This window comes from Echeneis naucrates, chromosome 18 (assembly GCF_900963305.1).
Source record: "Echeneis naucrates chromosome 18, fEcheNa1.1, whole genome shotgun sequence".
In the NCBI taxonomy this organism is placed as follows: Eukaryota; Metazoa; Chordata; class Actinopteri; order Carangiformes; family Echeneidae; genus Echeneis; species Echeneis naucrates.
The window spans coordinates 46,181-114,947 of record NC_042528.1 but is presented as its reverse complement, the minus strand read 5'-3'; the positions used below and the strand labels follow the sequence as shown (position 1 = coordinate 114,947).

Below are 68,767 nucleotides of genomic sequence, written 5' to 3'. Positions count from 1 at the left end.
AAGAGGTAGATTGTTCCATAACAGTGAGGCACAAAAAGAAAAAGCACCCTCACCGACAGTCTTTTTGCGGACCTGTGGGGACACACAGAAGGCCAGACTCCTGGGAGCGCAATAACCCTGAACTGGAAGCCAGTGTAAGGAGGCCAGCACTGAGGTAATGTGATCGAATCTACCGACTGCAGTCAGGATACGAGCTGCAGCATTTTGAACTATTTGCAGACCATGAGTGCTTTTTTTGGGTAAGCCAGACAAAAGGGGCGTTACAATAGTCCAACTGTGATGTCACAAATGCATGGATCAGAACCTCAGTTTCCTTAAATGATAAAGCACGTCTGATCCTAACAATGTTTCTTAAGTGGAAGAAAGCAACTCTTGTAATCTCATTAATATGGAGATTAAAAGAAAGTGTTTTATCAAAGACCACACCAAGATTCCTAACTCTGTCTCCACAATGAATAACACAGTCATCTGGAGACAGAGTAAAGGTATCCTGTAGGTGGCTCCACTTTGATGGTCTAATAAGTAGCATCTCTGTATTGGCTGAGTTCAGTAGCAGGAAATTTGCTGATAACGAACTCTTAACAGCAGCCAGACGGTCCAAAAGTTTCTGTTTGTTAGACCCATCTCCTATAGTCTCAAGCCGGTCCAACAATATCTGATCTATCTAACCCTAACCCTAACCCAGGGTTTCGAAAGCAGAGCTCAAATCTAGCAGTAGTAAAATAGAGGGGGAGTCTGAGTCCAGTGAAACTAGTAAATCATGTACCACTTTTGTAGTGGCTGTTCCAATTTGATTTGAACTGAAGGCCGATTGTAATGACTCAAGTAGGTTGTTAGTTGACAAGTGCTGTATGAGCTGATTCGAGATCACTTTCTCAAAAATTTCTGATATAAAGGCAAGGTTTGAGACAGGTCTTGTCAGAGAGTCAACAGCTAAGCCAGGCTTCTTTAGTAATGGTTTAACCACTGCAATTTTAAAACAATCTGGGAAAACCCCTGAAGAGAGTGACAAGTGCAATAGATATAAAACATAAGGTCCTAATGTTGACCATAATGCTTTTACGACCCAGGACGGCAGAGGATCCAGTGAGCAGGTTGTACCACGAGCTGACATAACAACCTTAGTAAGAGCAGCCAGAGGGACCAGTTCAAATTCATGAAGACCAGGGCAGTTATGTATGGACTTAGTAATGAGTCCAATTTCTTCATCCTTGGAAGAATCAATGATCTTGTCTCTGATGTCAACCTTTTCATTAAAAAACTTTAAAAAGTCATGTGCAGACAGCCTGTTTATGCAGTGTAAGCCTAGAGAAAGTGTCAAATAGCAGTTTGGAATTATGGTTGTTATTTGTAATCAGGTTATAATAATAGGCTGTTTTCAATGTTGACTTTGATGTCTGATGTGAGGTCAAACTGTCTTGATGAAAGACCTCAAACCTGGAAAGATGCTACTGACATTCAAGTTTTCTGTACTTTTTCCTCAGGGTTAACAATTCCTCATTTAGCCAGGGAGTGTGGCTCTGTTTGGACCCCCTACGCTGTTTTGCAGGAGCCACTGAGTCAAGTAAACCCGTAAGTGCACTATAACATTTCTCAGTGAGACAGGTCACTGAGAGTGTCAGATTAAAAACAGGGTTTATAACATCCAGCAACTTTGATGTTAAAACTTCTAATGCATTGGGGCTAATATATCTGGTTTGCCTGATTGTTCTAGTTATTTTACCCAAAGTTGACAAATTTGGTATTAAAATCTCAAATAAAATTGATGAGCGATCTAGAACTTGCAATGGGCGGACATCAGTCACTGTAACAGACAGCCTGTAGCCCAAGACAAGATCCAAAGTATGGCCACCTTGATGTGTTGGGTCAGACACAAATTGTAGAAGGTTAAAAGACTCTAAAAGATTTAAAAAGTCTTTAACCAGAGGTGTTACACCCTGAAACAGGGGGAAAATGAATAAAGCACACGGACCCAGGCTTCCTCTATGACAGCTTCATTCAAAGTGTATTTTTTCTTTCAACATGAAGATAAACACGTACAGTATGGCATACTATGTCATTTTCCTTAGTTAACATATAAGTATACTGAATAACATTTCCACTGCAACACGTTTGTCATGTTTAGTTGTGATTCTGGTTTTGGTTGTGTTGTGTTTTTTCTTGTTTTTGTTTTCTACTTCCCTCCTCTCTCTTTTCGTTCTTCCGTCCTCTGGAGCTGGCTGACTGAGCACTCTACACTCACCTGTTTCTCATCACACCAATCACCCAGTGCCATAAATACCTGCGCAGTCTTCACTCCAGTGCCGGATCACCCCATGATACGCATCGCCGGTGTGCTCTCTGGTCTCCTGTGATTTTTTTTGATTTTTGATGATTTGATTGTTGCACCCAGTGTGGGTTAAATAAATTCTCTTTGAAAAGATTTTGTTGCCGCTGCCTCTGCATTTCAGGGTCCCCCCTTTGACTGGCACGTGACGTTTCTCTTATCTAATAAACTCATATGACAGAATGTACCAGTATGTTCAATTCCATTTAAAAAAATACTAAAAATGGAATCATTACAGCGTGTTGACTGAATAAACAAAACTTATAACCCATAAAGATTTCTACACTATACGTCACACTTGTGATGAGTAAGAAACACCTTCATCATGCTAAGCTACGCTAGCTGCTCAATAGTATAAACAAAGCATTTTATAATGTATACAGTTCCTTCCAGCATTCAAAATACAGCTAACTGGTAGATATATATACACAACACACACAAAACCATTCATAAACATTTAAATTCAAGAACATAAATATATATAGCATACCTGAAACAGGGAAAATGAATAAAGCACAGGCCAGAAACGGGGGGAGTCCTGAGGTATGTCCAGCACTGCCTGGACATTCAGCAAGAGAAGACACCAACTGCAGCGAACATTAGAAACTTGGATGTTGGGACGGAGAGACAGCGTGCCGTGACACCCGGCGCCATCTTGTAACAACTGTTATGAACAGATTTCTTTTTAAAGGACGGATTTCGGTTTTTATGGCTTTTCTTTAATTACCTTTCAGTTACTTCATGACTGCTTCAACTGTCTGCAGTCCGCCTTCACTTTCTTTATTTCACTGCATGCACGATTCCCATAAAATTGGTTTTGTGTGTCTTTGCTGTGTATCCACACAGAGCACTCATTCATTCTCATGTCTTCCTGTGTATTTATGTGGACACAGTTCTGTAATCACCTCCTAGTTTTCCTCATGTCCTGCAGCTGTCCCTCATCCTCTCTTTCCTGTGTGTGTCTGTTGTGTTTCCTTCTCACCCTGTGTCCCTGTTCCTGAGTTCTTTGTGTTTCCTGTGTTCCTGGTTCTGTTGATACTTTTGGTGTTGTACTCTTCTTCCTGCCTCGTTGTGGTTTTTGGTTTACCTGGCGAACTGTTGGACTCTGTCCTTTCTGTCCTGCAGTGGTTTTCTGTTGTTACTTTTGAATCGCTGGGGTTATTCCAGGTAGGAGGTTCCACAACAGCTGATCTGAGTTGATTCATCTTGAGTTGCACTCGTGCACAACCTCTATAAAAAGCCATCATCAATGGAGCCCCGATACCACGAATCACCATGACAACTAAGAAAAAAAAAGATCCAGTTATTTCACCCTGATGGAGGTGGAGGTCTGAATTCAGGCCGATGGAGAGGATGAACATGTTTCACTGTAAATTTAACACCGCTGCAGCAGGAGAAGAAATTACTACCTGAGTCAACACGTAAGTTTGGATGGACTCTTCGATTTCACATTTAACCGTCAGAGATCGTAGCTTACAGGTATAAATATAAAATGGAATAAAATCAGATTTTCATTTAGATGCAGTCCATCAGGAGAGAAGGGAAATATAAAAACATCATTCTAAAAGGTCAGGCATATGATTGTACCTCGCTCAAGTCAGAAGAGTCTCACAGAGCCTAAAAACATATAAAAAAGCTCTCCGCAGTGCTAGAAGTTCATATTACTCAGCACTTATAGAAGAAAACAAGAACAACCCCAGGTTTCTCTTCAGCACTGTAGCCAGGCTGACAGAGAGCCATAGCTCAGTTGAACCAGTGATCCCCTTAGCTCTAAGCAGTAATGATTTTATTAGTTTTTTTTCAGACAAAATTCTCACGATCAGAGAAAGAATTTATCAGCTCTTGCCTACGTTAGATAAAAATCCCCTTCTGAAGACGGCAACTGCTGAATCAGCTGCAGCGCCTCTTTTACATCTGGAATCATTCTCACCTCTAAATCTCTCAGAGCTAGCTTCTATAGTGTCCGTCACTAGTCTCTTTAAAGAGATCTTTTATTTAATTGAGCCGTTCATTCTAGATTTGGTTAATCTGACTTTATTTCTGGGTTATGTACCTCAGGCACTTCAGACCGCGGCCATCAAACCCCAGCTTAAAAAGCTGAATCTTGATCCAGATGTTTTGGCAAACTATAGACCCATATCGAACCTTCCATTTATTTCTAAAATCATTGAGAAAGCTGTAGCAAAACAACTACACGAGCATCTGGATGGGAACAGTTTGTTTGAAGAGTTTCAGTCAGGATTTAGAGCCCATCATAGCACAGAAACAGCGCTGGTTAAAGTCTCCAATAACATTCTAATGGCCTCAGACAATGGATCAGCCTCCATACTTCACCTTCTAGATCTTAGTGCTGCATTCGACACCATATATCATAATATTTTACTACAGAGGCTGGAACATGAAATTGGAATTAAAGGAACTGCACTAAAGTGGTTCAAATCCTACTTATCAGATAGACATCAGTTTGTTCATGTAAACAACAGCTCCTCCTCATGTACTGTAGTCAGTCATGGAGTCCCGCAGGGTTCGGTACTTGGACCAATCCTCTTTACGCTTTATCTGCTTCCTCTAGGCAACATTATCAGGAAACACAGCATCAACTTCCACTGCTATGCAGACGATACTCAGCTGGACCTATCAATGAACCCAAATCCAGGCATGTCTTGAACACATAAAAGTCTGGATGACCAAAAATTTTTTACTTCTTAATTCTGAAGTTATTGTACTCAGCCCTAAGCACCTCAGAGAAACGTTATCTAATCATCTCATTCAGAACGCTGCTGCATGAATATTAACAGGAGCTAGCAAAAGAGATCATATCTCTCCTGTGTTAGCTCCTCTTCATTGGCTGCCAGTAAAATATAGAGTAGAATTCAAAATCCTTCTTTTAACATATAAAACTCTTAATGGCCAAGCTCCATCGTATCTCAGAGAGCTCATAGTTCCTTACTGTCCTAGCAGGCCACTCCGCTCTCTAGATGGAGGTTTACTTGTGGTTCCTAGAGTCTCCAAGAGCAAATCTGGAGGCAGATCGTTCAGTTATCAGGCTCCTCTTCTATGGAACCAACTTCCAGTATCGGTCCGGGGGGCGGACTCTTTAGCAATTTTCAAGACCAGGCTTAAAACTTTCCTGTATGACAGAGATGATAGTTAAAAAGTTAAAGTCCTCTACTCTTTAGGTATGCTGCTGTAGGCCGAGGCTGCTGGGGGAAGGACTGAGCTTCTCTCTCTCTCTCTCTCTCTCTCTCCCTGTTACCCTCTCTCCCCCTCTCCCTCTTTGCATTTACTAACCATGTTCTGCATGTCCCCCCCCCAATGCCTGTCTCACTCTCTCTCTCTCTCTCTCCCATTCTCTCTCTCTCTCTCTCTCCCATTCTCTCTCTCTCTCTCTCTCTCTCCCACTCTCAACCCAACTGTTCGAGGCAGATGGCCGCCCCCCCTGAGCCTGGTTCTGCTCGATGTTTCTGCCTCTTAAAGAAAGTTTTTCCTTGCCACTGTTGCCAAGTGCTTGCTCATCAGGGGATCTGTTGGGTCTCTTTAAATAAATTTATAAAGAGTTTGGTCTAGACCTGCTCTATATGTAAAGTGCCTTGATGTAACTATACAAATAAATCTGATTTGATTTGATTTGATTTGATTTACTAAATCAGTCACCAGCAATCCTGTTGAATTCCTCTTCCCATCATTGGGAACAGCCGTTTCAGTGCAAAAGTTCCTTTTCTCACAGCTCTACACACTGTTGCCTTTCCAAAGTGCTCTGCATCACTGATGTTATAAAGAAAATTACCATTTGCAAACAAAACAAAAAAACAAACAAACTTAAAATTAAAATTAGCTGTGACATGAGTGCACGTCCACAGTGTGTGAGGTTGGTGATGTGTGGCCGGAGAATGTTATTGAGATAAATGACAGATACTCTTCTGGAACGCTGGGACATCTAATCTCTCACCATGTAAAGCATTTTGAATTACTTGGCCTTCGATATCAGGCGGATTGGGAATGAATGGACAATCCATGTCCAACAGCTGTCTTTGTGTGGGAGGAGACAGGTAGAAACTCAGGGTTTGTTAAAGAAACCTGCCAGTTAGCCGGTTCTGTCCAGAGTCTGTTACCATGTTGACTGACTCAGAGTTCCCCTCATCTCAGGGTGAACATACTCAGAGTTTTCACATAGCCCGCTTTCTGGAATAACCCTCTGGTCTTTGCAGGTTTTGTTTACTTCCTCCTGCCCCGGCCTTGTGCAGTGATTTAGGTTTTGCCCTGATGGATTAGGGTTTTTTGGATTTAAATTCCAGTTTGCTTTGAACAGTCCAGAGTCTTTTGCCTTGTGGGTTCTACAGACTTCGGCCTCACAGGATGCTCTAACATGGATATATTTGGTGTTTTGCTTTGTGTGTTCCTGTTTCCACTTTGTATCGATTCCAGACTCTTTTAGTTTCATGTCCTTCTCACTGAATTTATTCTTTTATCTGTTCAATAGAAATTGGATAACGGGGGAAATAGTTGAAGTTTTAACGTTTCTGTGTGACTCTAAACTGACTAAGCTGGAAGAGAAGACAGATTTTTAAATTCCTTAAAAATCTTTTGTGCATGATGTTCCAGCTGGTTGTTGTATTAAAGCAGTCTGAGTCATTCTGGTGTTCACACAGTGAAACCAACATTCTGTGAGCCAGCTGATTTTGGTCTGAACGACCATTAGTGTTCAGTTTGGACCGTCTCGGTTGGAGAATCTGTCCGGCCTGTCCTGATTTTAGTTTTTGAATAATTTTTACTGCTTTTCAAACCAGTACCAACAATCTGAAATGGAAGCACAGAAAGGAAAATAAAAACAAACAAACCAACCCTAACTTTATTTCCACTGCGGCCCGGCCCTGTGACCCAATATACCTTTACCCAGGAGCCAGAGCCCTCAGAGTAATCTTTCTAGAGTTCTGTGATTTTATCCTAACCGAACCCTCAATTTCCTGAAAAATATATGACATGTAGAAGGGGGGAGGGGTAAATATAACCTACTGACCTGTGTGTTAACATGCCCCCCCCACAGGGTATATAAAAACTCAGTCCTGAAATTTGAAAAAAAAAATAAAATAAAAAATAAAAAAAATTCTAGGTGTAGGAGTGAAGTTGACAAATAAATGAAGTCTGAAATGTTAATTATCTAAATTAGCCTTGGAATCACGGAGAGGAAGGAGCTCCTTTCTTCATTAGTCTCACACAATAGTTAATTTCTTTGTTTTAATTATTTTTTTAAACAGAAAGACGTTTTCAGGAGAAATAAATCAATCACAAGCAAGTAACAGTCGGACCATCTGATTGGTTGCTGACTCTTTAAAGGTGTAGTTTGGTGTAGGAGGGGCATTTCAAGGTAGAACAGTTATTGCCTGGCCTGGTTGTCATAGTAACAGCCATCATGCTCAGGCCAGTGATGATGGTAATAAACAAAAAAGAGCGTCAACAAATCAAGTAAAAAAAAAAAAATAAACAACTTCCTGATTCGTCAACTGGCCCTTTAAAAAAATTATTAACTCAAAGACTCACAAAGGAATTGTCTAATTAACAAATTAACTAATCAGTTGCAGCAACAAGGACTGAAGGAGGGACAACACTGTCACCATGGTAACTAAAGCTAGAATGGGTTTCCATGACAACAAACAAGATGAGATTACTTATGGCTGACAACACAGACCAGTTTGGACTGGATCTCCTTTGAAGCCACAACTGATTCTGATCTGGTTCAGTCTGTTAAACCGACTTCCTCTGATCTGAATTTTAAACAGTTGTGAAGAAGCAGATAATAAATAACAAAACACTGAATAAATAAATAAAAATGATAAATAAACTGACTGAAGGTTGGTCAGTGAACGCAGCAGCTGTGTGATACGATGACCAATCGTCCAGTGATGTAGCAGTGACATCACAGAGTGTGTGTGTGTGTTAAAGCTGCACTATGCCGTTGGAGGAAAACAACACAATGACAAAATACAAACAATGTCTTCACTACAGGGAGTAACATGACAAACGGAGTCAGTAAACGCACTGCAGAGCTGAAGTCGGTCTGAAGGGGTGGACTCACAATGACTACACAACTGGATCAGTGCAGCTGGAACTGGGTCTGTGTGTCTGTGTTGTGTGTCTGTAGAGTGTGTGACTGTCTTTAGTGTGTCTGTTGTGCGGTCTATTTGTCGTTGATCCGGAGTTTGAAGGACACCCGTCCAGCGAACTTGTCTCTGTCGTTGTCGGCGTTCAGAGTGTTTGAGTTGATTTTACACTCCACGTTGATGTCGGTGTTCAACGAGGCGTTCAGGAACTTCACGGCCACCAGCGGCTGAGTGTAGTTCACCTGAGACAGCGAACGCATCGTGACAGCAGGTGAGTCCACAACACAACCTCCAACACATCAACTGTGTGTCTGCTGTGTCCTCAGAGTATGTCTACTGTGTACTCGGTGTGTGTCTTTTGTGTACTTGACGTGTCTGTTGTGTTACCTGAGCGTTCTTGCCGTAATAGGGGAAGTACATGAGATTAAAGGTCCCGTTAGGAGGAAAATAAGACAGCGGTCCGATCTTATCAGTGTCCTCCCTCTGCACACAGACACACACAGACAGAGGCAGACACACACACAGACACAAAAACAACAAAGATTCAGAAACAAAAGATTTCATTTCATTATATTATTTATATCTGTAAATGCAGAAAACAGACGGCCTCCTGTAGCTGTTTAAAATCGGTACTTATTTATTTCAGACTACTTTGTTTTCTTTTGGTTTTTGTGTGGTCTGATCAGCCTGCTGTGAGTGTGACGGATCCTGGACCTGAAGAGACGTTGTGTTGGAGACAGCAGGTGGTCATCATCCGACCCCCCCAGATATTTATGATCATTCCTATTAAACAGTCTGATTATTTATTTTAATTATACTAATGTTGGTTCAAAAATGTAATTAAATTAGAATTTTGTACATCGTGATGCTGTTTTCCACCAAACTTTTCAGAATTATAATTTTATTTTTAATTTGATAAAAAATTAAGATTCATTTCAAATAATCCAAAAAAACTTTTTTATGGACCCTCTGAAGTCACCGCCTGTAAAAAGCATTGTCACAGAGGTTCTCCACAAGAACCTTTGAAGAACATCAGTTCATGATCTACGTTCTAACTGACCTTTATAAAGGTTCTACCTTCTAACACTGACATTCTAGTTAACGGTTCTAAGTTCTGCTCCTCTTACCCAATCATCTGTCCCCACTTTGTACCTCTGAGGATGGAGACAAAACAGACGAGATGAAGACAGACAGGCAGTGAGAGACAGATAGAGAGAGACAGAGAGAGACAGACAGACAGACAGAGACAGAGAGAGACAGAGAGAGAGAGAGACAGACAGGTTCATACCTTGGCTGCACAGGTGACATACGGAGACTGACCATCCTTCCCTGGTAACATCCCAATAACCTGGAGAGACAGACAGACAGACAGGGAGACAGACGGGTCATGTAGGACAGAAGCTGTCATTTCACTTTAACCCCCATCAGAAATATTAACCCGGTGGCTGACAGTAAAAGTCAAGGGTCAAAGGTCAGATGTGAACGCACCCGGTTCAGTTTGATGAGGACACAAGGCTGACCTCTGCTGTAACCATAGAAACGATCAGACATCCCAGAGCAGTCCTCCAACATGGTGCGATTAAACTGACAGGAACGCTTCGGATTGTTCCTCACCTGAGGAGAGACAGACAGGTGAACAGAGACACAGACAGGTGGAAACAGACAGATGGAGACAGACAGACAGGTTTACCTCTCCACTGTCCTCCTGAATGAAGTACTGATCTGGAGGACAGTTATCGTTGGTCTGAACCTGGTGGCTGTCATTGTAGGCTGCACACAGACAGGTAGAGAGGCAGACAGGCAGAGAGACAGGTAGAGGCAGAGACAGCAAACCGACAGAGAGAGAGACAAGAGAGACACAGTCAAACAGGTACAGAGACAGGCAGGCAGACTGAGTCCAGTATCAAATGATGCTGAGCTGACTGGTAAACGGATGAAGGTCTTACGGGACAGGAAGGAGTTCAGGTTCTGGATGAAACCGTCCCAGGTCTCCGTCTCTGACACAGAGAAGGAGATTTCCAGCTGATCCCCCTTTGGACGGATCATCATCCCTGAGACGGGACATGAACCTTGTTAACCTCGTTAACTAAACAAAGACTGAACCTCGTTAACATCGTTAACTAAACAAAGACTGAACCTCGTTAACATCGTTAACTGGACTGACCCTCGTTCATGATGAATTTGTGTGTATTAACTACAGTAATGGTGAATGTGTGTTTTAAAGACACTGGTAATTATTGTGTGTGTATATTTGTACACATGTTGTGTTGCAGTTGTGTAGCAGGTGGAGTCAGGGAGGGGTGTTGTTGTTCAGGTGTGTTTGATAACCTCACCTGGTGTGGCCAGCCGGTCTTGCCAGGTGGGTTTGTAGTCGTCGAGCGTCAGCAGCATGATGTACATGGTGAGAGCAAACATTCCCGCCAGAAACAGGTAGAAGACCAGGTAGAAGAGCAGGATCAACCCTGTGAGGGGGCGGGGGGGGCATGTTAACGCACAGGTCAGTAGATTATATTTACCCCTCCCCCCTTCTACTTGTCATCTTTATAATCCACCCCCTGCTGATGACCTACTTCAGTTTGAATGGAGGGGGAGGGACTAATGTTTCTGCACACATTCACCCCCCCCCCCCCCCGCCCACACACACACGTACACACACACACACACACACAGACCCTGAACCTGTTAAATTCCTCCTCCTGCAGAGTTAATGTCATCAGAGGTCTCTCTGCTGCAGATTAAACTGGATCACAGCAGTCCTGAGGACCTGATCCAGAATCCTGCAGGTAACCTCACCACACTGTTCCTTTAAGACGATGTCAGCAAGTCCATTAAGATGTGTGTGTGTGTGTGTGTGTGGAGAGATTACAGCCCAATCAACTTTGTCTGCCTGTTTAATCCAGATTATAACACACTGGGTTCAGTTTGTGTCCTTCAGTGTCCATCAAGGCCAAGCATCATGGACTGTGAACACAGTGCATGATGGGAGATATGACATCATCAGTGACATGGTATAAAATGATGATTAAATCTGATAAAATTTTATTGATATTAAAGCACAACAAAGTCACTTTAAAACTGTCCAGAACAACAAATCACCTTCATCATCTTCATCAATATAAGCAACAAAGTGGTTACAGTGGAGGGAAAAAGAGTGGGCGGATCCAACTACTAGACAGGTGGGGGGGGGGGGGAGAGAGAGAGAGAGAGAGAGACCACAGTGGGAGACACGCGGATGAACAGACATAAAGTGTATTAACTATTGATGCTCCTGAAAGTTTATCAGTGAATATCAACATTAATAATCTGTGTTTCAGGTGTCTGTTGCTAACATGACAGATGAGCCGTCTCAATCAATGATCAATCACTGTGTCCTGCAGCTGCCAATAATCAATAATCAACAGTCAGATTGGGAACTGCTGAAACAGCTCTCAGACTGAGGTCAGAGGTCAACCCTCCGTCACAGGTCACTGACAGAGGGACAAACATCAGAAACATTTTCTATGACAGAGAGACATAGAGTATAAATAAAAAGAGAGAGAGTGACCTTCAGACAGGACATGGCTGACAGAGGACAAGTGAGCATCACTGACACAGAGAGAGAGAGAGAGTCTCATTTCAACAACTAACCTCCAACTATACAACAACAACAACAGCAACATTATTATTGTCATTATTACTATTGTGTAGTGATTATTTATATAGTAATAATAATCGTCATCAATCAGCTCTGACCTCCTGTTCACCGTCACTGATCAGCTGAGAGGGACACCGGAGACAGGAGGACCGGAGGAGGGGGGTTAGACCGGAGGAGGACCGGGGGGGACCGGAGGAGGACCGGGGGGGGGGGACTCACCCCAGCTCGAGGCGGTCCGTCCCAGAACCTCGTGAGTTCGCGGGTTCCAGAAGAATTCCCGCCACTCTCCAGAGGCTTTGCGGTCCTCTTTAGATCCGGACATGATGAAGAGGAGGAAGACCAAGATGGACGACCGTCTCTGCGTTCAGGCGGCACGAACCCCCCCAATACACTACAGAAACGATCAGCGATTATCGATCCGACAGGTCGAAGAAGGTCGATGACAGCGAGAGAGAGAGAGGGGGGAGAGAGAGAGAGAGAGAGAGAGAGAGAGATACACAGAGACTGAGTATAAATAGAGACAGAGAGATGATACGTCACTGCAGTAAACCTCCTGACACAACAGTCTGACGTCACGCCTCATTACCCAAATCACCGAGCAGCATGGTCAGGAAGACTCCTCCCCCTGCAGAGAGCCAGTCTGAGGACCAGGTCTACCTGATGACGTCAGACTAAAGTCAGCACACCTCAGCTCCTGGGCCAGTCCAGGTTTTGAACCTAAACCCTTCGGAGGTCTTTTCTGATGCATGATGGGAGAAAGGATAGAAGGTCCATGAAGGATTCTGGGCTGAACTTTATGTTGAACCCAAATCCATCAAAACTGTGATACATCTGGGACCAAATCAAGCCCACTGACATGGCTGACCTCTGACCTCTGACCCCACAAAGAATGATGATGATGCAGGGAAGATCTGAGTGGTTTATGAAAGTGTGAACTCAGTGGTGTCACACAATCCAGGTCTGGGGTAACTCAAGCCTGTTCCACAAAGAGATGTAACTTAACCCCTCCATCAGTTACCATAGTAACAGACGACCTAGCCTGGTCGGGACCTGGTTTTTCTCAATAAATCTTGAGTTTGTCTCTGACTCCGCCCTCCTTCAGCCACACACAAAATTTTAATTTCCTCATTCATTCAGTCAGCAGGCAAGGGTTAGGGTTAGGGTCTAACCCTTGGGCGTAGAAGAGTTCTGCCGTCTGTTACTTTAAAAAAATAATTAAAATAATTCAGTCATTGGCTGATATCAGGAGTCCATTAGGCAGCTTTTTTCAGTAACATGTCCTTTTGATAACGAGCCTGTGGATGAAGCCGAAGAGAATTACATATTAGTCAGGAGATTTTATCAGACTGCATTGATGTTCAGTAATTTCCAGACAATTATCTTTGTGAGCGGTACAGTCCATCATCTACATATACAACCTACTCCGTTCTTACATTTGCATAATTACCAACCGTCATCACAGCTCTCACAGCTGAAATAGTGTGCATTTCTTTGGAAATGTTTTTTTGTACCACATCGAAGATGTAGAGCACCTGAGTGAGGCAGCTGTATTTCATAATCACTTCAGACATTAACCATCATCACAGCAGTCAAATAAGGACAAAATACACCATTCATTTGGTCTTTATTTCCTACAAATACAAGAGCTAGAGTAATGCTCTAATAGTTAACACACTTAACATAATTCACCTGTGACCTCCACCCACCTCTAACAGTATTTCAATTTCTAGATCTGCCCTGCTAATCTCACTGTACAAGTTCTGCATTTCTTAGTTGGTTTTTTTATTTATTTTTTTTTAGCAGGTGAGTTTTGTAAATCTTTTATTGGTAAGTGGGAGTAAATAAGGAGTACATTAAATGATAAAGCTGCACATGGACTCCACAGAATGAACCTTTGGTGTTGACTGAACATCCATCTCAGTGGAAGCTGCTGTCCTGGTAAAAAGGATGAGTTGGCTAAATGTCACACAATGTTCAGAAATGTGAATGGAAGATAATGATCAGTAACAAATCCAGATGTTCTCTCTGCAGGCCTTTCTGGATCAACACTGGAAATGTTTCCTTGTACTCTTTGTAGTGCATCCTAATCACCAGACATTTTAACACCTTCTGACATCCTTGAAAACTGAAAAATGACAGAAATACAAATGCCATAGTACCAGATTTCACTAAATACATAAAAATCATGTTCACATTTCAAACTTACATAAATGCATTTTAGTAAAATTAAACAATGCATTTTACCTGAAATTACCGTTTTTAATAGCAGCTTTTATTCAAATAAAACGAGTTTCTCTCGTTTTAAATACAACGAACCACTCTTTTCACAATTGATGCGCTAAGTTTGAGCCCAGCCTGCTAGCAACTCGTCTTCCACACGCAGACCTCACAGTAAGTCCTTACATAAGAAACACAATGACACAAAAAACAACACGGAGCGAACCACGATAAAATCACCGTTCCCAAATGTCACCACAGGATGCGACATGTTAATATTTTGCTTGCATGTATCACCAGTTCTACAGCATAGTGAACAGGTCGTCTAACGTCGTCGATAACAGGAAGTTACGAAATACGAGTGATGCGCTTCAAAATAAAATTACAAAATTAAAGTGGCATAACTTATAGATGAAAAAATAACTGCCATTTACAGTGTCACCACATTTATGTGAATGTAATTTAGCGAATGGAAAGAAACAGGATTGAATTTTTTTTAATGGTAGAGTTTATTCCCCTGTTAAATGTGTGTTAATCACATTTTTATTTAGAAATCTTGTGAGGTAGTGAACAAAAAGGAAACCGGAACCTTTGTGGCCGGAGCTGTTGCGGTGCGGGGAGTCTTTGGTGTGTACTCCCGCCCGGTTCGCTGTCATCTGTCTGCAGGTCTGTGGTCTTCTTTCACCTTTTAATCCTCTTCATTTACAGAATGTTTCATGTTGTCCAGTTTTTAGATGAGTACCACAGTCACAGTAAAAGTTGGCCATTATATAACAGTGATCACAAAATCAACAGAGCTGCAAGATTAGCTCAGCTAATTTTTTTTTATTTATTGTCCATGTCTAATAATTACTAAGGTAATTATGTACACTGGGGGAAATTAGTTTATGAAATTTACATCATTATTTGTTTGTTTAATGTTTATTTTAGATTACTATACAACATCCTTGACCTGACAGACATCAGAGCTTGACTCTGATCATGATGAGGAGGAGATTGCAACTCAAAGGCTGAAAAGGAAACATAAATCAATGTAAGCACACATTTCAGTCAGATGTATTGTTAAAATTAGACATTTCAATTCGTCAATTTCATCTGCATTAATAGCCACCTCTTAGGTGATACAGAGGATGAAAGCTGTCAGGAGTAGGTTCCAAAAAACAACCAGGCTCAATCACCACAGCCTTCAAAATCCAATTATAGTAAAACTCTGTAGTCCTTGTCATGCCCTGCACCACCAGTGCCATCTCCTTACCGATCATCCACCACTGTAATTGTAAATCAAAGATGACTGTATTGTTTGTGTTTTGATTTATTGTTACAACAAAGTAGAGAATTATAAGTTTGTGTTCATGCCTTCAAACCACCAGTTTTTCATGTCTCTCTTTTCTTTAAACCTCATATCAAGATGGCAAATTCCACCTTCACAGTGGTCGTCTCTGAGCCCCATTCAATCTCCTCATCAATCATCACACTCTGTGTGTGATCGAAAGTTTGCAATAGATGAAGAGGAAATTCCAATAATTTACGGAAAAACCAGTAAAGAATCTAGGTACGTGGTACAAGGCAGATTTGCATGACGGAGAACAGGTAGTGCAGTTTCAGATGGATATTGCTGAGGGACTGGATAGAATAGATAAATCAGGACTTCCAGGAAAGTTGAAGCTGTGGTGTTTGCAGTTTGGATTATTTCCTAGATTGATGTGGCCACTGTCAGTATATGAGATTCTAATATCTGCTGCAGAGAAAATTGAAAGACTAAGAAGCTTTTACATTAGGAAGTGACTCGGTGTTCAGAGATGTTTAAACACTGTGGCACTGTGTGGGAAAGGCATACTTCAGCTCCCAGTATCTCGTCTAGTGGAGGAGTTTAAATGTACTAAGGTTAGGACAGAGCTCCTGTTATCTGGGAGTAAAGATGTGGTAGTTACTAAGGTGGTTCCAAACTTAACCAAGGGGAGAAAATGGAATCCAAGAATGGCAGTGCACGAAGCAGAAGCAGCTCTTAGGCATACAGAGATTGTGGGTAATGTACAGATAGGCCGGGGAGGCTTGGGGCTTGGCCCAGGCAAACTGGTGTGGAGTAGAGCAGGTCCCAAAGAGAAGAGGAAGCTAGTTCTGGAGCAGGTTCGTAGACAGGAGGAAATATTAAGGAGTGTGAGGGCAGTGGCTCAGTCTAAGCAGGGACAATGGCTGGACTGGGAAGGTGTAGAGAAGAAAGAGCTTAGTTGGAAAGAGCTCTGGAGTATGGAGGAAAGTAGGATTAGATTTTTGATAGGGGCAACATATGATGTATTGCCAACTCCCCAGAGCCTAAAACTCTGGGTAGATGGAGACCCGCTATGGGCGTTGTGTTCAGGTACTGCAACTCTAAAGCACATCTTCTCAGGTTGTAAGGTTAGCCTGTCAAAAGGACGGTATACGGTAGAGAATGCTGCTGCGCGAATATTAACAGGAACTAGGAAAATTCAAAATCCTTCTTTTAACATATAAAGCTCTTAATGGCCAAGCTCCATCATATCTCAGAGAGCTCATAGTTCCTTACTGTCCTAGCAGGCCACTCCGCTCTCTAGATGGAGGTTTACTTGTGGTTCCTAGAGTCTCCAAGAGTAAATCTGGAGGCAGATCGTTCAGTTATCAGGCTCCTCTTCTATAGAACCAACTTCCAGTATCGGTCCGGGGGGCGGACTCTTTAGTAATTTTCAAGACCAGGCTTAAAACTTTCCTGTATGACAGAGCTGATAGTTAAAAAGTTAATGTCCTCTACTCTTTAGCTATGCTGCTGTGGGCCTAGGCTGCTGGGGGAAGGACTGAGCTTCTCTCTCTCTCTCTCTCTCTGTCTCTCCCTGTCACCCTCTCTCCCCCTCCCCCTCTTTCTTTCTTCCTCCGTCTCTCTCTCTCTCCCTTCCTCCCCCCTTACATGCGCTGATAAGAACCATCCTTCTTAAAAAACACAGTTTCACCCAGTTCTAAGCATTTATACTGCATTTACTAACCATGTTCTGCCAAAGTCTCTGTCTCTCCCAGTTCCTCTCCTCTCTCTCCCTGTCCTCATCCTGCAGGTGGTGACTCATCTCCATCCCATGTTCCTGCAACACCTGCTGGTCCCATATAGCATGAATTCTGTATTACAGCTCAACTCCATGAACTTCACGCAGCAACATGTTCCTGCCTATACACCCCCCCCCCTCCAATGCCTGTCTCTCTCTCTCTCTCTCTCTCTCTCCCACTCTCAACCTAACTGGTCGAGGCAGTTTGTTCAAGAAGGAGGGAAAGTTAATAAGATAAAAAGGAGGCAAGGCAGCTTAGAGGATGCTAGTGACTGAGAGATGCAGGTTTAGGAGGAAAGCTTGTTGTTCCCCAGGAAATAGCCTGTACAAAGCTAAGGCCTGATATAATTTTGTGGCCTAGGAGTAGAAAGAAAGTATATTTCATAGAGCTGACTGTTCCATGGGAGGAATCAGTTGAAGAAGTATATGAAAGGAAAAAGCTCAGGTATGCAGATCTAGGTAAGGATGCCGAGCAGCGAGGATGGAAGGTTAGGATTTGTCCAGTGGAAGGAGGATGTAGAGGGTTTGTAGCCAGATCTGTTGTTGCTTTGTTGAAGGAGTTAGGAGGAAGGGGACAGAGGGTGAGGAAAACAGTGAAGGAAATGTCAGATGAGGCAGTAAGATCCAGTCAGTGGATTTGGATTAGAAGAAGTAATAGTAGCTGGGGGCCCAGCAGGGGGAGCTCTTAAGATAGACAGACTCTTGGGAGAAGCAGAGGAAGAAATCCAGGAAGGGGAAGTGTATTTAAGTGGAGGGTGTGGCCTGTTTGAGCCTCTTTGCCACCATGCGGTTAGTCCGGGTGAGTTGGCCTGGGTTGGTTTGAGTATAGGACTGTTCAGGTGAGTTTGTTTGCTGAATCTGCTAGTCTAGTTTGTCCTCCACCTCCTGCACCCTCTACACTTTCATGCCCCCTACCTGAACCAGGGTCTGTATCCCCACCCCGCTTTCACTTGTGCAGTTAGTGAGAGGTTAGAGTAGTTGACGGTGGTGCTGGTTGAGATAGTTGTGTTTGTGTGAGGAGTGGTGATGGCTGGCATTAGGGGGGTGACCCTAGGATGCCGGTGTTCACTGTCTAGCCTCTTGGAGGTGTTGTGGGACTAACTAGATGAAACACTGGTGAAAGGAGGTTCCCACCTGATGACCTCAAAGACATGTTAGCTATCACTGCTCACTGGTCTAGTTAGATATTGTCTGTAGGGCACATAGGCAGGGCAAAGTTTGTTGTAAGGGAGTTAGTCACCGAGTCTGGTCCATTTTTTGTTGCACAAGTTTTTGTGTTTACTCTAAATTGTCACCTCTTCATTGGTTTCATCAGGCCCAGGCTCACCTCATCGGTCATCATCAAGCCGGTGTTATTGCCTCATTTGTCATCGCCATCATCCTTATAAAAGTAATGATCATTACTTTTGTCTATCTGCAGATCTATAATTCGTCTTAGGATAATGTGTTTTTGTGGGACAAGAAACACGTTACTAAGGCTAATAGACTTTGTAGATAAAGATATATTTGCCGTCATAGCTGTGCCTGTTGTTTGATAATCACACCTGACAGAACCAAATGAAGGTGCTTTTTCATAATACATACTTCTCACAATCAGCCTTTTGTGAGACCCAAGAGACACAACATTTGTGTGAATATCTTCCTCTGTCTTTCTCTCTCAGCTGCTGAACGTCATATCCTTAAACTGCTTGAACACAAGAAGCACCAACTAACACAACTCACTGCAATTGTCAGCTTGACTCCTGGGTGGATGGTTGATGAATGTTTGGCTCACTGGAGGAGATGGAACACTTGGAGATGGCTGAAAGAACTGCATAATTCCTCAGAAAAACAACTTGGTATGAAGTCATTGGTCCAAACATTTTAACCATGAGAGCCACCAGATGTTAAACACTGTCAAGCCTTCTCTTCACTCTTGTTGTGAATCCCAAATGGCATCTTCTGCAGAATCTTCCTTTTGAAACCTTTTCATCTGCAGAAAACCAGTGTATATTTGCTTTTACTAGTGTTTTACTGATCATGGTCCACATCTAGATAGTTTAGTGCAAAGTTTAAAATCTGCACTTTATGCTAAAAATATGGATTACAGCTGCCCTTGACTATATGATAGTGGGAGATCTCCCCAGATGTCTGTCCTGGGATCCACTGGGGGACAGGACACAAAGCATGTTATCTGGAATATCCTGTCACATTTTTTTGTGATCTTGTGGCCAAGAAAATCTCTTGAAATGGAGCAAATGGAAAGATGGCATTCAGACAAATGGCACTGAGGGCAGTACTCATTGGTCCAAACAGCAAGTACAGAAAAAGTTCAATTTGTGGACAATAGTGGCCTGTGTCTTTTTGGACACAGGCCAGTGTAATGTGGGGAAAAAAAGTTAAATTTTTTCATAAAAGCATGAAACGCAGTAATTTAGGAATAATTAAGACTTGTGTCTGTTTCATGAATGTTGTGTGTAGTTTTCAAACATGATATTAAATATTCGTCTGCTCTCTACAATCACCAAGATAATTATCAAAAGAATTAGGTCTTAGTAAGAAATATAAGAAACAGTTTAAAGTTATGTACAGTGTCAAAAACTTTACTCATCATGTATGTAGTAAACATTATATGACAAAATCACACCTTCATCCACAAATCCTCTCCTTCCACAGGCAGCAGCTGAGGTTGAGGACAGGGAAGAATGAAGTAATGATAACTGCTTACATTAACCTGCTTTAATGACGAGAGAGCTGCGAATGAATGGCTCCATACCTGAAAATGTTCAGGGCCCTAAACTGTCTGACTACCAAAGGTTCATGCTTCTGTGAAAAGGTGCATTATTTTTATTATTTTTATTAGCATACATGGAAAAGCCATTTTCCTTCTCAGAGTGTCTGAGTGTCTTCACCTTTAGCTGAGCCGTATTATATCACGGGTTACTCCCCTTTTGATTTGTTTAGCCTGTGGTTGCCACGGTGATTCACGGTGTTTGGGTCATGTGGTCAATGGGGATGAATGCCACAGGTGATGCAGGAGGCTCAGTCACCAGCACACGTGGAGGAGAGAGGTGTGCATGGTGGTTTTCATCACTTTTTGTTTGCATTGATCACTTTATTGCTTAGTTACATTTCACAGACAGTGCACACGTTCACATATTTTTTGCATTTGTCACTAAAAGCCGTCTGTGGAGCTGTATTGTTTTATTAAATAGTGAAAAACTCTATCTGGACTCAGCGTGCTTATGTAAGCAGCAGCACGTCATACATACGTCATACAGGAACGCGCACACTCTCAGGACTTTGGAGGACATCAAAGTCGACACAACCACGACAGTTTATGATGTCCTATGTGGTGTCCCTGTAATCTCTGACACCTCTGTGTATTATAACTGGATCAGAAGTTATGATGCAAAATACACCGTACAGTTATGGTTAAAAGTAAAATGGCCGCCATAGCAACCACAAAGCAGTTCTGCAATTGCTCTCTATCTGAAAATGATAATGGCTCCAAATTGTACAGCTGTATCAATTGTACGAATTTTCATACTTTTGTAAAAGTCTACAATTCCAATTCTACAATGCTATTGCCTTGTAATGCACAGATTATTGTATTGTCATTGTAAATTTTTCTGATTTCAGTTACAGTAAATCAAGTTTTTTCTTTATCAATAAATCATTTGTAAACACATATTTTTCATCCCTAGGTCTGCAGCTCAGAACCAGAGGCTGTATGATGACCAGTGACAGTGAAACCCTTTTTCTCATGTGGCCTTTGTGCTCGAGGGTTTCGCTCTGTTAAGTCATGTTGAGTTAATTTCTGTTTCAAGGTTGAGAATACAGTATTTGTTTACTGAAGAGGCGGATCTCTTCTCTACAGAAAAGACATGCTAATCTTTGGGGGTAAAAATGTGTTCAACTGAGACAACTTGGAAATTAATTGTATGGTTCTCTGATTTATTTGGAAGTCATTTTTAAATGTATTTTTATTTATTTTATTGTTTATGTTTATCGTGTAATTTTCATTGTTAAAATTGTATTTTTTTTTTGTTTTGTTTTTTGTTTTTACTATGTTTCAGTAATTGTTGGTTCTGCAATCACAAACTGGGCTTTGGAGAGCAGAACTGAACTAAACGTTTAACCTGCACCACCTGGTGTTTCATGTTTACAGTTTAAACTTGAATACTTATGACAGCCTTGTTTTTCAGATATGTTTACAGTAGGTTTTATACGATAACATGCTGCTAATTGTTAAAGTTTGTGCAATGTAATGGCACACCCTGTTACCACTGATGGAAGTGTTGTCATTATTCCTTTTGATAGACACACTAAACTATGATACATTCCAATACTGAGAACGGTTTTGGTACAAATCTGGACCACATTTCTCTGTTCTGTACCAGTTCTGGTCCAAAGCTGTTATTTTATGAATGAAGAGTCCATACCAGATCAGGCCCGTTGTGCAAAAAGACATTGATGTGGAATTTGGACCTAACACATCTGGTCAAGTTATATTTTGATATCTGGGGAAACTACAATTTGGCACAATCTTTGGAGTACTGCCTACTTACAGTTAGATGGTGTGTTGTGGTGTGAGGAGGCTCCATCAGAATGTGTCAGGACAAAAGAAGAGATATTTATAGGCCGAGGCATATTACATTTATAAAGGCACCTTTGTTTTTTTTTGGGGGGGGGGGCTCAGAGGATGAGCTGCCTCCAGGGGTACCCTCAGCCACAGGCCTTCATAAATTCTGTGCTGGAACACCATCAGCTTTCTTTCTGTTGGCTGAGTAGAAGTCTGTTATTTTAAACAATGTTCATTATGTGAAAGTGATACAGATGTGTGTGGAAACAGCATTATGGGATAAAACAACAGCACAGTCAAACAGCCACTTCGTCTTTACTTCACAATGTAAAACATCAAAATGAGGGACCCCATCAGATTATGACGTCTCACCTGTTTGAACAAAGTTTCAAAATTTCACCTTAAGATGCTGCCAAGTGTGCTTCTCCGCTGCGGGACTCCACCTAAATGAAATAAATTAATAGGCTCCCATTCAGGCAGTTTCCCTGTGATGTCATTGCGATTGAAGGACTTAATTTAAACTTACGCATTGACTTGAGCAGAAATGTTCTCTCTCCAAACTAACAAACTGTATGAATGAATTAAAATGTCCAACACTATTGATCAAACTAAGTACTCAGTATCCAAAGAAAAAAAAAAAAAAAAAATCACAGAACCCTAACCCTGTCAGGACCCGGTCAGCACTAAAAGAAAATAACAGGAGACCCACAGTTCTGATTAGTTGGCTTCCTGTGAAGACGTGGTCCAGAATGGGGTCTGGGAATTGGCCCCTGGTGCTCATGGCCCTCAGGGTCTGTCCCTCAGAAGGAGAGCTGACCTCCTGGAGGAGCGTCCTGGACCAGAGTCCTGGAGAGCTGGCTGATAGCTGGATAGTTCTGTTCCAGGGACTCGTCAGTCCAGTCAGTCCTGGACAGCAACTGGTCCATGTGGGGCCCTGGGGCCCGGTGAGGAAGTGGGTATGGACTGATAACAGGGTCCTGCTCCACGTGTGAGTGTCCTGGAGCTCGATGAGACCCGCCAGGTTCAAAAGGTGAACTAGTGAGTAAAGAGTCCTGGTCTAGTGTGACGGGCTGGTCCGTTTGGTACAGATGCTTTTTGTTGACCTGAACTTGGTTCCTGGAATCTAGTCCAGCATAGCACACGGTTTTTTTGTGAATTTGAGGGTGTTCTTGGTCCTGGTGGTCCAGCTTGGCTTGGTATTGCTGTTTGTTATGGTTCTGGTTCTGGTTGTGGTCTAGTCGGGCATGGTGATGCTGCAGCTGATTCCTCTGGCTCTGGTCTGGTGGTTCCTGTTGCTGGTGTTGGTGGTTTTCCTGGAGGTCCATTTGTGCATGGAACTGGTGCTTCTTCTGGCTCTGGATCTGGTTGTGGACCTGGTTCTTTATATCTTTCCAGTGCCTCCCTCTGAGGACCGGCTCCAGGTCTAGGCAACGCTGACAAACCTCTTTTCCCGGTACTGACTGGACCAGCACGTGGACTCCCAGCTGCCTCCAGACCGCCTCCCTCTCATCAGATGACCACGGGCGACGGCGGACCTTCCTGGAGACTGGAAGAGTGACATAAAGATGAAACCACAACTGGGTCTGTCAGAACCAGGACCGTTTACAGTTTACGTTTACAGGACTGATGAACTCCAGAGGATTCACCTGTGATGGGAGTCTGCAGGCTAGAATCTGGTGGAATCATGGAGGTCCCAAGTCTGGTACTGGTCTTTGACTGAACTACAAACAGGTGGCGAGACAGAGGCGGTCAAACAGAACTGGACCACAGAGATCAGGGTCAGATCAGCGTCATGCAGAGGCCTTAGAATCTGGATTACATAGACTAGGACAAACTTTAGGGACTGGAGGTCAGGAGCAGGGACTTCCTCTTAACCTGGACCTGGACCTGAACCATCGATAGATTTGGAACATACAGTAACCTGGACTCAAAGTTTAACAACCTTAATCCCTCATTCTTTCTAATGAATGCCACTGTGGGCGTGGCTACTGTGTGATTGACAGACTGTACGACCCAATCAGGACAGTGCAGAGCAGGTCAGATCCGCCTTCTCCTAATCTGGTTAAATATTTAGATGGCTGAGACTTAAATTACAAGCTGGAGGCTTCAAACTAGCAGCTCACAGACTGATGGGTGACATCACAGTGACATCACAGTGATGTCTGTTCAGATCTGGGTCTTTCTGACTTTGTGCGTTGACCTGTCAGGGTCCAGACTCACCCTGAGGTCTTGGGACGGGTTCCTGAACCAGCTCTTGGTGGTTCCTCTCGTTTTTTGATTGGATTGGACGTTTCTTCATCTCGGCTCCTCCCTCTGGATTAACTGGAGGGAAATAGATTTGAAAAAGTTTTTATGTTGATGGTTTGTTTTAGTGCACTTTATAAACTGTAGGAAACTCCCACGAGCCATCAGGGTCAGATCCCGGATCTTACCTGAGTCAGGTTCAGGGTCCAGCAGGTTGTCCCACTCTCTCCCCAGCATATGGTAGAAGTCAGTGGTTTTCGCCGCGGCCTCCCAGTCTCCATCCTGCAGACTCTCTCCGATGGCAATCTCACAGACTGTCTTCAGCGTTGTTTTTAGTGCCAGTGGAGGGCGGGTCCATCGGTACCCCGACGCCTTTCTGGCAGCAGCTAGTGCCAGGTTGAGGCGGCCCGGAGCTAGGACGTCCTGCAGGTTCTGGACATCAGAGTCCAGAGATCTAGCAGCCAACAGGAAGCGGCCGAGCTCCCTCAGCTTCTGACTGACGTAATCATACCTCTTCTGGCAGCCATTTTCGTTCCCCATCAACTTGTTTCCATATTTACAGATCAACCAATCAGATTTGACCTGGAGAGAGAGAAGAGGACAGGATGAACACTCCAGATACAGAGACAGACAGGTGGACAGACAGGTAGACAGACCTGGTGTGAGATGTGGTCCTGGTTCATGCGGTGCAGGATTTCACTGCAGCTCTCTGACGCTCCACTGGAAATAGGGAGGAGGCGTGAAGCCGCCGCCTGGACTCTGCTGCGCTTCCTGGGCCGGTCCGGGTCAGTCTGATCCCCAACGACTCCAGAGTAAAGTTTCTCAAAGGTCCTGGTCCAGCGGGCTGAATCCTCCGAGGGCTCGGCTGGTTTCTCCTCCTTGGAGGTCTCTTCTGCCAGGTCGCAGCAGTCAGTGTTTGAATCCCTCGTGGGCTCAGAGGTGGACCCAGGAACTGCACAGGGATCAGATTTAAGCTTCTTCCGGCATGATGCCTGGTGCTTCCAAAGGTCAGAGCGAAGGAAGAAACCGAGGCAGAGCGGACAAGGAAGGTAGTTCCTCACATCCACTTCTTCTGACGGCTGACGACACGGAACGATCTCACCACTGCCCTGTCTGATCACCTGAGAGAGCGACAGGTAGAGAGAGACAGACAACAAACAGAATGACAGGTTGACAGACACAGACAGAGACAGACAGGTTCACAGACACAGACAGAGACAGACAGGTTCACAGACACAGACAGACAGCCAGACACCTCGATGTTGTGCAGGTAGTTGCCCCTGCAGCGCAGGTGCTCCAGCAGCAGGTGGCGCTGTTTGGATCCGGTTGGCAGCGAGCTGGCGGCCATCACTTCCTGTTGGTCGGCGTGTTTCCTCAGAAGGTGCCTGGCGATCTTCACCTGCGGACGGCGGCAGAACACGCAGTAATGCTTCTTGTCCCACCGCCGCTTCCCGCCGCTCCACATCCTCTTTACCGTCACGCCCTCCTTCTTCTCCTTATGGCCCCGCCTCCTCTCACCTAGGCCCCTCTTCTTACTCCTCTGGCCCCGCCTCCCCATGACAGCAGCTGTTCGGGGGCGGGGGCGGGGCCGGCGGGCAGTTGGAGGTGAGTCCTCGGGAGAGAGGGCGTGGTCTGACAGGTGGACTTCCAGCTTGTTTGGCATGGCAACGTCAGGTTGTTCCTGGTAACCGGTGATTTCCGGTGATGTCACAGACCTGGCTCGGACGGACATTTACTTTGAAATGACAGTCCGGCTCGGTTCCCGGTCTCTCGGACTAATTCGGGGCTGTTTCTGGGTGTCGGTCCCGGGCCGGATCTGGATCATGAGGCGTTCTGAGCCCACACAGTCCGGGTCAAAGTGTCCGGTCAGAGTCCGGATATGACGGGAAAGAGCTACACGAGCCGCCAGACTAGAACCGGTCCAGACCGCTGACACCGGGACCGGGTTTATGTGGTTCTGACCGACAAGAGACACCGACGGTCAGAGTGTCCGTGGACCGCAGACTGGACACGACCCGTCAGGATCGATCCTGTTCAGTTAACAAAGCCTGCATTCAGACTACATGCTAACGGATAGCCACAGAGAAGCTAATCTTAGCATTAGCATTTCAGCAGCTAACGTAGAGCTAACGGACAGAACAACAGTTACATGCAGGAACATCAGCCGCCAATAAATCCACAGCGACAGTCCTCACTCCAGGGTCCGGATCGTCCTCAGTACTGGACCCGGATCATCCTCAGTCCAGACACCGCTGTCCCCAAATAGACCCAAAACAACCACCGAACCCTCTAATCCCTCTGGCGGCTCGGAGGGGAACTGCAGCCGCAGAGAGTGCTGCCGTCAGATGACAGCTGCAGGAATTTTTTTGTAGGAGAGATGTTAGTGTCAGAGTATTTGTTATGTAACTGCTGAACGCTTGGTGATGAGGTCTACCACACCAGGGTTACAGGAGGGTCGGCTCCTCCTGGGTGGTTCAGCACAATGCATGAAGAAATTATATTGTATGCCTGGTTTGGGGCTGCCCTCAGCCCACAGGCAGGCGAAACGGGCCCTGATGACCCGAAAGGTCATCTCAGTCCTCAGACCTCAGTCCTTGTTTTGGAGAGGGCTTCCAGCTTCACTGTAAGAAACCTTGGAGTAACCTTTGACCAGGACATGTCCTTTGTCCCTCACATAAAACAAGTTAGTCGGGCAGCTTTCTTCCACCTGAGAAACATTAGGAAAATCAGAAACATCCTTTCTCAGGATGATGCAGAAAAACTAGTCCATGCATTTGTAACTTCTAGGCTGGACTACTGTAACTCATTACTATCTGGATGTCCAAACAAATCTCTAAAAGGCCTTAAATTAATTCAGAACGCTGCTGCACGAATATTAACAGGAACTAGGAAAAGAGATCATATCTCTCCTGTGTTAGCTGGGAAGTAGGGAAAGAAACTCAGAACTAAGGCTGCCACTTTCTACATCAACATGTATATTGAAATCTCCCATTATAATGATTTTATCTGTACTGAGTACTAACTCTGATATAAACTCAGAAACTCTGATAGGAATTCTGAGTACGGACCAGGTGGACGGTATACTGTAACTAACAGAACTGGTTTTTCACCTTTCCAGTCTGAGTGGGAAAGACTAAGAGTGAGGCTCAACAGTCCATATTTGAGGTATATCTCGGCAGATGACCGCTCTGACTGAGGCGCAGAGGAGCGTGTTAAACTGCGGCTCTGCCTCCTGGTCTCGACTCGGGATTGTCAGGGTTTTGGATTTCTAATAAAATCGGCCATATTTCTAGAAATGAGAGCGGCCCCGTCCACGGTGGGATGGACACCATCTCTCCTAATTAGACCAGGTCTCCCCCAGAAAGACTTCCGTTTATCTATGTAGCCCACGTTGTTTTCGGGACACTACCTCGACAGCCAGCGGTTAAATGACGACATGCAGCTGTACATGTCATCACTGGTCCGATTACCCTTCGCCAGCAGTTTCAGATAAGACTGGATGTCGCCTGCTCTGGCCCCCGGGATACACTTCACTGTGGCCCCCGGGATACACTGACCTATGGCCCCCGGGATACACTTCACTATGGCCGCCGGTGTCACTAACTTCACGTTCCTCAGAATAGAATCACCTTCACTAGAGTCGGCTTTTCAGCGGGTTTGTCGCTGAGAGGGGAGAACCTGTTGGAGGTGGACCGGGGGCTGCTGCCTACGACTATGCCTCTTGTCTCGGACAGTCACCCAGCCGCCCTGACTAGATCCCGGCTGCTCGGGAGCCACTTGGGGGGAGGAAACTATCTTAGCTGCCGGATGAGCTCGTCTAGGTTGGTCCGCACCGGCTACGGGGGGGCTAGCTACACTAGCATAGGTTGGGCTAGCTAAAGTGCGGAGCCGGGATTCTAACTCATTAACCTTCTCCTCCATTTCTACCATCATCCTACATCTATGAAAAGAGGTGAAGAATAACTACACATGAGGCACAGAGAACAGGAGAGGAGAGGAGAGGAGGAGGAGAAGGAGGAACAGAGAGTGGAGACAGAGAGCTAGAGGACATTGCTAATCGGGTAGTTTGATTAGCGGAGGAGCAGAACCGGTTATAACCTTTGGAGAAAGGGGAGATATTGACTTCTAAACCTAGTGTTGGTGTGAAAATAATTTGCTGTCGGATTGATCGAGTGAATTAGGAAATAATAGCAGAAGAACAGTGGAAACAACACACGAGATGACAGAGCACAGCAGAGAGCACAACCGGAAATGACGCAACACGCTACGCTGTTTTAGAACTGTGACAAGCTTCTATGTCGCAGTATTGAGGAAAATGTTTTCCTCGTTTCCATTTGACCATCCTCTCCTGAGGGAGGGTTAGGGTTATGTCATTAGATAACAAAACTGTTTGTTCTCTACTATCCTGCAAGGTTAACCACTCTGGTCCAGCTCATAAATATACGCCCTCCAAAGAGGTATTAAAAAATGCTAAATCTGAAAACAACTTCAACTTGTCTCTAAAAGAATAAAGAAAAGCAATATGAAAAGAAAAAAGTCAAAGAAAACAGTATGAAATTAAAAAAGTAAAAGTAAAGCAGTATGAAATTAAAAGCACTGAAAAAAAAGCAATATGGAACAAGTAATGCATTTTGTGTTTTCATTTAGGCTATAATGTTCACAGCAATGTCAGTGTCAACAAAGGTAGGCCTATCCTCAGCTCTACTACACCCTGAACTCTAACCAGCTCCTTTGTTTCCTGTCTGCCATTATTGGACAAACTGATTAATCCAGGTGTGACTGACCTCAGTAGTCATAACAACAATGGTCAGACAGACCTGGATTAATCAATATGTCCCATAATGAAAGCTCCAAAACTTGACAGGTATGGACATCACATCGACAGCCAGCGGTTAAATGACGACATGCAGCTGTACATGTCATCACTGGTCTGATTGGGGAGGGGGCAGGAGAAAACTAGAGTCACAATTTTTCACAATTTAACGCAAATATTGATTATTGATCATTAAAGTTTGACCTTCAAACTGCATCAACTTTATTTAAACGAAACAAAACGTTCACAATCCCTCCAGATTCAGCTGCTGAGGGTCACTGACCGCCACACACACACACACACACACAACTGTCTCACATTTAACCCAGTTTTCTAAACAAACCCGATTTCCACACATCTGCGCGGGAGCACGCGCCGCCGAGGCTCGATCCCGACATGTTTCGTCATGAGTTCTGATTGGCTGATAGAGACCCGCCCAGAAACGAGAGTAACGTACGCATGCGCAAAAGACCAATGAGCGGAGCGTGTGTATCAAAGTTGGTCACTCTGAAGAACAAAAGTTTATTTTTGACAAGTCAACAAAAGAATTGACAGAGACTGGCAGAGAGAAAGACAGGTAGAGAGAGAGAGACAACAGGAGGACCGGGAGGTAACAGCGCTCCAAGCCGGGCAAAGGAGCGCGACTTCAGGCATGAAGATCGAGTTCGCCCCGCTGAACATCCCGCTGCGGAGGAGGCTGCAGACGGTGGCTGTTCTCCAGTGGATCTTCTCCTTCCTGGGCCTGGGTCAGTCACCTGTCTGTCTGTCTGTCTGACTGACTTTAATCAACTGCCTGTATGCACGTTTGACTACTTATCTGTCTGTCTGACTGGTTATCTGTCTGCCTGTCTGTCTGTCTGGTTGACTGACTGTCGAACTGTCTGCCTGTCTGTCTCTCAGCTCAGTGCTGTCTGGCTGCCTTTGTCCTCCTGGCGCTCTCTGATTGGTGGATGGTTGCCCTGCTGTATGCCAGTTGGCTGTGGTTGGACTGGGACACGCCTACCAGCGGGGGTCGGAGGTCACATTGGGTCAGAAGCTGGAGTGTTTGGAACTACTTCAGGGACTACTTCCCCTTAAAGGTGAGACCAGTCGGACCAGTGAGACCATAAAGACCACTGGGAGCAGTCGGACCAGTCGGCCTCTGAAGCTCCGTCACTTCTTGTTGCTTGATGAAAATCAGATTGATGATGGAGATGAGATTCCACTTTATCGTCGTGATGATGAAATTCACTTCAGCATCGAACCAAAATCGGAGAAATCAAAAATGTGAAAGATTCAGATTTTCACTCTGAAGGTGTTTTTGTGCTTAAAGTAAAAAAGTGGTTTTATTCTGGAACATCTTTGTTGACAGAAACATTCAGGCTGTTTTCTTCTCCTGATGATTCTCACGTTTCTTTATTTTAACACAAAAAGCTGAAACATTAAAACATCAGTCCAGAGGAGCTTCTGTCCCGGGACGCCTCCTCATTCGATACCTGATTAGGTGATTATATTATTGATAGTTGATTATTTGTTTGTTTGCAGCTGATTAAAACTGTTGATCTGCATCCAGAAAGAAACTACATCTTTGGATTTCATCCACATGGTGAGGGACTCACCTGTCTGTCTCTTACGGGTTCTGGTTGCTGTGTTGACCTGTCTGTCTCTCACCTGTCTGTCTGTCAGGGGTTCTGGTTGCGGGGGGTTTTGGGAACTTCTGTACGGAGGCGACAGGTTTCTCCCGTCTGTTTCCTGGACTGAAGCCTCATCTGCTGATGCTGCCGTTCTGGTTCAGAGTCCCGATATTTAGGGACTACATCATGTGTGGAGGTACGCTTGTCTGTCCTCCTGTCCGTCCACCTGTCTGTCTACCTGTCTGTCCACCTGTCTGTCCACTTCTCTCCATCTCACCTATCTGTCTCTCAGGTCTGGTGTCCAGCTGTAAGTCCAGTCTGTCTTACCTCGTCAGCCATCCAAAAGGCGGGAATGTTGCTGTCATCGCAGTGGGTGGAGCTCCAGAGGCTCTAGATGCTCGGCCGGGGGCTTTAACGCTGCAGGTCCAGATTCTGTACTTTGGACCCAGACTCTGATTCTGTACTCTGTACTCTGACCCAGAATCAGGAGTTCTTTTTCCTGGACTGAGATGAAGAACTGATCACATCTTAAATGGAAACATGTTTTGTCTTTCAGATGCGAAACAGGAAGGGTTTCATCAAACTGGCTCTCAAACATGGGTGGGTGGAGCCTATGGGGCGGGGCAGGGGGAGGCGCATGGGGCGGGATGATAAACTCTGACTGCGTTGCTCTTTGTGCCCAGAGCTCAGCTGGTTCCTGTTTTTTCCTTCGGAGAGAACGAGCTGTTTGATCAGATGGCGAATCCAGTCGGCTCTTCTCTGAGGAACCTGCAGGTCAGAGCGCCGACATCAGCAGTCTGTAATTAACATGTAATGACATCATCAGGACGTCACGCAGGCAGCCAATCAGACATCCATGACATCCAATTCTGAGACACGAGCTCTGTCCCAGGTCCATTTGTCCAAACTGTCCCTGCCCATCCTTTCCTAGTTGGAAGGATCCAAAAAAGGATCCTACATATTCCAAGATTCCTTCATGAATGAAAACACTTTCCTAAGTTAGGAAACACAATGTATGCTACATAATTAGCCCCTACCTGTGAAACATTATAATTAGAATTATGGGATGTTGGTCTGTTTTCCTTTGTCCATAGAATCAGCTGCAGAGCATCATGGGAGTAGCATTTCCACTATTTCATGCAAGAGGAGTTTTCCAGTACAACTTCGGGCTGATGCCCTACAGGAAGTCCATCCACACTGTTGGTACGTTAACACAACATTCATCTAATATTAAACTACAACGGATGTCACTCAGATGTAGTTTTAGCATCATTGTCTGAGCTGGTTGTGTTTTGTTGCGCGTCCATCTCTCTCTTTCTTTTTTCAGTGGGAAGGCCTATCTTGGTCGCCCAGACTCCCAGTCCCAGCAGGGAAGACATCGAGAGTCTTCATGAAGTTTACCTGCAGAGTCTGTCAGACCTGTTCGAGCAGCACAAACACACTTATGGCTACAGCGAAGACCAGCACCTGACCTTCATCTGACCTTGTGTGTCACCTGTCTTCACCTTTATACGTGAAGACATGACCATCACATGACCATCAGCTGTTTACACATGCTAACAGTGCTGAGTTAACTGATTTCAATACACACTGCTAAAATATCAGTGAAATGTTTATATGTAATAAATTGACGTGATGTAACAGATGATTGGCATTGACATCATTCAGAGGTCTGTGACATCACAGTGAAACTGCAGTGAGCAGTCGGGGCCAAAAGACGCAGGACTGGTGGGGGCAAAAGGTGTGGATCTGATGGGGACGGTTCTGAGGTGGGAAATGTGGCCTGAAGGGGTCTGGACTGACCCACATGGTGTCCCAGTCCTCCTACTGGACCCGGTTCGGGTCTGTCAATAACACACTCAGGAGGACACGAGGGAAAACAGCAGACACACACCGACCTTCTGCCCCGCCCCCTCTGCTCCACCCTCAGACCACACATGCTTTGGTGCTCGCAGCTCGGTCACACGCAGGTCCAGTCTACCATTTCTTAGAGGAGATTCAACCGAGACCCGGATCCGGCCCCGCAGACCTGGAACCGATCTGGATCTGGTGGAGAGGAAAGGGCTGGCTGGTCGCTGATTGGCTGAGACAGGAGCAGTTTAAGGAGGGGAGAGTTCAGGAGGAAGAAAGTTCCCGCCACAGCTCACCTGCATGCAGAAGAAGAAGAACCAGCTCATCAACTTCCAGGCAGTTCCCACGGAAACTTTTATCTCTGTAAACTGTGCAGTCCCTGCTGGCCTGGGACGGACGCGCGCAGTCCGTGCACAGTTGGACCTGAGGACAATGGGCCGACTGTCATCAGATTCTGTGCTGACTTCATTGGATGACCACGCGGCCCTGAATCCAGATCATACTCAGGATCGCTGCGTGCATGAATGTAGGTGTTTCCATTGATTACGTCACATAGTATATTTGTTCATGTTTTACTTTGTGACCATGACGTCAGACCCCAGTGGACTCTCCTGGTTTGGGGGTCAGAGGTTGTGTTGGAGCTCAGCACACCTGGAACACACACACTAATCCATGTTGTGCAACAGGTGGTCCAGTGACAAAACCAGTAACACAACAGACCGACTCTGAGGAAACAGGACGCAGAACAGGTTAGAGACACTGACAACAACAGGAGAGAGAGACAGGTGGACTGGAGCTGCAGTTTACACCTGGATCCTGTTTTGTTGAATGTTGTTGAGTGTCATTGTTTTTGTATGTTTGTGTTATGTTTTGTGTGTGTGAGGATGAGTGGCGGTAAAAAGAGGAGTGGCTTCCACCAGCATTACACCAGATTTAACCCAAACACCAGCTGGCCAATCAGCTACCAGCGTGGTTCTGTCTGTTGTCCAATCAGAGCCGTCCTCCCTTTGTGGTCCTTCCTGCTCCTCCCAGCCAACCAGTCCCTCTCTGAAGAAGAAATACTGGGGCTGGCAGCAGTGGGCGGACCCAACCGTATCATTATGGCCGCTGGACATGCAGGGACGTCATGCAGCGTCCGGAAAGAGGGGAGTTCAGGCGGGTGATGGACACTATGAGACGGACAGACTATGAGACTGCAATCCTTGGAAATGATTGGACGGGACAGAGTCTATTCTGGAAACTCCACCCATCTTCTCAGTCAATCAATCAGTGGAAGAAAGGGGCGGGGCTTGTGCTTTGTAGCGGCCCACCCTCGCCCACATTCCAAGAGCCAATAAATATCCGGCTCCTGGACCAAAAGCAGCCAATAGGAATGCCAGGTTTAAACTGCATCCCTCCACCACCTTCGCCACGCCCACAAAATATCCCTCCTCCTCTACGATTGGACGTTGATGCAGTTAACAGTAAAACTAATTTAATAAAAAATAAAAATGATTGCGCTGTCAAACAACACAGATTGTTTGTAGTTTGAGTGCTTGTGAAAGCTAAAACTCATTCAGATTGTCATCTTGTTATTGAAACAATCCGACAAACAAAGTAAACAAAATCTGTTTCTCAGTTTAATCTCTTCTGTTTTGGTTTTGGTGTCGATTATTATTGTTATCCTGCACATTTATTATTCTTATTATTTAGTGCCACGGGCTTAAACACAGAGGCTCCACTTAATCTTCTCCATACTTATTATTATTTATTTATTATTCCGTCACTTTTTTTGGAAAATAGCAACTCTTTTCGTGTTGTGATTCAGATTTTTCCCAAAGTTATGCCCAAAAAACTGGCTGAAATTTTCCATAGGAAATGAATTGGAACCTATTCGCTCAGTCGCCTAGCTCTCTTATATCTGCACATGGAAATGATATTCACACTTTAAAACAGAGGATATCTTGGTCTGTTTCCAGAACATCAAACAGCTCAGAGCGGCAGCAACACCTGTTTCTGTCCCAACTGAACATAATCAAGGTCTTCCTCAAAACAATCTCACTCTGTCTTCGCTCTGTCCCTACACGCTCATTTTAAGGAGTTTTCAAATCAAATAAAGACTGCTGGAATCACCAGACTCTTCTGTCTTTCACTGTGTTTTTGCTTTTCGGACCGGAGCTACGGTTTCCTCACAATTCGAAGTAGTTCGGGAGGTGGCCAAAAGCCACTTTTGGGAGAGTTTTGGAGGGAGTCTGAGCTCTGACCAGACTGAATTCTCAAATCACCATGGCAACCGCAGGTCCCTCAGCTCAGGTCTGTAGATCAAACCCACCTCACTTTGGAGCCTCACTGCTTCGTCACACTTTGTCACAGAAACGCCGTTCAAAGTTTAAACGGGTCACAAACCTTTGAACTCTGTTGGTGACAACAGGCTTTATGATAGCTACTTCGCTTACTACACAATCACAGAGTGACAGTCATGCTGGTCTCACCTCATTTCTGCTGAAAATTTCAGTTTCCCATGTGTGTGTATTGCACGGAATGTTGGTGGCTTAGAGTGGAGGAATCTTCAGTTAGAGTGCGTCAGTGAGCTGAAGATTCTCTAAAAATGTATTTTTAAATCGCCCTCACGGGCACATAGTTTAAGGTACGTGCCTCATTTTCTCCAAAGTAGTAGAGATTCTTGTCCTCTCTTGAAAAATGTATTTACTTTAACTGTGGGACAAACCAAATTTGAACTGTGCCCCTCTAAAAGACATGAACACCCTTCCTCTCTCCTATTACTCCCTATGTATTTTTCTCTGGCTGGAAGGAGAGGAGTTCACATTTTCATGTGTTTTTAACTCACTCCCGTGTCCACATTTTACATCCTAGAAACACCAAAATACACACACAGCTTCAGACACTTGTTGTGGCACTCAGCGTCTGCTCAGTTTTCTGATAAGAGTTACCGTTTTGTCACAAATTGCCTCAGAGTGAGAGGCTCTCCGACAGAAATGAACCTGTTTTCTAATTGGCTCTCTGAGAAGGATGATGCAATCCAAGCTCAGACACACAGCTGCAGTCAGTGACGTCATCAGACTGCTGATCAGCTGTTACTGCTGACATTTGTGTTAGACTGCAGGACACACACAGACACACACAGAGACTGATACACAGACGCACATGCTCACAACATTAAAACTTATATAAACACTTGTATTCATATATACTGCACTTCTCTATGATGATGATGATGATGATGATGATGAAGGTGTCTGGTGTAGGTTTTGGGATGGTTGGCTGGGATGGGATGGTTGTCATAGCAACATCTATCTCAGGGTCAGAGGTGGGGAAATAATGCCAAATGCCTGCTGTCAAGTGATGATGACAAAAGTGTCAGGTTTAAGCCACCTAAAACATTATTAAACACACAGGGAAGAAAGACAAAGGACAACAGCGCTCATTTTACTTGCAAGGAGAACAGACAGAGATATGTTCAGTTACATTCTCTACCTGCTCTGACGTATCTCTTCTGTTCTCCCATATTTATTTCCTTAGGGTGGTCCCTAGTTACATGACGTTGCAGCTCTAAAGGGTGGGGAAAACACAGCTGCAACATAGTGGATAGATGCTTATTGTATAATCATATTCAAGGTACACCTCTGAAACATGACACACCAAACACTTTGAGAAGCTAGTTCATAACCGAAGTAATCTGGTTTCAGCCTCCTCCCTGTCTTCATATTCCTCTTCGAAGGTCGTTGCTTTTCTTCCGGAGGTATGATCTCAGCTCCTGTAAGAAAAACACAAGTTTCTGCATTCTTGCAGGGTTAGTAAAAGTAAAGCAATACTGTGATAATCACTTTATGTACATTTATTCTCACAAAAAGCTCATGATGTCATAAATGTCTTCCATTCAGTGCTACAGTTAGCGTTTAAAATTTGAAGAAACTTAATTGATTATGCAGTTATTAAGTCAAACCTTAGGAAAATCAGCTGTAACTGAAATTAAACCAGCAAAGTGAACACTGTGATCACTCTGAGAGCAATAAAACCTCAAATAACTTGTCATTACTTTGATTTTCACAATCAGGAGTTCTGACCAACAGAAATGCCTGGTTGACCAGCTGAAATAAAAAAACTGACTGACTTTGTGTTTATATTGTTGTCTTTCAACATATCTTCTTGACATAACTTCAACTCTTTTCTCAATACATTTTTATTTTATTTACAAGATTTTACAACATTTGCTCTTAAGTTATTTTCAATTTTCAAAATGCTATTTTGTTTCAATTTGAAATGAAAACTTTCTAATATAAAGTATATTGAGGGCTATAAATGATAATTTTCCTGTATTCCTTATTATTGTAAATGGAAAGATTCACCCATAGCTGGTTTCAATCTCTTTCTGTGTGTAAAATGTTGGCTTGAATTTTATTGTTTGCTTCTATAAATCTGTTGTTGATGCTCTGAACTGATCTGAGTTAACTTTTTAATAAACGGACATATCGATTTTTATCAGGGATCAAAGTGATGCCACTAACTGAAGCAGGTGACAGTAGCTGTTAAACAATGCTAGGCTAGTTAATATTGTTAACTGAAATGAATTGTAGATAGCTTATCTGAAACAAGAAATGGTAAATTGTCGTGGTTAGTGTAGTAAAGTAAAGTAATCATTGCAAATGCTAATTACTGTAGTGAATAGGTAAGCAGACATTATTGTCTTCTATGTGAGCCTTACTGTGGATTGTTTTGTAAACAGTTATAGTGGATTGCTTTATGTAACAGAATAATGGACGATATGCACATTTAGAATTGAAATGATTATTAATAATTGAAGAGATTTTTTAAAAATCTTATTCTTTTCATAAAATGTATTTTAATGTGTGTTTTTGAAGAATGTTACAATGCTGCAATGTTAATGCCCACAGCCAACAGCTGCAGCCAATCAGAGAGCCAGCAGAGCTCTACGTCCATGTATGGTAATGGAAGGTTTAATTTTATTAAAGTTAAACTGAACAGGTCATCTGGGGGTGGAGCTTGATGTTTTACATCACACTGCAAATTCCAGGTGTGACACACGTATTGATCATTGATCAGTGTTATCATGGATGATCTACTATTTCAAAATAAACGTTGAACAGCTGTGCTGTATTTTGTTTTTGGAATTTCAGTCACCTGCAGCAAGTTTTCAGGAACTGATTGAACAAAATTTTGTTGTAGTTTGCAATTTCTGCAATTTCCCAGTCTGGGATAAATAAAGTATCTATCTATCTATCTATCTAGTTTGTTCTCAAAATATTTATTTTAATTAGAGAATTATGACCCTTCTGATTTTTTTTCATATTAATTTCAATATTCTGTCATATTATACATTAATTCTAAAAATTATGTCTTTATTCTTATAATTATCTGATAAATCGTGTTCTCAGGTTTATGTTGGTCGTCAAAACCTGGAAACGCGATTAATTAAAAGAAACTTAAATTTGTCCAGTTTCCCCACCCGTTGGTCACCACTGCCGCGCATGCGCAAAGGCAGCATTCATAAGCTCGTCAGAGGCGCATGAATAAAAACGGAAGAAAGAAAGTAAAGTAAAAAAGTATATACATGTAAATTTGTATAAAACAGAAAGGAGACTGAAGAGGAGCCGGACTGAGGGAGAAGTTATGAGCCAGCTGGAGCGGTAAGACTCAAAGTTCACCGGAAATCCTCCAGTAAACGGAGCACGAGCAGCTAACGGCTAACAGTTAGCTTCAGTATTTAATTCACCGGATGAAGCAGACGGTCCGAAATTTATTATGAAACTGTTCCTCTTATTAAGCTTTAAATGGGCTTTCACTGTGAACTGCTTATGGACTGTAACTTATTAATTAAGTCAGAATTTAAACTAACCACCGTCAGGTTTTCTCCAACAAACAAACTTTATTTGACTTTGAATGAAAACGATTTATAAAGTCTAGATGTTTGTAAGATTTTTGGTTTCATATGTATTTATATTTTCTAACATTCTGCTTCATGACACCTCTAACGTTGTTCACTTTGTTCACTCACTGATCACGATGTCTTAAGGCTCAATAAATGTCAGAAGTGTCAAAAGTATTCACCTTCATTCTTCAAGTAGATAGTAGTGTAGATAATAAGGTTTAAAAAGACTTCTGTAGAAGTTGAAGAATAAACTCAAGTTTTTTTACTCAAGTAAAAATGTGAAAGTACTGGTTTCAAAACTAACTAAAGTATAAAAGTAAAAGTAACGAAAGGGAAAAGAAACGCCATGAAGGACAAAAGCTTTGGCCATGCTACAGGGGCCTGTAGTGTAGACCCCACCTGCCCAAAAGATATTTTTTCTGAAGGCCGCGATGACGGTCATGTTATATTAAAATGTTAATGTTGAACGATTCTGGGTGGACTTGTTTCCGCCGCATTTATGCCCATTGAAAATGAACAAATTTTAGTCCAACAAAAGTACATTAAAGAACCATATTTGTACTACTGAGCATTAACGTGTTTAATGGAGCAGAAGATATGAAGACTAGTTGCCTATAAGTACTGTAATGGTGCAAAAAGTCAACTTCAAATTAAATTCTGCTAAGTTCAGCCAGGGATGTAGAAGGGTTGGCTGATCTTCCTGGTTAACCTCCACGCTGGTGCTTGGTTGGGACATTTCACTCGAGTTCTATTGAGTCTCCACGGTCATCATTGTAGGCTACGAGCTTCATACATCGACAAGTTCTGCTGCTTTCTTTGCTGAAGTGTGACGTGATTTGTGTCATGTGCAGGTGCGATGGATTGGGTACAAACCAACAGGGTTAGAATAATTGATACTCTTCCTGTTTTTGTTTCAGTCCAAGAGACGAGGAGAGCCAGGAATCGTCAGAGTGTCACCATGACAACACTGATGGAACCAACAATAACAACAATAACAACCGACACAAGGTTTTAATTTCAGTGTTGTTTATACTTCACCAGATCAGAACAGGAGTTGTGTTTATTCCTGGATTCACCTGTCTCCCCCCCTCCGTCTGTGTCTCAGACAGTGTGTCCAGGTGTAGGTGAACACCCTCTACAGTATAACTACACCTTCTGGTACAGCAGAAGAACTCCAAGTCGTCCTGCCAGCTCTCAGAGTTATGAGCAAAATATCAGACAGATTGGCACCGTGGCCTCGGTACACACACACACACACACACACTGTTTTTGAAACATCTGAGCCCCAGTGTGTTCATTCATTTTTCAATTGTGTCAGTCTTTGAACTTAACATCACTAATACACAACTGATGATCAATAATCAATGCTCTGTATGTTCAGGTGGAGCAGTTCTGGAGGTTTTACAGTCACCTGGTGCGTCCAGGTGATCTCAGTGGGCACAGTGACTTCCACCTGTTCAAGGAGGGGATCAAACCCATGTGGGAGGTAATCGCACGTTACTGTGGTGATTTACACACTTTACACTTAGTTATGTTTTACAATATTGTAACGTTGTAAGTAAACTACAGATATAATAATGATATTGCAACAAAGCTATAATGCAGTCATATTCTATCAGTCTGTGGCCTTTTTGTGTGCTGTTTAATTTGTTCAGTCCAAACTTTCGGACTCACTGCTGATATTCGGAATGATTTCCTCTGTGATCAGTGTGTGTATGTGTTTGTCTGTTGTATGATGGTTGAGGTTTGATCACTGCAGAGGGACTTTTTTTAAATTTCCAATCAGGATGAGTCGAACCGCAGTGGAGGGAAGTGGATCATCCGTCTCCGTAAAGGTCTGGCCAGTCGATTCTGGGAGAACATCATCCTGGCAATGCTGGGAGAGCAGTTCATGGTTGGAGAGGAGATTTGTGGAGCCGTGGTCTCAATTCGATTCCAGGTATCACAAATACTGTGACTACTGCTGCTGCTCTGTGTGTTGTGTTGGCTGCTTACGTGTTAAAATTCAAAATTAAAGATGCATACTACTTAATTAGCTAGGACCAAACTATCCACTGCTGAAACTCGTTGGGGCCCTCTGATTTTGCTTATGAGGGGTCATAACACTCTGTACAGTTCAAGAATGAAGACGTCTAAGGGTTATGTCTAACCCACAACCCCGTCTGTCTGTCTGTCAGGAGGACATCTTGTCTATCTGGAATAGAACATCCAACGATCAGATGACGACATCAAGGATCAGAGACACTCTGAGACGAGTCCTGAACCTGCCAGCCAACACCATCATGGAGTACAAGACCCACAATGACAGCCTCAGGTACTGTTGACACCTCCACCTTACACACACACAGACTTGTACACTAATTTGTATAAACAGGTTTTGGTTCATTCTGTTTGGTTTAGATATTTGTTTATTTGAGATACAAAAAAAATTAATAAATAAAGTTTATTGGACCAGGACTTTGTTCACTGTGTGTGTGTTTGTTTCAGGGACAACTCCAGCTTCAGAAACACAAAGATTTCTCTTTGAAGACACTTTCAGCTGATGTCCTCTGTCCAATCAGGACACATCTCCTTGTCACTCTCCACCTATCATTGCCCACTTGATTGGGGGAGGGGTGTGTGTTTGTGCGCGCGCGTGCGCATGTATATATGTGTATTTTGAGTATGGACCAATAAAGTGTATTAATTAATTTTGTGCTTCTTCATGACCAGTAGTGGCCTGTGTGCATGTGCGCAGTGTAGTACTGACTGTAGTTCAGCTTTCCGTCTGTGTCATCAGTAGTGAGTGATGACATCAGGTGAACAGTGACATCAGTGATCCAGCAGCTTCAGGCCATGTGCCCTGCAGCGCTTTGACCCAGCTCGCTCCTTCCTGATCTGTCACTGTGCTGACCAGGTCATATCCTGTCTCTATTCCTGGCTGAAGACCAGCTAGGGGCTGACGATCCCTCAGGATGGACCTAATCCAGATTGGGATTAGCAGGTCCATAAACAGCCAGGGCGGGGCTACATGCTGTCCCCACGGAAACTAGAATCACACACTGTAGAAGCACAAATTGCTGCCTATGGCAAGACATCAGGGTGAGGATAGGTGTGTCCTCTGTTGGAGACACTGATCTTATTGTGTGTTACATTATTAACAACTAGTGTTGACTAGTGTTTAACTAGTCTGATTACAGGACCTGTGACATCAGAGGTGGCTGATGTCATCAGTCAGAAAACCATGATCAGGTAAGAAAGTCAGACCTACACACACCATCATCCTGTCATTACAGACCCTAAACTGCAGCCAAATATCCTCATCCAAACAGGATTAAAGTAAAGTCTCTCTCTCTCTCTCTCTCTCTCTCTCTCCCCCTCCCTCCCTCCCTCCCTCCGAATGTGTGTTTCTCTCTCACTCTGTCGTTCGACCTGACAGCAGCACTTTTCTCACTGTCCATTTCAGGATCTTCCTGTTTCAGATGAAGCTCTAAGAAGGTAAACATTGTGTTTGTTGTTGTACCTTAGTGAGAATAACCTGAATACACATACCTGTGGAGGCTCTGATAAGGACCAGGTTTGGGTTTGTGGTGGTTCAGACCACCAGATTAAGGGACTAAAGGGTATACCTCACAGGGATATGTCATAAGACCTGTGTGTTTGTAACAGCTGGTGTTTCAGACAATCGGAACCCGATTCATGTGAACCTGTTAGAAACCAGCACGGTCCAGCAAAAACCAATGTGGTCTAGTAGAAACCTGAGTAGCTGCTGCTCAGAAGTCTCAGTTTGACTGGTTATAATTAAAATGTATTTTTTTATTGTTTTACATTATTACCAATTATTAGCTCTGATAGTTTGACCCAAATTCAGTAAGCAACACAGTAACAGACTTCCAGTTAGTTCCAGGTAGAGTCAAGAGTCCAGTTCAGTCAAGCTAACTCTTGTGTTCAGAGAGGGGAACTTTCAGTCAGCAGGCATGGTCATCTGCAAAAGTTTGACCTTTTAAGTTAAGTTAAGTTTGGTGTCAGATTGTGAATATGTCTAAAGTTCTCCCTCTGGCTGTGGAGGATCTCCACTCCACATTAGTAACCAGGGTCACACTTCAGACCGAGTCTCAGCATTTAAACCTAAAGAAGCCTGATGACATCATCATGATGTCACCGGGTAATGGCTCTGAGTGGTGATGATGTTCACTTTCTCAGATTTTGCTAAGAGCTTTAGCATTGTTACTATACTTAGCGTTCTTAGCGCTCTTCAGCATTAGCCAATGGTGTCAGTCAGCGTTATTATGAAGTATTAGGGGTCAAAGGTCACATCAGTCAGCTGAGTCCAATCAGTGAAAACAGAGCCTGAACCATTGAAGCTAAAGAAAACTGAACCTGCAGATAAAATATACTTTAGTGGAAGTTAACATGAACAGATATTTGGTTAATATATAGATAAAGCAAGTCATTGAAATATCTGCTTTAATTATTATTATTATTTAAGTATTATTTCCACAGATTTTCAAGATGCCCCTTCATAAGTGGTTGCTATGGGTGTGTCTGTGGTTGCTATGCATTGCAAAAGTTTGGATGGCAACCTTTAAGCTGGCTCTCATGGGTCCGTGGTCATGTGACCCCATGTTCTCCAAGGCAATGCCGACAGCTGCAGCCAACCTGGCATTGTCACGGTTACGGCGGGACAATGGTTTGAGCAAAGGATACTGGTACGATGTGAAACTGCTGGACGAGGATTGCTCCGCCTCCAAAGGTGTGTTTGCTAAATAGGTAAGAAAACATCAGGAATAGTGATAGACTGATTCATTACTGTAGGACCTATTGGGTCCTAATGAAGGCTTTGAATAAATTATGGGATGTCCTTTAAAGCAGCAGTTTGCTGACCTCCCCTCTTTTTTTGGAATTTTTAATTTTTGACTTTTGGATTCTTGTTCACTGGCTTCATTTTAGCTCTGACAGAACTTGGAGAAATGCAAAGTTACGGCCACGCCTACATTGGACCCTTTAACCCCGCCCTCTGTCATGCCGCGTCTTTATTGGCTCAGCATTGGGAGACGGGGCTTGCCTCTCCAGGCTGTCTGGACACCGATTGGCCTAACCTGCCACCCCTCACTCCTCCCAGCACAGTCTTATTCGCAGTGCTCAGGTTCTTCCAATGGGCGCATGTTGGCGTCATCTCAGGTGAGGAAGTGACATCACTGTAGTTTGCTGGCAGGATGAGCTCGTTTCCAGTGAAGATGGTTGTTCTTTCAGCTGAGGGTTCTTGGTTCTGCTTCACTGGACTAAAGAGTTTCTTTGTCAAGTTTAAAAGCTGGAAACATTCAAAAAATATAGCCCACATACTTTCAGTTTTTGAACGTTTCATTATTTCTGCTTTTAGCTTTTTCTCTGAAGGTTTTATTTCTATCAGATTTTTAATTATCAAAGTCAGAGTGTCAGAATTCATAATAAAATGGAGATGTTTGTTAAAGTGAATATATATATATATATATATATATATATATATATATATATATATATATATATTCAGTACAAAGACAAAACTCAGGGTACCAGAGGTGACACCTGTCTGTTATTCACAGTGTATGTATGTTAATATCGGATTGTGTGTCAACAGCTTCAAGTTTGTTGTGAACATTCACTTTGAAGAAACAGCATCACTCAGGGTTAGGTAAAGGAAGTTTTTCCTGGTCATGGGGGATCTGTTGGGTCTCTTTAAATAATCTTGACCTGCTCTCTCTGTAAAGTGCCTTGATGTAACTTCGTTATGATTTGGCGCTTCATAAATAAATCAGATTTGACTTGATTTGATTCGATTTGACTTGAGATTTTTATCACATCTGGAATTCCTCTGCTGTACTGTTGTCCTCATCAAATTAGATTGATGTCAGGTTAATGGCAGCTTAAAATCGTGAAGCTGATCTAAGACGGTTGCAACTTTATCAGTCTTTCACTCTGTCCTTCATTTCATCATCAGCTCCATCTGACCTTTGGGAGAGCACTGGTCATGAAGTTGCTTCAGCGCTCCAGGCTATGGGCCTACCTATTGGTCCAGTGGTCACCATGGAAACAAAGAACAATGGCAGAGCACAGGAGGCACTGAGAGCGATCAAGGAAGTCAACAAGGTGAAAGGTCAGTACGGAGAGATCTGATTTCACAGGTAGCAAATGAATGAAAGAAGTGAAGAGCAGAACTGCTGTCAGTGATGAGGTTATTTAGCAGAGAGGACTTCAGGGATCGTAAAGGGCCCTCAGGGATTTTTAGGAGCCCTCATACGGCCTGTCACAATTATTACGACACCTGTTCGCGATCATTTGAGAGAGGGAGAGATGCTCAGTCCTCTCCCAGCCATGTGTTAGAACAAGATCAAGGATATGATTGCAGTGGTGAGTGGGTTCATTCCCATGCTGGGATAAGCCAATAAAGTCTAGCAGGGAAAGAAATCCTGAACTAAGGCTGTCGCTTTCTACATCTACATGTATATTGAAATCTCCCAGAATAATGATTTTATCTGTACTGAGTACTAACTCTGATATAAACTCAGAAAACTCTGATAGGAATTCTGAGTCCGGACCAGGTGGACGGTATACTGTAACTAACAGAACTAACTAACAGGGGAGCGTGTTAAACTGCGGCTCTGCCTCCTGGTCTCGACTCGGGATTGTCAGGGTTTTGGATTTCTAATAAAATCGGCCATATTCCTAGAAATGAGAGCGGCCCCGTCCACGGTGGGATGGACACCATCTCTCCTAATTAGACCAGGTCTCCCCCAGAAAGACTTCCAGTTATCTATGTAGCCCACGTTGTTTTCGGGACACCACCTCGACAGCCAGCGGTTAAATGACGACATGCGGCTGTACATGTCATCACTGGTCCGATTGGGGAGGGGCCAGAGAAAACTACAGTGTCCGACATTGTTTTAGCAAAATGTTGTGAGGTCCGAAGAAAGGGGGGTGGAGATTCCAATCCCCACACCCCTCAAACTTCTAAGAGACTATTGCCTCCAACAGAGATTTCACAGGTCTCTGTTAAGTGCCGTCCTGGACCCTTATCTAAACCTGCATCTAGAGACCCTGCTTTCCCAAGACAATAGATTGCAGTCAGCGCCACAAATCAGCATGAACCTGCCTCACCCCGCAGAGAGGTGCCCCTTCTCTGACCCTCCACTCAGGCTGACCTGATAACCTTATCAGGCAGCGAACACAAATTGCTGCTCTGGAATGCATCTGTACTTATAAGGACACAAGGGTTGATATAATAATAATAGGATACTCTGATCAAGTAAGAGACTGCAAAGACGCGGCCACTCTCGTCGGACATCTGCTCTTTGCGTAGCCAGTTGAGTCGTCTACCAAGTAAGGTGGTGTTTATCTGCTTCCCCAGTGGGTTGTTCTGAGTGGTGCGAGGCATGGCTATTAGACAACAGTGAATCAAATTTTAGTTTTAGAGCTCTCATTCCTCAGACAGAATCCCCCTTGTATTTCGATAAATGATCTGCCACTCATTCACCCAAATCCTCAAGAATCAACAGCCGCTTAATTACCATTTTTATAAAATGCCAATTCCATTTGCATATCCAAGCTCACCTGTTTCACCTAGTTTACGCTTTGACATGCACCTGTATGTAATGAGCAGGTTTTTATTCCCCCGTTTTTTTAATTAATAAAAACCCCCATAAATTAAGGCATTGTTACATTCCTTCCTTTAGTAATTGTTCTTAAGTCAATCCACAGTAAAGAACATTCCTTCTAGATTGAGATTTGATAAGAGGCAACACTATACACAATCCAGGACACAAGAAAAAGTACACACCGAATCCACATTAATTTTTGTTACTTCCGACTGGTGAAGTCGGGTGTCGTTACTGCCGACATGAATAACAATATTAGCATATTTACGTTTACCCTTAGCCAGCAGTTTCAGATAAGACTGGATGTCGCCTGCTCTGGCCCCCGGGATACACTTCACTGTGGCCCCCGGGATACACTTCACTATGGCCCCCGGGATACACTTCACTATGGCCGCCGGTGTCGCTAACTTCACGTTCCTCAGAATAGAATCACCTTCACTAGAGTCGGCTTTTCAGCGGGTGTGTTGCTGAGAGGGGAGAACCCGTTGGAGGTGAACTGGTCGGTGGTGAACCGGGGGCTGCTGCCTACGACTATGCCTCTTGTCTCGGACAGTCACCCAGCCGCCCTGACTAGATCCCGGCTGCTCGGGAGCCACTGGGGGGCTGGGGGGAACTCTCTTGGTTGCCGTAGGAGTTGGTCTAGGTTGGCCTGCACCGGCTACAGGGGGGTGGCTAGCTACACTAGCTAAGGTGTGGAGTGGCGACTCTAACGCACTAATTTTCGCCTCCATTTCTACCATCATCCTGCATCTATGACAAGAGGTGCTATCATAAAAGGAGGTAGAAGAATAGACAGAACAGGAGAGGACCGGAGAGAGAGAAGGAGGAAGAGAGAGTGGAGACAGAGCTAGAGGACATTGGTAATCATATGATTTGATGGAGGGGAGAAATATTGAGTTTTATACCACTGTTAGTGTGACATCAGTTTGCTGTCGGATTAATCGGGTGAATAGGAAAGAATAGCACAAGATTAACAGAGACAACATACGAGGTGACACAGAACACAACCACCAGTGACTGGAAATGACGTAACACGCTTACTGCAACCAGCAACATGGTAGGACTGACTGAATGAATGAAAATAATGATCAAGTGTTTTCTGTGTCTGCTCTGTTGGCTGTTGTAAACATTGCTCTGTAATGGTCCATCTGCTCACACACAATGATAAACCCTTTTTTTCTGTTCCAGTCATAATCATGTGTATGAGCTCTCTTCTGATTGGTGGAGAGCATCAGCGTGAACTCCTATTGGCTGCTCTGGACATGGGGATGGTTTCTGATGGTTACGTGTTTATACCGTATGACGCCCTGCTCTATGCTATGCCATATCAGGTAACTGATTGACCAATAACTGACTGTGTGGGGCTGATTTGTGCAGTGGTGTAGTTTATGAGGTCACCTGAAGTGGAGCTGTTGCTCTTCAGCTGAACTCAAATGACCAGCTGTAGGAAGGAAAATTCTCAAGATTTGAACAAAAGAGTTGAAACTGCGTTGTGACTGGTTTACCTGTTATTTTTGCTCTCTCCAATAAGGACACCGTGTTCCCTCAGCTGACCAACAGCACTCGGCTTCGTCATGCCTACAGCTCTGTGCTGACCATTACCATGGCGTCCGACCAGAGTTTCTACAACGCTTTTCGTCATGGTCAAATCACACGAGAGATCCGGTCTGCTGTCTCTGCAACAGAGGTAAATAGACAAGAAATACAAATACACAACAGTGGTTGTTACACAATAACACACAAAACTCAATCAACAGCAACGCTTTACTATAAGATTAATACTGGTGTATAAAACACACAACTTAATGATGTAGGTAAACATTGATGCACCAAATTTCATTGATCCTCTTCTTCACCAGTTAGTTCTTTCTGTTAAATTTTGTCCTGCAATTTTTGTCTGCAGGTGTCTCCAATCTTTGGGACAATATTTAACATGGTGTACTTTGTTGCGAAGGCAGTGGAGGAACGCCGTCAAGCAGGGGAAGGGAAGTGGGTGATGGGTGACCAGCTGGTTCAATCAGATGGAGGCTTTGATTTCCAGGGCTTCAATCAGGTCAGAAATATTTTGATATGGACTTGCTTGGGGGAACCTTTGACCCCTTGAGATACCCTGGCCCGGATTTCTTGTGCGAGTGCTAAGAAGGAGATTGTTACAGTTTCAACTGCTTTTTGTCTTCTGTTGTACCTTTTTTCTAAAATGTTATTTTAAGATTTATAGAGAGACCAAAGTTCATCAGTCAGAAATAAAACCAGACCAGATTTAGGAAAAATTTAGATGATCGGATGTTCTTGTCAGCATTACTAAGTCATCATCTGCTGCTGCCGCCACGAAAGCTTCTTATCTACAGTTTCTTCTTCAGTCTGATATTGATCAGGTTATGAATCCGATGAAAGAACTCTGTACCTTCCCAGGTGGTGGAGGAAATGCTGCCTCCAGTGACTAATCCAACCCTAACCCACAGCACAGTATATTCAGGTTCAGGTTTGATTCTGCCTCACCAGCCGTGCTTCAGGTTTGGCTGTAATGGGACCTTCTTTAAATTCCTTTGATTAAGATCATGTTGATGGATGAAGAGACTCTGGTGCTGAAAATTAAACTTCTACTGAAGAAACTCTCTTCTAAACACATTTTTTCATTCTATAAATATGTTGATTCTAAGTTACTTCTCCATAGTTTGACAGCGGCACTCTGTTGACCTACTGATGAAGGTAATTTCCCTGCTTTACTGGTTTTCTCAGGTGTTGTATGGAGGTAAAAGGGGGCGTGGCCTGCAGGCCAGGTACATCATTTTAAACAGCAATGGTGACCAGCTTGTGCCGACACACTCGCTCGCTCCGACGCACATCGATGGGACAGTAGGTGGTCTGAGACCACTGAGCCGCTCTTTCATCTTTCCTGGAGGAAAACCCCCCCCAGCTAGTTTCTGTTGGTTCAGTCCGGACGAAGTCTGCAGCGGGGGTGTTAAAGGACCTGCATCGGGGTGGGAACTATCCTTTTATTTTGCTGTAAGTGGGTGTATATTTACTCTAAATATTTGCAGAGCGCCCCCAACTGTTCATCATGATCATATCTACCTTTTACAGCGGCTGCAGGAAGTGTCCTGACCTGATATTAAATATTTTCATTTGCTGTGTTTAACTGTAGGGGTCGACTCGGGGACAGTCCTCTTTGTCTTTCTGTTGCTCTGCACTCTGATTGGAACATTTTCCTGCTGGTTCAGGTGGACACAAACATATCATGATCAGACATGATGATGATGATGATGATGATGATATTATTGTGTACAGGAGTTACAGCAAAGCAGCAAACATCACCAAACTGATCCTGACTCTAGACGACATCGTGTTCATCGACACTCAAATCAGCAGAAAGGTCTGAGACTAAGGGAGGGGTCAAGAGTCAAAAGGATTCAGGGCTTTTCAGTGTCACATTATAATAATGAATAATTATGAAGTGATGATCAGTAACAGCTTTATATATTTAAGGGTTAGGGTTAGCTGAATTTTTCTTTTTTTTTTTATTTATTCCTTCATTCCATCAGGAAATATCTCATTGTGCTACAAGATCTCCCAGAAAGTCGTGGCCAAGACAGTGAACAAATATAATTTACATAAAATTATTCACAAGAAATACACAAAATGCAAAAAATCTAATTAAACACAAACAGCTGCATATTTCCTTCAGCGCTGATTACAAAATCCTTTAAAATGTTTTTGGGGGGGTAATAATATCTTTACAGTTCATACCACATTGAAGCACCAGAAAAGGAGAAAGATGGCTTTCCAGGCTCAAATTTACCCCCAAAATTTACCAAAAGGAGAACTTCAGTTTATTCCCACTGAGCCCAAGTTGATCACATCAGAATAAAAGACAGACGGCTGCTGAAGGTGATGACAACGCTTTTTTTGTTGTCATAGAAACTGAACGATGAGTCAATCATAAGAAGTCTTCTTGAAATTAAATCGCCGTTCCGCCCAATCGCTCGAAGTTACGTCTTGACAACACCTGAAAGCTCCAACATAGGAATACTGGAGGTACACCTGTCTGTCTCGCTGCACCTGTCTGTCTCTCTGCACCCGTCTGTCCGATACTGACTCTGCCACTGGTTGGTTGTCTTGTTACCAGGGTGACTGGGTCTGGCTGAAGAAGATTTCTGTTGGGAAGATGACAGCTGCTAATAAAAGCACCCAGAGTTTGTTCAGTCAGGTAAAAGACCAGCAGCATCATATAATCACAGAAGAATCACAAAGTAAATGCTTTATTGATGTACATCGATCAGGAATAATGTTGGAACTCCTGACAGGTGGTCATCTCTTAATCATGGCACCTGTTAGTTGGTGGGCTGTATGAAACAGCAAGAGAACATTTTGTCCTCAAACTTGATGCTCGAAGAAATAAAAATTGGCAAGTCTCAGAATTAGAGTGAGTTTGATGATGGTCAAAATGTGATTTCTGGAGGACTGGATCAGAGCAGCTCCAGATCTGCAGCTCTGGTGGCATTCCTGGTCTGCAGGAGTCAAGATTTATCAAAAGTGATCCAAGGAGGGAACAGTGTTGAAACAGTGACAGATTAATTGATACAGACGAGTTACTGTTGCTCAAATTGGTGAAAAAATAAAAGCTGTCAGAATACACAGCATCACAGTTTGGCTCCAGAGCTGCAGACCACTCAGGGGGCCTGTGCTGATCCCTCTGAACTACTAAAGCATCAACAATGGCCACATGAACATCGGAACTGCACCGCAGAGCAAAGAAAAAGGGCGTCTGGTCTGATGAGTAATGTTTCCTTTTATATCATGTGGCTGGCTGGATGTGGGTGGGGAACAGGTGGAGCCAGGATGCACCATGGGAGGAAGGCAAGCCAGCAAAGGCAGTTTGATGCTTTGAATTGTTCTGTTTGGAAACCTTTAGCACATCCGTGTGGATGTTACTTTGATCCGCACCAGCTACCTGAGCGTGTGCTGACCATGTACACCTTTTCATGGAAATTATATTTAGTGATTGCTGTGTCTTCTTTCAGCAGGATGATGTGCAACAAAGCAGAAGTGTTCAGGAATGTTTTCTGAGGCATAAACTTTGCCTCAGAAGTCCCCAGATATCAATCCAGTGGAGCATCTGTGAGACGTGCTCGATGAATAAATCCAATCCATGAAGGCCCCACCTCTGATTTACAGACTTAAAGGTTCTGCTGCCAACATCTTGGTACTAGATAGGACAGCACACCTTCAGCGGTTTAGTGGAGTCCAGGTCTCGATGGGTTGGTGCTGTTTGGGCAGCAAAGGGGGGGTCAACACAATATTATTATACCTGATCAATGTATATGCAATTGATTAAATGTTTTTCTGTACACTGATGTGTTTTCTAACCTTCATCCTTTCTCAGTCAACAATTTCCAGACAAATTAAATACTTTCCTTTCTGTGTCTGTCCAGTTGCGGGACATGCGCCATGAGAACCTGAACCTGTACCTCGGCCTGTTTCTGGACTCTGGGATATTTGCCCTGGTGGTGGAACACTGTCCCCGGGGAAGTCTGGCTGACTTGTTGGCTGACAGCAACATCAGGCTGGACTGGATGTTCAAATCATCTCTGCTCATGGACCTGATCAAGGTGCTTCTGAGATACTACTGATGGTCATGATGCAGCCGTTTCCTATGGAAAAGTACCTTAATGAGAAAGGAGAATAAATTAATAACGTATGGTAGTTATGAGACTAAAATAAAACCTTATGATAATAATATCATGATATAAAAATTATACTATGCCAATCAGCATGCTGGTAATAAGATGAAAACCGTAGCCTGTGTTTGACACTCCGTCCTTGACTGGCCCTATCCTGAGTCCAAGCCAGTTCACCATGTGAGTGTTAACAGTTGATATTGGAGGTGACGGTGTGAGGACTCTTAACAGGAACTTCAAACTTCATCTGATGATAATAAAGTGTTTGTGTTTCAGGGAATGAAGTACCTTCATCTCCGAGGTCTGAGTCACGGTCGGCTCAAGTCCACAAACTGTTTAGTGGATGGACGCTTTGTTCTGAAGGTCACTGACTATGGCCTTCCAATGATCCTTCACTCTCAGGGGCTCAGCCTTCCTGAGGACCCTGAAGGTAAAACTTCTGTGTTTGTATTTATTTCTGCTGTGGGTCAAAAGAACAACCAAGGAAACAGGAACTGATGTTACTGATGCAGAATTATTTAAAAGGTCATCCAGGAGTTAATAACAGTTTAATAACATGTCTATCTCTGTTGACACATGTCTGTCTCTCAGAGCTCCTGTGGACAGCTCCAGAGCTCTTGAAGACTCCAGTCCACGGAGGTTCATTTGCAGGAGACGTCTTCAGTTTCTCCATCATCATACAGGAAGTGATCTCACGAATGCTGCCGTACGCCATGATGGACATGCCTGCCCACGGTGAGACAGGATGTCTCTGTCTATTTGACCACCTGTCTGTCTGACAGAGATAGTGGAGCGTCTGAAGCAGCCCCTTCCTCTCTGCAGACCTGTGGTGTCGGTGGACGAAGCCCCGGCTGAGTGTCTCAGCCTGATGAACGAATGTTGGAATGAAGATCCAAACAAGAGGCCGAGCTTTGACGACATTTTCAAACAGGTGAGAGCCGTCGCCTGCTGGAGGATGAGATTCAGTGTGGGTATATTTTTCATCTTTAATGTTTGTATGTTTTCAGTTTCGCTGTATTAACAGAGGGAAGAGGGCGAACATCATTGACTCCATGCTGCGAATGTTGGAGCAGTACAGTTCAAATCTGGAAGATTTGATACGAGAACGGACAGACGAACTAGAAGTTGAGAGGAACAAAACGGAGAAATTAGTCGGACAGCTCCTGCCAAAGTAAGACAAACTGAAATCAGAGTTCTGACAATCTGAGACTGCAAGTGTTTTAGGTTTCCTTCAGTATCACAGTGAAACAGAGACGGATGGCTGAATGTGATGAGCTGATTCAACTGCTTTATGAAAAGTCCATCTGGTCTTACACCAGGACCAGTTCAGCTGGTTCTCCCTACAAGAGTAACAGGCAGCTCTAAAACGACACTGATAAACCACAAATATGTCCTATGATGGATTTTATGATGGAACACCTCAGCTAAAATAAAATTGGAAATGATTATTTGACCTACAACAAAAGTAAGATAAAAAGTGGGAGTTTAAGTAGGCGGTCTCAGTGACATGGTAATTTTTAATTTTGCTGGCGTTCTTCAGGTCAGTGGCTCAGGCTCTGAAAAAGGGGAAGCCCGTTCAGCCGGAACATTACTCAGACTGTACGCTGTACTTCAGCGACATTGTTGGATTCACCACCATCTCTGCGCTGAGTGAACCCATAGAGGTACGAGATCAACTGAGCTCTGCTGATACTGCACAGCTACTGGTCAGCAACTTGTGTCTGTGTGTACACAGGTAGTGAACCTCCTCAATGACCTCTACACCATGTTTGATGCCATAATTGCTTCTCATGATGTCTACAAGGTAAAGAGCTGTATTTTATAGAGACATGACACACCTGGATGAGAGTAAGTTCACACAGTGAGAGACAAGGATAAACACACACACACGATTGTGTGTGTGTTGTGTGCAGGTGGAAACAATCGGAGATGCCTACATGGTGGCTTCAGGGGTCCCCAACAGAAACGGAAATCGACATGCAGCAGAAGTGTCCAACATGTCTCTGGATATTCTTCACTCCATCGGAGCCTTTAAGATCAAACACATGCCTGAAATCAAAGTCAAGATCCGCATTGGATTGCACTCGGGTACATATGTGTGTATACACACACGCACACACACTATCTATACCTGTCTCACTCTCTCCTCTGTCTGTCTTCAGGTCCGGTGGTAGCAGGTGTGGTGGGCCTGACGATGCCCAGATATTGTCTGTTTGGAGACACGGTGACAATAGCCTCACACATGGAAGCCAGCGGACTGCGTATGGACAGATCTAAGGAGTCACTGATTAACAGAAACTGAAACTGATCATTAATTAGTTGTGGTTTGTGTCCAGCCTACAGGATCCACATCAGTCTGAGCACAGTAAAGGTCCTGACCAGTCTCAAACTGGGCTACCACATTGACACCAGGAAGGCGAAGGTGAGCTGCTGTAAACAGACCTCCCTGCTCACCTGCTGACACACTTATGACCCCGCCTTCTGTTCCACAGGTGAAGGGCTCAGAGGACACGTACTGGCTGATCGGACGAGACGGTTTCATCAAACCTCTTCCTGTTCCTCCGGACCTCACTGGAGGGTGAGAGCGCAGTCCAAACACTGAAATCTTTATCAACAGTCTGAAGTGTGCCAGGGGACAGAACTGGGAGTAGTGCTAATGCTAATGCTAGTTTCAAATATTCTAAAAGAAACTACATTAAATCATATTGAGGACATGAGCAGTCATGAGACACATGTAGCCAATCAGAAATAGTTCACCAACTGTCTGTCTGTCTGTGTCTCTTAGGGCCAGTAACCACGGGATCAGTCTTGATGAGATTCCATTTGAAAGGCGTCAAAAGTTTCTAGATCGCCAAAAGATGATGAAGAAATGATGCCAAAAGAAAGACACACACTTTTCCCCAAAATAGCCAAGATGGCTGTGAGTCTCCATGGGTAGAAACTGGATGTGTATCTGCACAATGTAAACACATTGACAGACAGAAAACATAACTACAATTCCAAACAATCCAAATAACAACAGATGCCATATATATTACAAATATGATGACACATGTAGTGCAGTGCATGCTGGGTAAAGGTGTTCTAAATTTGCAGTAATCACTTACTTGTGTGCAGCTATCAGTTAGAAAGCAATTTTCTTTCATTTATAGAAACCTGCTGTGAAAGGTGTGTGCTGTTTTTTTTGGGGGGGAGAAATGTCATAAATATTAGAAAAATATGTCCCATTCATCATTTGGTTTGTGTTCAAAATAAAAATGGATTCAGAATTGTGATTGTTATGGTCTATTTTCTATAGGGTTAGGGGAAAGGGTTAAAGGAAGGTCTCTGGGCCCTGGTCCATTTGGAGTCACATTGGAGGACAGAGGCCTGCACTGAATGCCAACCGTGCTGTGTGAAGTGTTTAACAAGCGGAGTCTTGATGTCTTTCCTCTTTAAAATATTGTATCTATGTTGTGTGAACGTGGTTGCAATTGTATTTCCGGTTTCACCAACGTATTGGAGGCCACATTGTTTACAAATAATAATATACACACAATGTTTGGATGAAATATTTACCTGATTTGTAATTTTGTAAATAGTTTTGTTTCTCCTATTAGACACCCAAGCTTGCTGGTTAAAGAATTCAGTCTTTGGTGTTGGTTTGGGTTCAAATAGTGGTTGAACTTTGGCTTTTACCAGGTAATCCTTCAAATTTTTATATTTCCAGAATGCAGCAATGATCTTATGGCTGTAGAAAAGTTCCCTTCCTCTCATGGAGAGCTCAAAGTTATTCTTGATTTCTTGAATTTCAGCTTCACCGTGGAGGCCGAGTATGTGGTGATGAAAGGAATTATGCTGGACACATCATGGGGCTTAATTTGGAGGAACTGTTTGAAGCACGTCCTAAGAAAGGTCCTAGAGTACCCTCTGCTGGCCAATGCGGAGAAGAGTATCCTAGTGGCCTGTTTAAAGTCATCAATTTTTTGTGCAGATCCTATGGAACCTAAGTAATTGTGATTTACTTTACCTGCAAAAGTATGTTTGGGATGAAAGCTGGTCTTGTGGAGAAGTGCATGTGTGTCCGTCTCTTTGAAAAAAAACTTTGATGTCCAGTCTATTGGTTTCATTAAATGTTGGTCCCTTAAATGTTGTTGTGTCCAAGAAGTCTATTGAATTATGATATAGACTGGATTTTAATTTAATTGACGGATTGTGATTATTTAGAGTGTTCAAGAAGAGCTTAAAGTCCTCCTATGAATGTGTCCATATACCCCAGATATCATCCAAATATCTATAATAATAGATGGGTCTCTTGTGACATTTTTGGAGGGCGCCTGTCTCCCAGTCTGCCATAAAAATATTGGCATAAGCGGGCGCAAATTTCTTGCCCATCGCCGTGCCCTTGATTTGCAGAAAAAAATTGTCCATCAAATTCAAAATCATTATGGGTCAAATTGTAATAATTCTTTGTCCGGTCTTTTCTTATCATAATGTTTGGGTTAGGGTTAGGGGTTAGGACGAAGGGTCTGATACCCCCTCCCGAAGGAGGAGGTGAATGCTCGCTCCATTCCCCGACCGAATCCCCGAGACCTGTCCCAAGTTGGTGTAAGGGTGCGCTTCCCGAGCCTCCCATAATGGGTTAGGTTTTTTAAAAAAATTTGGTCTCCACCCCCTCTTATATATATATTTTTTTAAAAATAGGTAGGAATTAACAAATATACCATTTAATATAATTATTGTTTCATATTGAAAACAATTTTTTTTAAATATAATTTTTAAATTATTTTTTATATCCATTTTAACCAAACTGCTTAGGTTTATTTTTTTACAAAAGCATATTTAAATGTATTAATTTATTTATATAGTATGACTCAATTAAATCACGTATTTATTTATTTATTTAATTAAATACTAGCAATTATGGTTAGATTTAGGGCCAAATTTAGATCATGATTAGGGTTAGGGTCAGATTAAGATTATGGTTAAAGGGTTAGGGTTAGGGGGTTAGGTTTGGGAAATGAGAAGGGTTAGGGCGGGAGAATTAGGGTTAGGTTTTTGGGTTTGAAACGGTCGCCCCCGTGAGGAGGCGGCCAAGGGTGCACTCGCCATTACCGGGGGGCCCCCTGGTCACCTCACCAAGCATGTAATTATTTTAGTTTTACTATTTTTTTATTTGTTTTTAAATTAAATAAAATAGCAACTTAAATTAAATAATGTTAAATTAACTTATTCCCCATAATAATAATTAGGCCTTTTTTAACATGCACCTGCTCGCGACGTTTCGATCAGATTGGATCTTCTTCAGGCTAAGGTGCATGTGTACCCCCCAAAAAACGAAAATAAAATGAGGGAGAAGCTGCTCCTCTCTGGTATTTATAGTTTTCTTTAGGACCGCCTACTTGGCTTTTCTGAGAAAGTTTTTAGTTTTCGTCAATGTTGTTCTTTAGTTTTTAGTTAGTTCTTTTTGTTTTTTCTTTATCGTCTTTGGTTTTCATGTATTTTTAGTTAAGTTGAATGTATTTCCATTGTATATTTGTTGTTATTAAATTATTTTTAAACCCTTTTCATGCCTCTTGTGTTTATTTATATTTTAAGGTAAGTATTTGTATTTTTTTATCTCCACAGGTATTTATTTTTAATTTTTCAGGTAAGTATTTCTGCTTTTTCAGGTAAGTATTTCTGTTTTTTCAGGTAAGTATTTATGATTTTATTTTTAATCCACAGGTAAGTATTTGTTTTTCTGTTTGTTTGTCTTAACTTTTTTTTAGGTAAGTCCCCGGGTGAGTATCTGTTCACCAAGTTACCTCCTTTTGTCCTTCTCCTATCCTTCCTTCCCTCCAATTCCTCTTGGCTACTTCCATCCTCCTTTTCCTTTTCCTACTCCAACCTCCTTGCCTTTTGCTTTTAACTCCTACCCTTCCTTCTTCTTAGCCTCGGCACTAGTTAGTTCTTCTTTCTATTTGTCTTTGTCTTTATTTCGGCTTCTATTGGCTTCGACGGGGTATTTTCTCTTCCCGGAGCATAATTATCATTTTGAGTTTCCTAACTAGCGGGTCTCCAAATTAGGGTTAGGGTTAGGGTTGCAAACTCTAGGGTTAGGGTTAGGGTTAGGGTTAGGCTTCAGGTAAGTGCCAGAAGTCACTAGGGTTAGGGTTAGGGTTAGGGTTAGGGTTGTGTCTAATTAGTTTAGTTTTTAAGTCCAAATTGGGTTTTAATTTTAGTCTTAGGTCAATTAGGTTAAGGTTAGGGTCCAGATTAGGTTTTACTTAGGTTAAGGTTAGGGTCCAAATTGGGTTTTAGTCTTAGTCCATAATTGGTTTATCAATTTTTTAGTTGGGGATAATTTAGAATATTCAATTGGTGTTGGGAACGATGCTTGGTTTGGGTTAGGGTTAGGGTTAGGGTTAGGGGTTAGGGTTAGGGTTAGGGTTAGGGGTTAGGGGTTAGGGTTAGGGTTAGGGTTAGGTGTGAAGGTGTTTAGGCCATCCCCGTGAGGGGATGGCCTATGCACTGGCCATCAACAGGTCGCCTCCCAGTTCCCATCTAGAATTTGTTTTTAATTATTTGTTTTTTTAGAAATTAAATTAAATCAAATAATAAAACATAATAAAATAAAACCCAAAAGAAATCAAATTAGGCCTGTGTGCACCGTCGACGTTTCGACCTGACTAGGTCTTCATCAGGCTTGGTGCACAATGATGTTATCCCCCCAACAAACAGAAAAGAAATGAGAGCTCTGCTGCTGCTCAGCTTTATATACTCTCTGGAGCTCCGCCCACTTTGCTTCCACGGTAAAACTGTTTTTCGAATTCAACTTGATGTTTTAGTTTTGTTTTTAAGTTTAACCTCAATCATGAATGTTTTAGTTGTTTTTTTAAGACCCATTTTAAATCCAATTGTAGTTTTGATTGTTTTTAATTATGTTTTTAATTTTCAGGTAAGTATTTATTGTTTTATATTTATATTTTTTATCCAGGTAGGTATGATTTTACTCTTTTTCTTGCAGGTATATTCCAGGTAAGTATTCATATTTTTAATCCAATGTTTTTTCAGGTAAGTATGGTTTTTTAGATAAGTCCCCAGGTAAGTATTTGTTTACCAAGTTACTTTTGATCAAATAAAGATATTTTTAAATCCCATGTGTTTGTCTAATTATTAATTTTGTGATTATAATTCCCCTCTTTCGCTCCTTCCTGCTCTTTCCTTTCCATCCCACTTAATTTTCCTAAATATTCTTCCTTCCCTTTTTCGTTTCCTTAACACCCCCCCTCCTTAGTCAATCCACCTACCCTTCCTCTAATTAGCCTCGACACTGACTGGTATGTTAGGAATGTCCAAATTAGCCTCACGGGGTCCACAACCTCCCGGGGCTTGACAAAACTGTGCTTCACGGGACCCCAAAACCCGGAGCAATAAAATTTAGACCAGCCAGGGGACTAGGGTTAAGGTTAGGGTTAGGGTCTAGGGTCAGGTTTAGGGCCAGGGTTAGGATAAGATTAGGGTTAGGTTTAGAATATAGAAATTTGGGTAGATTAGGCAGGTCAAATTGGGTTGGTTAAAATTTGGGGTAATCATATCATGTTTCCAATTGTTAGGTTTAGGGTCAAAGGTCAAATTAGGTTTTATAGTCAATATCAAAATTTAGATTATTGTTTTAGTTTTGTTTTAATTTATCATGATTGGGTTATTGTCAAATTAGTAATTTAGGGGGTAATTTAGGGTTGGTCCAAATTAGGGTTAGGGTTAGGGTTAGGGTTTTGGGATGGGTCAGGGTTAGGGTTAGGGTTAGGGTTTAGGGTTAGGGTTAGGGTTAGGGTTAGGGTTTAGGGTTTAGGGTTAGGGTTAGGGTTAGTGGGTTAGGGTTAGGGTTAGGGTTAGGGTTAGGGGGTTAGGGTTAGGGTTAGGGTTAGGGGGTTAGGGTTAGGGTTAGGGTTAGGGTTAGGGGTTAGGGTTAGGGTTAGGTTTGAGGAAAGCAAGGGGCATATCCCCGAAGGGATGTCCCCTGAGGCACTCGCACTTCCCAGGGGTCCCCAGACCCCCTCCCCAGATAATTTGTGTTTTTTTTATTTTATATTTTAAATTAAATTATAATTAAAATAAAAAACTATAAAGTAAAACCCACAAAAAAGGCCTTAGATGGTGTGCCGCGCAACGTTTCGAGCCGACTTGCTCTTCTTCAGGCTCAGGCACACATCTTTCCCCCCCAGAAAACGAAACAAAAATGAGAGAGCTGCTGAGTTTCAGCCTTATATACTCTCCTTGGCTCCGCCCACTTTGGCTTTGGTAAGTTTTGTTTTCGGTGTTTCTGTTCGTCTTTTTTAGTGTCCAATTTGTTCTTGTGTTTTTTTAGTTTTTTAACTTTCAATTGATTTTAATGTTATATCCAATGGTTTTTAATAGTACTTTAATGAGTTTTTAATATATATTTATTGTCTTTTATGAATTTTAATCTTGTGCTTTGTTTAATCCAATTGTTTTTCTCTTTTTCAGGTCCAGGTAAGTATTTTAATTTTTCTTATTTTTAATTTAGATTCCAGGTAAGTATTTTAGGTTCAGGTAAGTATTTTTAATTATGTTTTTTAATATTTTTGATGAATTATGATTCCCGTGTGACTTGTTTTTTGATGAATTTTTCCTATCCCACTCCAAATTGGTTTTTAATAAAGATTTTAATCCTCCCCTTGTATCAATTTGTTTTTATTTCACATTTTAGGTTCTAATTTATATTATTAATTCTTATATTTCTCTTCCCTTCATTTTCCATTCTTTTCCCTTTTCGTTTTTCCTTCCTTCCTCCTTTCCTAACTCTCCTTCCTTAACTTCCCCCCTCGCCATCAGCTTCACTCCATCCTCCTAGTCAACTTTACCTCGGCACTGCCACCTCCCTATTATTTCTCTTGGCCTCTTCTTGGGGTATTTTTCTTCCCGGGCATTTGTACTTAGTTTCTTGGGTTTCGGTTGGTCAGCGGGCAAACGACTAACTTAGGTTTCAAATAGCTAGGCATATTTGGGTTAGGGTTAGGCGTCAAAATTTGAATTTGGTTAGGGTTAGGGTTAGAAACTCAAATTGAGATTAGTCAAGTCCAATTAGGTTAGGCTCATATGTAGAATTTTTAATATAATTTAGATTAGGGTTAGGGTTAGGGTTAGGGTTGGGGTTAGGGTTAGGGTTAGGGTTATGGGATTAGGGTTAGGGTTAGGGTTAAGGTTAGGGTTAGGGTTAGCCAAATTGTATTTAATTTTAAATTAGTGTCACAAATTGGGATATCACGCCGAATTAGGGTTCAAATTTTCATAATTTAGATTATTCAATTGGGGGCTTAATTTAGGGTTATCAAATTGTTTTTAATATTCCAAATTTTAGGTTTATTGTATAGGTTCGGGGGTCCAGGGACCACCTGACAGGCTCTGGCAGGTTAGGTTTGAGGAAAGCAAGGGGCATATCCCCGAAGGGATGTCCCCTGAGGCACTCGCACTTCCCAGGGGTCCCCAGACCCCCTCCCCAGATAATTTGTGTTTTTTTTATTTTATATTTTAAATTAAATTATAATTAAAATAAAAAACTATAAAGTAAAACCCACAAAAAAGGCCTTAGATGGTGTGCCGCGCAACGTTTCGAGCCGACTTGCTCTTCTTCAGGCTCAGGCACACATCTTTCCCCCCCAGAAAACGAAACAAAAATGAGAGAGCTGCTGAGTTTCAGCCTTATATACTCTCCTTGGCTCCGCCCACTTTGGCTTTGGTAAGTTTTGTTTTCGGTGTTTCTGTTCGTCTTTTTTAGTGTCCAATTTGTTCTTGTGTTTTTTTAGTTTTTTAACTTTCAATTGATTTTAATGTTATATCCAATGGTTTTTAATAGTACTTTAATGAGTTTTTAATATATATTTATTGTCTTTTATGAATTTTAATCTTGTGCTTTGTTTAATCCAATTGTTTTTCTCTTTTTCAGGTCCAGGTAAGTATTTTAATTTTTCTTATTTTTAATTTAGGTTCCAGGTAAGTATTTTAGGTTCAGGTAAGTATTTTTAATTATGTTTTTTAATATTTTTGATGAATTATGATTCCCGTGTGACTTGTTTTTTGATGAATTTTTCCTATCCCACTCCAAATTGGTTTTTAATAAAGATTTTAATCCTCCCCTTGTATCAATTTGTTTTTATTTCACATTTTAGGTTCTAATTTATATTATTAATTCTTATATTTCTCTTCCCTTCATTTTCCATTCTTTTCCCTTTTCGTTTTTCCTTCCTTCCTCCTTTCCTAACTCTCCTTCCTTAACTTCCCCCCTCGCCATCAGCTTCACTCCATCCTCCTAGTCAACTTTACCTCGGCACTGCCACCTCCCTATTATTTCTCTTGGCCTCTTCTTGGGGTATTTTTCTTCCCGGGCATTTGTACTTAGTTTCTTGGGTTTCGGTTGGTCAGCGGGCAAACGACTAACTTAGGTTTCAAATAGCTAGGCATATTTGGGTTAGGGTTAGGCGTCAAAATTTGAATTTGGTTAGGGTTAGGGTTAGAAACTCAAATTGAGATTAGTCAAGTCCAATTAGGTTAGGCTCATATGTAGAATTTTTAATATAATTTAGATTAGGGTTAGGGTTAGGGTTAGGGTTTAGAGTTAGGGTTGGGTTGGGGTAGGGAAAAAGGAAATGGGAAAGGGGAAGGGGAAGGTTGTGTGCACACTCCATACAGTCCCGCGAAGCATCCCTCCTATCCCCCATAAGGCCTTGTGGATATAAATGTCCAAATCTACAAATTAGGGTCCCCGTTGTTCTCTGTCTTGGGGTCTGATTAAGGCCGAATTGTGTTTTAAGGCAGAGATAATTACAGACAACTAATGGTGTTCTGTATTCCTGAAAAGGTATCAATTTGGGGCCAAATAGTAGAAAAATTTGGGTTATCACAAGGTCATCACAAAGTAGCACTTAAAACACAGAATACAAGGAATTATGTACAATAGGTCACAAGAGACATTTATTTTAGGTCCAAGTGCTCCACCCAGTGGTGAAGCATGGCCTCTGCCGTTTCTTTGGACCAGTGCACTTTGTCCTTTTCAGTGCTGAACCTGGAGGTTGGGAGCTGAGGAATGAAATCACAATATTGTGCAATATATTTATTCACACGTTCCAGGTTCTTCCTCTGTGTTTGTGGGAGCTCTTGGGAAAAGTTAATCAGAGGCACCTTGATCCGGGTCTGAGGAAAGTGCCTCTTCGTAGCTCTCAGGGCCCTTTGGAGCTGTTTGGTGGCAAAGGATGAGGTTTTTTGGGCCCTGTGATTCAGGCCAAAGGCCAAAACGATTGTGTGTGGGGCCTGGGAGCAGGTAGCTTTAGAGATGATGGCCCCTGCGTGTCTGAAGTTGGCCCCCGGATAACTGTCAATCTGCAAATCGCGGTGTTTGAATGAGGGACAACGGGCCAGGTTGTAATCCCCCATGATCAGGACGGGCTGTCTGATTGTGAGGCCCCAGTCCCTCATTTTTTTAGTGGTGTGAATGTGCCTGGTGGGTCGGTGTTTGGAAACCTGAACAGGTGAGTTGGAGGAAAGGAGCCGTGAAGGAGCCAGAGGAGGACGTGGAGATGGACCAGGTGGAGCAGCAGCCGTTGGAGCAGCAGCCGTTGGAGCAGCAGGACGGGTTCCAGGTAAGAGGGGGGGGCATGAGGGAGGGGGGTGGTTGTTTCCCTTGGGACGAGGTGCTGATGCTGGTGGGGGAGGTCTCGGAGGAGGAGTGGAGGTGCCAACAGAATTCCTGTTGGAGGATGCAGGTGCTGGAGGCGCTGGGGCTTTTGGAGGTCTGGGAGGTCTAGAAGGTCTGGGAGGTGGAGTGGAAGCTGGAGCAGGTGGGTTGTTATTGGTTGTGGGGGGAGAGACTTTATTGTTGTGTGTTGTGGTTATGGATTGTGTTGGTGGGACTTGGTCTGAGAGCTGGGCCAGGATGATGGCCTCAGCCTGTGGGATGGTGTCAGCCCTTAGGCGGCGGCCCAGCCTCCTTTTGGCCCAAATGGAGGCGATCTGGAAGGGGCCATGCCAGTCAAGATTTTTGAAGAACATCAGGTTATTAATTTCTTTTTCAATGATTGAGTTATAATGTTCTTTCAGGATCAGGAGTGCCGTGTGTTCCCAGTTCATGGCGTTGCCCTGGATGAGGAGGTTCGTAGACTCCGTGGGGAACGCCGGCCTGATGAATGCGGCCAAGGTCTGTGTCATACGGCTGATGGTGGGTGGAGCCTGATCCGTTGAAATATTAACCAGATGATGTGTTGCAATGATGACTTTATGGAGAATACGGACCTTAGTTGTGAAGTCCGGGTCATCTGATTGGATCCTGTGTGCGGGCCGAACCGCTTCCCGTGTGTGTTGTTGTGTCCCAGGAATCCGGTGTCGGCTCTCGGTCCGGTGTGCGGAGACTTGAATGAAGCGGCGGTCCGGATGGAGTTGGCCGTTGGAGATCCGCTGTTGGCCGGAGCCGGAGCGTTGAGCGGCCGCGGCGCTCTGCGGCAGTCGTTTGCGGCGACCGTAACGGACTACGGTCCAGAGATCGTCCCTCTCGTGTTGTAACATTCCGTACGTGTCTTAATGAGTGTGAAAAGTCTTCCCGAATAACGGGGGAGAATGTACAACACTCTAAAAAAGGTAAGTAAATACCGGCGAGGACAAGGTTTCTCCTCGGAAAAGTATTTATTCAAAAATAAAACAAAAAACAAATAGGACTACGTACAGAATATGCGCTACGTTTCGGTCATAGAATGAGACCTTCTTCAGGCAATAGAACACGAATTCTGACCTATACAATGTGGAGGTTTGTCATCAGGAATGTTGTCCCGTGTTTCCAGATCGGCAGGAGAGAAGAGGAATGAGACTAATAAAGCCGGCGGTGTTTAAATTTTAAAAGCCGCGGCGTCAGGGAGGTTAAAGGTGAGTAAAGAAACTCATTGTTGCCGTCTGGTGGAAGGGAGGGTAACAACATTTCCCGGTACAACATTGCATATGGACATGAGGGACGATAAAACAGTATACAGGTGAGTAATAATTAGCTTTGTACAATATAAACAGGTAAGGAAAAATTGTAAATGAATATTTGAAGATACTGTGCTCATAAATATGAATTAAACAGGTAAGTATAGACATTATGTAGGGTTGTGGTAAGTATTCCCGTTTTTTTTGTCTGTAAAAAAATAAAGTGTTTTGAAATTAATCTGTAGTGTGACATTATTGAACTGAATGATGATAATTGTGCAGAAAAATATTCATAATAATGCTGTACCAGATCACTCTGACGTTCCTATATTAGTATATGAATGAAAATACAAAAAAGATTTTTCACAATGATTGTTGAACATCATAATACAAGAATATGGGGTTACAATATGAAAAAGACATTAAACACTGGAACTGGATTGAGTGATCTGAATACAGGGGACCAAGCCGAACCCAGAAATGTCGGGTGGGGTTAGGGGTAGATTCGTAAATCGATGTGGTTATGGTTGCAGTGAGATGGGGTTAAGGTTAGGGTTACAGATGGAGGTGGTTATGGTTAGGTTTACAGTCAAATGGGGTTATGGTTAGGGTTACAGTAGAATAGGGTTAAGGTTAGGGTTGTAGTCAGATGGGGTTAAGGTTAGGGTTAGAGTCAAATGTGGTTAAGGTTAGGGTTACAGTCAGATGGGGTTATGGTTAGGGTTGCAATAAAATGGGGTTAAGGTTAGGGCCAGGGTTATAAAATGGTTAAGGTTAGGATAAGTGACTGGGTTGGGCTTGGTCAAGGAGATGACCAGGTTAAGGTTAGGGCAATAAGCCGTCTGATTGAAATAGAGAGAATATTAATAATTAAGGAATTTTGATCACATAGGCGTGGGGGGGTCAGAGATGATGCCCCACATGGACTGCAGGCACCGGCATTGGTAGGGTTTAGAGTTAGGGTTGGGTTGGGGTAGGGAAAAAGGAAATGGGAAAGGGGAAGGGGAAGGTTGTGTGCACACTCCATACAGTCCCGCGAAGCATCCCTCCTATCCCCCATAAGGCCTTGTGGATATAAATGTCCAAATCTACAAATTAGGGTCCCCGTTGTTCTCTGTCTTGGGGTCTGATTAAGGCCGAATTGTGTTTTAAGGCAGAGATAATTACAGACAACTAATGGTGTTCTGTATTCCTGAAAAGGTATCAATTTGGGGCCAAATAGTAGAAAAATTTGGGTTATCACAAGGTCATCACAAAGTAGCACTTAAAACACAGAATACAAGGAATTATGTACAATAGGTCACAAGAGACATTTATTTTAGGTCCAAGTGCTCCACCCAGTGGTGAAGCATGGCCTCTGCCGTTTCTTTGGACCAGTGCACTTTGTCCTTTTCAGTGCTGAACCTGGAGGTTGGGAGCTGAGGAATGAAATCACAATATTGTGCAATATATTTATTCACACGTTCCAGGTTCTTCCTCTGTGTTTGTGGGAGCTCTTGGGAAAAGTTAATCAGAGGCACCTTGATCCGGGTCTGAGGAAAGTGCCTCTTCGTAGCTCTCAGGGCCCTTTGGAGCTGTTTGGTGGCAAAGGATGAGGTTTTTTGGGCCCTGTGATTCAGGCCAAAGGCCAAAACGATTGTGTGTGGGGCCTGGGAGCAGGTAGCTTTAGAGATGATGGCCCCTGCGTGTCTGAAGTTGGCCCCCGGATAACTGTCAATCTGCAAATCGCGGTGTTTGAATGAGGGACAACGGGCCAGGTTGTAATCCCCCATGATCAGGACGGGCTGTCTGATTGTGAGGCCCCAGTCCCTCATTTTTTTAGTGGTGTGAATGTGCCTGGTGGGTCGGTGTTTGGAAACCTGAACAGGTGAGTTGGAGGAAAGGAGCCGTGAAGGAGCCAGAGGAGGACGTGGAGATGGACCAGGTGGAGCAGCAGCCGTTGGAGCAGCAGCCGTTGGAGCAGCAGGACGGGTTCCAGGTAAGAGGGGGGGGCATGAGGGAGGGGGGTGGTTGTTTCCCTTGGGACGAGGTGCTGATGCTGGTGGGGGAGGTCTCGGAGGAGGAGTGGAGGTGCCAACAGAATTCCTGTTGGAGGATGCAGGTGCTGGAGGCGCTGGGGCTTTTGGAGGTCTGGGAGGTCTAGAAGGTCTGGGAGGTGGAGTGGAAGCTGGAGCAGGTGGGTTGTTATTGGTTGTGGGGGGAGAGACTTTATTGTTGTGTGTTGTGGTTATGGATTGTGTTGGTGGGACTTGGTCTGAGAGCTGGGCCAGGATGATGGCCTCAGCCTGTGGGATGGTGTCAGCCCTTAGGCGGCGGCCCAGCCTCCTTTTGGCCCAAATGGAGGCGATCTGGAAGGGGCCATGCCAGTCAAGATTTTTGAAGAACATCAGGTTATTAATTTCTTTTTCAATGATTGAGTTATAATGTTCTTTCAGGATCAGGAGTGCCGTGTGTTCCCAGTTCATGGCGTTGCCCTGGATGAGGAGGTTCGTAGACTCCGTGGGGAACGCCGGCCTGATGAATGCGGCCAAGGTCTGTGTCATACGGCTGATGGTGGGTGGAGCCTGATCCGTTGAAATATTAACCAGATGATGTGTTGCAATGATGACTTTATGGAGAATACGGACCTTAGTTGTGAAGTCCGGGTCATCTGATTGGATCCTGTGTGCGGGCCGAACCGCTTCCCGTGTGTGTTGTTGTGTTCCAGGAATCCGGTGTCGGCTCTCGGTCCGGTGTGCGGAGACTTGAATGAAGCGGCGGTCCGGACGGAGTTGGCCGTTGGAGATCCGCTGTTGGCCGGAGCCGGAGCGTTGAGCGGCCGCGGCGCTCTGCGGCAGTCGTTTGCGGCGACCGTAACGGACTACGGTCCAGAGATCGTCCCTCTCGTGTTGTAACATTCCGTACGTGTCTTAATGAGTGTGAAAAGTCTTCCCGAATAACGGGGGAGAATGTACAACACTCTAAAAAAGGTAAGTAAATACCGGCGAGGACAAGGTTTCTCCTCGGAAAAGTATTTATTCAAAAATAAAACAAAAAACAAATAGGACTACGTACAGGATATGCGCTACGTTTCGGTCATAGAATGAGACCTTCTTCAGGCAATAGAACACGAATTCTGACCTATACAATGTGGAGGTTTGTCATCAGGAATGTTGTCCCGTGTTTCCAGATCGGCAGGAGAGAAGAGGAATGAGACTAATAAAGCCGGCGGTGTTTAAATTTTAAAAGCCGCGGCGTCAGGGAGGTTAAAGGTGAGTAAAGAAACTCATTGTTGCCGTCTGGTGGAAGGGAGGGTAACAACATTTCCCGGTACAACATTGCATATGGACATGAGGGACGATAGAACAATATACAGGTGAGTAATAATTAGCTTTGTACAATATAAACAGGTAAGGAAAAATTGTAAATGAATATTTGAAGATACTGTGCTCATAAATATGAATTAAACAGGTAAGTATAGACATTATGTAGGGTTGTGGTAAGTATTCCCGTTTTTTTTGTCTGTAAAAAAATAAAGTGTTTTGAAATTAATCTGTAGTGTGACATTATTGAACTGAATGATGATAATTGTGCAGAAAAATATTCATAATAATGCTGTACCAGATCACTCTGACGTTCCTATATTAGTATATGAATGAAAATACAAAAAAGATTTTTCACAATGATTGTTGAACATCATAATACAAGAATATGGGGTTACAATATGAAAAAGACATTAAACACTGGAACTGGATTGAGTGATCTGAATACAGGGGACCAAGCCGAACCCAGAAATGTCGGGTGGGGTTAGGGGTAGATTCGTAAATCGATGTGGTTATGGTTGCAGTGAGATGGGGTTAAGGTTAGGGTTACAGATGGAGGTGGTTATGGTTAGGGTTACAGTCAAATGGGGTTATGGTTAGGGTTACAGTAGAATAGGGTTAAGGTTAGGGTTGTAGTCAGATGGGGTTAAGGTTAGGGTTAGAGTCAAATGTGGTTAAGGTTAGGGTTACAGTCAGATGGGGTTATGGTTAGGGTTGCAATAAAATGGGGTTAAGGTTAGGGCCAGGGTTATAAAATGGTTAAGGTTAGGATAAGTGACTGGGTTGGGCTTGGTCAAGGAGATGACCAGGTTAAGGTTAGGGCAATAAGCCGTCTGATTGAAATAGAGAGAATATTAATAATTAAGGAATTTTGATCACATAGGCGTGGGGGGGTCAGAGATGATGCCCCACATGGACTGCAGGCACCGGCATTGGTAGGGTTT

The 68,767-nt window shown here is 43.4% G+C and overlaps 6 protein-coding genes and 1 long non-coding RNA gene across 11 annotated transcripts; 5 read left to right on the top strand and 2 right to left on the bottom strand.

The window, feature by feature from the left end:
• Positions 1–7,723: 7,723 nt before the first annotated feature.
• On the bottom strand, positions 7,724–12,534 carry atp1b2a (ATPase Na+/K+ transporting subunit beta 2a). The gene is made up of 8 exons (XM_029526123.1): positions 12,278–12,534; positions 10,758–10,886; positions 10,371–10,475; positions 10,115–10,194; positions 9,913–10,038; positions 9,713–9,772; positions 8,812–8,907; positions 7,724–8,666 (listed from the first exon to the last, which is right to left on the bottom strand). Exons 1-8 carry the CDS (start codon positions 12,378–12,380, stop codon positions 8,502–8,504), a joined length of 864 nt encoding a protein of 287 aa, XP_029381983.1. The 5' UTR covers positions 12,381–12,534; the 3' UTR covers positions 7,724–8,501.
• Positions 12,535–14,907: 2,373 nt separating this feature from the next.
• Positions 14,908–22,016, top strand: LOC115058680 (uncharacterized). 2 transcript variants are annotated; one of them, XR_003842129.1, is made up of 4 exons: positions 14,908–14,941; positions 15,206–15,308; positions 18,641–18,715; positions 18,987–22,013. It is a non-coding gene; the product is annotated as an uncharacterized LOC115058680 (long non-coding RNA). The 2 variants fall into 2 exon arrangements; XR_003842128.1 differs by lacking the exons at positions 14,908–14,941; positions 15,206–15,308 and having other exon boundaries at positions 18,505–18,715; positions 18,987–19,163; positions 19,981–22,016.
• Positions 20,173–26,428, bottom strand: LOC115058678 (uncharacterized). Of its 2 annotated transcripts, XM_029526121.1 has the most exons (6): positions 25,389–26,428; positions 24,790–25,254; positions 24,322–24,715; positions 24,110–24,211; positions 23,536–23,610; positions 20,209–23,435 (listed from the first exon to the last, which is right to left on the bottom strand). In XM_029526121.1, exons 1-6 carry the CDS (start codon positions 25,863–25,865, stop codon positions 22,690–22,692), a joined length of 2,259 nt encoding a protein of 752 aa, XP_029381981.1. In that variant the 5' UTR covers positions 25,866–26,428; the 3' UTR covers positions 20,209–22,689. The 2 variants fall into 2 exon arrangements, with proteins under 2 accessions (XP_029381982.1, XP_029381981.1); XM_029526122.1 differs by lacking the exon at positions 23,536–23,610 and having other exon boundaries at positions 20,173–23,435.
• Positions 26,429–28,401: 1,973 nt separating this feature from the next.
• mogat3a (monoacylglycerol O-acyltransferase 3a) lies at positions 28,402–32,194 on the top strand. Of its 3 annotated transcripts, none has more exons than XM_029526226.1 (9): positions 28,402–28,590; positions 28,781–29,692; positions 29,847–30,025; positions 30,471–30,531; positions 30,612–30,982; positions 31,116–31,159; positions 31,243–31,333; positions 31,654–31,762; positions 31,887–32,194. In XM_029526226.1, exons 2-9 carry the CDS (start codon positions 29,599–29,601, stop codon positions 32,039–32,041), a joined length of 1,104 nt encoding a protein of 367 aa, XP_029382086.1. In that variant the 5' UTR covers positions 28,402–28,590; positions 28,781–29,598; the 3' UTR covers positions 32,042–32,194. The 3 variants fall into 3 exon arrangements, with proteins under 3 accessions (XP_029382086.1, XP_029382085.1, XP_029382087.1); XM_029526227.1 differs by having other exon boundaries at positions 28,403–29,692; positions 30,612–30,755; positions 30,852–30,982; positions 31,887–32,041; XM_029526225.1 differs by having other exon boundaries at positions 28,402–29,692.
• A 235-nt stretch (positions 32,195–32,429) lies between these two features.
• Positions 32,430–34,512, top strand: LOC115059092 (TSC22 domain family protein 4). The gene is given in 6 exon segments (XM_075353385.1): positions 32,430–32,936; positions 33,097–33,323; positions 33,325–33,471; positions 33,473–33,599; positions 33,601–33,688; positions 33,691–34,512. Coding segments are annotated over 5 exon segments (672 nt in total). The 5' UTR covers positions 32,430–32,936; positions 33,097–33,264; the 3' UTR covers positions 33,942–34,512.
• Positions 34,513–37,900: 3,388 nt separating this feature from the next.
• eif4e2rs1 (eukaryotic translation initiation factor 4E family member 2 related sequence 1) lies at positions 37,901–40,987 on the top strand. The gene is made up of 7 exons (XM_029526010.1): positions 37,901–38,055; positions 39,215–39,305; positions 39,403–39,537; positions 39,679–39,783; positions 40,084–40,236; positions 40,475–40,611; positions 40,785–40,987. The coding sequence occupies exons 1-7, from the start codon at positions 38,039–38,041 to the stop codon at positions 40,822–40,824; spliced, it is 678 nt and encodes a 225-aa protein (XP_029381870.1). The 5' UTR covers positions 37,901–38,038; the 3' UTR covers positions 40,825–40,987.
• A 127-nt stretch (positions 40,988–41,114) lies between these two features.
• On the top strand, positions 41,115–54,870 carry LOC115058600 (retinal guanylyl cyclase 2-like). Its single transcript, XM_029526009.1, has 24 exons — positions 41,115–41,774; positions 42,780–43,029; positions 43,227–43,457; positions 44,254–44,409; positions 47,096–47,238; positions 47,439–47,594; positions 47,811–47,960; positions 48,647–48,866; positions 49,053–49,128; positions 49,196–49,280; positions 49,826–49,942; positions 50,034–50,114; positions 51,340–51,516; positions 51,862–52,015; positions 52,177–52,320; positions 52,368–52,516; positions 52,593–52,756; positions 53,126–53,249; positions 53,321–53,389; positions 53,499–53,673; positions 53,748–53,846; positions 53,922–54,007; positions 54,078–54,163; positions 54,371–54,870. The coding sequence occupies exons 2-24, from the start codon at positions 42,789–42,791 to the stop codon at positions 54,456–54,458; spliced, it is 3,171 nt and encodes a 1,056-aa protein (XP_029381869.1). The 5' UTR covers positions 41,115–41,774; positions 42,780–42,788; the 3' UTR covers positions 54,459–54,870.
• Positions 54,871–68,767: the final 13,897 nt, after the last annotated feature.

Coding starts and splice junctions, on each gene's coding strand:
- LOC115058678 (XM_029526121.1), bottom strand. CDS start 25,865: ATGTCCGTCCGAGCCAGGTCTGTGACATCACCGGAAATCACCGGTTAC. Junction 25,255..25,388: donor ACTACCTGCACAACATCGAG/GTGTCTGGCTGT, acceptor TCGCTCTCTCAG/GTGATCAGACAGGGCAGTGG. Junction 24,716..24,789: donor AGGACCACATCTCACACCAG/GTCTGTCTACCT, acceptor CTCTCTCTCCAG/GTCAAATCTGATTGGTTGAT.
- LOC115058600 (XM_029526009.1), top strand. CDS start 42,789: ATGCCCCTTCATAAGTGGTTGCTATGGGTGTGTCTGTGGTTGCTATGC. Junction 47,595..47,810: donor CTGCTGTCTCTGCAACAGAG/GTAAATAGACAA, acceptor TTTTGTCTGCAG/GTGTCTCCAATCTTTGGGAC. Junction 52,757..53,125: donor GTCGGACAGCTCCTGCCAAA/GTAAGACAAACT, acceptor GGCGTTCTTCAG/GTCAGTGGCTCAGGCTCTGA.
- eif4e2rs1 (XM_029526010.1), top strand. Junction 39,538..39,678: donor AGATTGGCACCGTGGCCTCG/GTACACACACAC, acceptor CTGTATGTTCAG/GTGGAGCAGTTCTGGAGGTT. Junction 40,612..40,784: donor ACCCACAATGACAGCCTCAG/GTACTGTTGACA, acceptor TGTTTGTTTCAG/GGACAACTCCAGCTTCAGAA.
- atp1b2a (XM_029526123.1), bottom strand. CDS start 12,380: ATGTCCGGATCTAAAGAGGACCGCAAAGCCTCTGGAGAGTGGCGGGAA. Junction 10,195..10,370: donor CCTGAACTCCTTCCTGTCCC/GTAAGACCTTCA, acceptor GTCTGTGTGCAG/CCTACAATGACAGCCACCAG. Junction 9,773..9,912: donor TCCTCATCAAACTGAACCGG/GTGCGTTCACAT, acceptor CTGTCTCTCCAG/GTTATTGGGATGTTACCAGG.
- mogat3a (XM_029526226.1), top strand. CDS start 29,599: ATGAAGATCGAGTTCGCCCCGCTGAACATCCCGCTGCGGAGGAGGCTG. Junction 29,693..29,846: donor CTTCTCCTTCCTGGGCCTGG/GTCAGTCACCTG, acceptor TCTGTCTCTCAG/CTCAGTGCTGTCTGGCTGCC. Junction 31,334..31,653: donor CTTCTCTGAGGAACCTGCAG/GTCAGAGCGCCG, acceptor CTTTGTCCATAG/AATCAGCTGCAGAGCATCAT.